The sequence below is a fragment of the Typopeltis vanoorti genome, chromosome 23 (genome assembly GCF_054136105.1).
Source record: "Typopeltis vanoorti isolate ZY-2024b chromosome 23, IOZ_Tvanoo_1.0, whole genome shotgun sequence".
In the NCBI taxonomy this organism is placed as follows: domain Eukaryota; kingdom Metazoa; phylum Arthropoda; class Arachnida; order Uropygi; family Thelyphonidae; genus Typopeltis; species Typopeltis vanoorti.
In genome coordinates, this window is record NC_143571.1 from 81,410,448 (window position 1) to 81,461,506 (window position 51,059).

At 36.6% G+C, this 51,059-nt stretch overlaps 1 protein-coding gene across 1 annotated transcript; it reads left to right on the forward strand.

The window, feature by feature from the left end:
* Positions 1 to 275: 275 nt before the first annotated feature.
* On the forward strand, positions 276 to 50,437 carry Pcd (pterin-4a-carbinolamine dehydratase). The gene is made up of 4 exons (XM_090412585.1): positions 276 to 655; positions 879 to 989; positions 24,531 to 24,662; positions 50,155 to 50,437. The coding sequence occupies exons 2-4, from the start codon at positions 903 to 905 to the stop codon at positions 50,335 to 50,337; spliced, it is 402 nt and encodes a 133-aa protein (XP_090268711.1). The 5' UTR covers positions 276 to 655; positions 879 to 902; the 3' UTR covers positions 50,338 to 50,437.
* The last annotated feature ends 622 nt before the right edge of the window (positions 50,438 to 51,059 follow it).

A 51,059-nucleotide genomic window follows, 5' to 3' on the forward strand; every position in this document is an offset into this window, starting at 1 on the left:
ATCAGATAACAATACTACCTCGATCATTCTATGCACCACACAAACTCGAAAAAAAAAAAAAAAAACCTGAAATAGACGAATACTGATCAAATTCACCCACAATTCATAATCGTCGCAATTCACCACTCAAATTCGCCATCTTTTCTAACCACTACAACGAGCTGCAACTACATCAATTATTAATTGTGCTTGTTTCTATCAGATGACACGTGACAGAACACATCGCAAAAAATTAAACAGGCCAGCTGCACTTAACTCAGTTCAGAGTTAGGTGCGTTGTACTGTATCACTTACTATACTATGTGCTTCGGTGTTGTAATTTCTTATTATTATACAAACGCCTCCTAGAGGTGTTTGTATAATATCTGTTTAATTGCGACTTAAATATATGTTATATTAAATTACTTATGTTTTCGCTATGAAACTGACTCATGTAACTTTACCTTTTAAAACATTTACGATAGTTTTAATACTTAGGTTATTGGAATAATTTTATATTAAAATCACCAAAAATGTCTTGAAATATTACTAACACTTTCCGTTATTCGAATTAATGTGTTGTTTCCTGAGGTCAAAATATGTACCGGGTTTGCTTTCTGGGAAACCGAGAACTCTAGCTGGCAAGAAAATGTTTCGCTTTAATTCATGTTTGAAGGTAATTTTCGTTTATGAAGACTCGAGCTCAAACATAACTTTCACTTAAAAAAAGAAGTTTGCAATGAAATAAATTTAGTTCACGTTAACTGTTTTCACTTTACTTTTCAAAACGAGTGTTTCAGTTGCCTGAGAAAAGAGCTAGATATTTAGTTACGAAAGTTAAGTAGATTAAGTATTTTAGATTTAGGTAAACCAACGTTTATCGAGTTCTTTCATCATAGGGATTGAGGTGAAGGTCAGTGGCAATGTATATAAGATTGAAGGTCGTTGTTGCAGATTGCGTCTTGCTGTCTCGTCAAGTGACACTGTTCAGAAAATCGGTTGTTAGAATGGTGAGTTCCATTTTTTTTTTTTTTTAATTAAATCTGTTTCAGTGTATATATTTAAATGTGTATATGACAGTTTTAATTTTTAAAAAAATTAATTTTTTAGTCTCCTTTATTCATCGAGTAGCTATATAAAATGCATTCTGTGTGACGTTTTTCATATCAACAGGTGAACTATTTTTGTATTGGATCAACATGGAATATTGAGACCCGCGATTGGCTGACATATGTTCTACCATTATGGACTGGACCTGTATTTTTTTCTCCCATTGTCGGATCTGTAAAAGATGTAAAACGCAGATGCGCGTTTTTCATCTTTTACAGTTGATGTAATGATTTATGCTAATCATATTTCAGTTGTGTTGTATTTGGAAACCACTTTTACCTATCCTTAAGTGAAAGTCATTTAGGATTTTATTATTATTCAGCACCTACATGGAGTCCCAAGACTTATTGTGGGGCTCGTCTTAGACAACACAAAATCTATCATACCACTCCTTAAACTCATTCAACATTTGTGCTCTCGCCACCCAATCAGGCAATGCATTTCATGATTCAGTCACCCTCCATGCAAGGAAATCACTCCTCACTCTTTTGCTCATGACTTCCTTTCACAACTTCTAGGGACAGTCCCCTTATTCTACTGTACAGAACTTCCAGTATCAACTTTGTAGCTACCTCTCACCAGTTTATATGTCTGCTATATCCAATCTTGTATTTACCAAACCTTGTAGTCCATGTTCCCTCAGTCTGTCCTTATAACTGATATTGTACTGTTCTGATATTATTTTTATCTGTCTTTGCATTCTTACCAAGGTTAATTTATACACTTCAAATCTGAGTGACCAAATCAGAACAGAATAGTCTGGGTGGTCTGATTAGGACTTTATACAATGGATTAGAATTCTATCTCTCCTGGTCAGCATCCTTCTCACTACTGCAGCAATCCTCTGGGTTATTTTCATCACATTTGTAATGTGTTCCCCTAACATCAAGTTTCTATCAGTAATCACTCTAGGGCGCTTTGTCTCTTTCACTTTCTCTAGTACAGTTTCTCCAAAAGAGTATGCAGCCTCCTGTCAATGTATTCCAAACTTTGACTCTACATATATCATTGTTGAATTAAACTGAAACCCCATTAATTTGCCTATCTCTTCACCTTATTCAAATACTCCTGAAATGCTACCACATCTGCACTGTTACTAAAGACTCTTTCCAACTTCAACCATCTACAATCAGCTGAATTATCCCATGCCATCCATTGATATAAAGATTAAACATTACATGTCCCACTTATAACCTTCTGCTTCCTTGATATTGCTCCCTCATACACAACTATGTTACAGCCAATCCCCAAATCCAATTCACAGACCTGACATCTAAGCTCACGTGCTGTCATTTAAATATTGCTATCAGCCTGTCAAATGCCTTCTGTGTGAGAGAGAGAGAAAAAAAAAAGAAAAAGTGTATGCCTTTTCCTCATCAACTGCTCTTATTACTGTTCCTTAACAAATCCATGCTGACTCTTACAGATAATGTTATCCTCATCTGCCCAATGCTGTATATGATTTCTTACTAATTTTTCCAAAATCCTAACTGCTGAAAGAATACAAGCTAGCATTTGTATTCCTTCAGCAGTTCACATTCCCTCAAAATTCCCACGGTGAAATCCCATTCAATCCTCTTGTGATTCTTTACTTTGAACCCTCCCCATCACTCTAGTATTAAAACCTACTTCTCCAGGATGAAGTACTCCAATAAATGTATACGGCAGAATGATATGCAGACTTTAGGGAGACAGTTGAGTGTATGAATGTGTATAATATGCCCGGGGAAAGTACGAAGGACAACAAATCAGAATGGGATAGTTAGTATAAGGCATCAAAATATGGGTGGGACTAACGGGCCTCTGCATTTCATGTATACTAATGCCAGGAGTATTAGGAACAAGAAGGAAGAATTTTTGGCTCTTCCAAGCCACAGGTTATTGGCATTAGTGAAACATGGCTGACAGAAGATGATATAGCTAGTGGGATTGAATGTGAGCGGTATAGTGTGTTCAGGACAGACAGGGAGAATAAAATGGGGGGAGGAGTGTTATTGATGATAGCTGATGAACTGCAGCCAAGGAGAATAGAAGTTGAACTGCAGGATAAAGAAAAGAGCACATTTGAGGCTATTTGGTGTGAGATTGAGGCTAGCAGAACAAAATATACAATTGGGTGCTGGCTATAGACCAGGTGATGGAATACATGGTGGAGATAGTATGCATAAGCAAATAGAAGCAATGAGTGGAAGGAGGGTAATTATTATGGGGGATTTCAACTATGGTTACATTGATTGGAAGGAGGAGAGGACACATGGGAGGAAGGAATTGGATTTTATGCAGTTATTAAGCGATAACTATATGCGACAGCATGTAATGGAAAATACTAGGGGTCAGAGAGTGCTTGACCTAGTAATTGCATCTGAGAATTTGGCTATAACGAATATGACCACGTTGCCACCAATTGGTGAGAGTGAGCATAGGGTCTTGACTTGGGAGGTGGCTAAATGTGTGGAATTTTCAATTAGGACAGGGTGCATGTGGAATTACTGGGCTAGTAAGTATGACAAGCTTAGGAGTTTGCTTGGTTCAGTTCCATGGCATGTAAAACTGCAAGGGCTGGATGTTGATAGTGCATTGGAGGTGGTTAAGGAGTGTTTGCAGGAGGCAATGGCTGACTGTATACCTAAAGTTCGAATAGTTAATCAAGTAGGGGTTAAATGGATGAATAACACCATTAAGCTTGAGCTGCCAAAAAAAAGAAACAACCGTGGAATGAATTTAAGGAGAACGGTGACCTGCAGGCACATGAACGGTATAAAGTGCAGGCCAGAAGGGTAACGAGTGTACTAAGTAAAGCAAAAGCGGATTATGAAAGAAAATTAGACTAAAGAGAATCCCAAACAGTTTTTTCGATATGTTGCAAGTATAAGAAAAAATGTATACGACAGAATGATTTTAAATAATGCCGATGGTTGAGAGGTAACCGAATCAGTTGATATAGTGGAATTACTGAGCGAGTACTTTGCAAGAGTATATTATCCAGGTGGTGACATTGCAGAAATGAAGGAACCAACAGCATATATGGGAATGGTTGTGAATGAAGTGGAGGTGAATAGTCTATTACAAAACCTCAATGTCAATACATCTGTGGGATTGGATGGTATACCAGCTCATGTCGTACGTGAAGTGGCTAAAGAATTGTCAGTGCCCTTGACCATTTTGTTTAATTTGAGTCTCGGGTCTCTGTTAGTCCCGAGGGGGTGGAAAGAGGGGAAAATAGTTCCACTGCATAAAGGAGGTTCCAATACTGCTGTTATATATTACCGACTGATCAGCATATCAGGAATTGTTGTCAAGATCTTGGAGAAAATACTCGAGGAGAATACAGGATTGGATAGATGAAAATGGGATACTGTATGGGGGTCAGCATGGTTTTGTGAAGGGTAGATCATGCCTTAGTAACTTGCTCAAGTTTTATAACACAGTGACGACCGAACTGGATAAGTGTAATGGGTTTACAGTGATCCTACTGGACCTTACTAAGGCCTTTGACAGGATACCACATGGAATTCTAATCAGTAAACTGCAGCATATGGGGATGGATATAGGGTTGGTGAGATGGATAGGAGGGTGGTTTATTCAGGAGTAGAGTCCAAAAGATGGCTTGTGCTAGTCATGTGCCGCAAAGTTCTGTTCATGGACCACTACTGTTTAATTTTTTCATTAACAATATAGGAAAGGATCTGAGAGGAACTGTTCATTTGTTTGCTGATGATGCAAACTTGAGTATTGCAATAGTGAATGAACAGGATCTCAAAATTTTGCAGGATGATTTGGATAGTTTGGAGGGCTGGGCTAAGGAGAATGGATGTCAATTTAATGTGGCAAAATGTAAGGTTATGCATTTTGGAGTGAAAAGATTAGCAGCAGTATGCCACATTGGTTGAACTGTACTCCAGGAGATTGACGAGGCCAGGAATTTGGGAGTGTTGGTGGATAGGGAGTTGGAGTTTAGGGGGCACATCGCAAAAGTGGCTAAATTACCTCATCAAATCACTTGGTTGCTGAAAAATACTTTGATGAGTAGAGACAAACAGGTTATTGTTCCTCTGTATCTAGCCTTGTTAAGACCCCACCTAGACTACCGTGCCCAAATTTGGGCACCAGGGTTTCTTCTTGATGGGGAAGAGGTGGAGAGGATCCAGAGACGAGTGACCAAGATGATAGTCTATGGAATGAACCTTATGAGTAACTGGTTGAAGATTTGTGGGTTATGGAAACTTATTGATAGGTGGAAAAGGGGTGATATGATTGAGAAATTCAAATTATTGAGCGGTTTTTACAAAATTAATTCAGAGGAAATTTTTCAGAACTGGTGTGGTGGTGGTGGAAGAACTAGGGGCCATCCATGGAAGCTGGGCAAGAGTGTAGTTAGCAAGGGTGTTAGAGCTAGGTTTTTATTTGGAAAGTGGTGAATGAGTGGAATAAGCTGCCAGAGTCTGTTGTGGATACCATGACTGTGAATGAGTTCAAGGCGAGGTATGATAGATACCGTGTGAATGTTGAATAGTTGTTCTTGACATAATCTTAGGGCCTCCCTTGATGAGTCTAAGGACTCCTTGGAGTTGCCCGTACTACTACTAATAATAAAGTGATCATTAAAGAGCTCTGTTTAATGTCCTCTACATTTCCTGATAATTCAAAAGAGAAAGAAAAATTAATACCCAGCCATTAAAGTCATTAACTTTTTTTAATGGCTGGGTATTAATTTTTGAAAGCAAGCATATTAACAGTGCTGATTGTCTAATAAGTATAACAGAGTATTGTTGATGGTGCTTTAATATTGTAACCTAATTTACATGCATTACATTCTTTTATTATTATTATCCTAAGACCACCATATATTATTCTGTTTGTAGTATGATTAGGTTATTAATCATACTACAAACAGGATACTACACCTTAAAGGAAGACAGATGGTGTGAAGAATATCTAGATCTTATAAGAATATCTGTAGGGACAAAAAATATGTGTTGACAATGTTGTTTTAATTATGAAAACAACTAAGAGAATAACAAACACTCATCTAGGAGGTTCCTTTGTCATACACACACAGCTCATCATATCTTGCCTTTAAACATATTCAAATTCTCTGAAGACACAACACTCTCAAGCAAGACATTCCAATCATTCACAAATCTGTATGTAAAAAATCTGCTTTTCGCTCCGTTGTTCATACCCTCCTCATACAGCTTCCTGGGATGACCTCTTGTTCTCTCTTGATCTCCTACCATTTTATGAAAAACCTCTTCAACATTGATCTTATAACAATCCCTTATGAACTTGTATGTCTCTAACATATCACCCCCTCCTATCCACTAGATTTTGTAAATTGCACCTTCTTAACCATTCCTCATGTTCATAATGTTCCAGAGATCAGAAACTACCTTAGTCAGTTGCAGCTGAACCCTTTTCAACATATCCTTGTCCTTTTGAAAGCCAGGTGACCAAATCAGTACACAGTAGTCCATATGTGGCCTAATCAAGGCCTTATACAATGATGTTTTTTTTTTTTTTTTCTGTCTATCTATTGAAAGAATTCCCTAGAATTCTTTTTGGCTTCATTAGCTAACTGCTGCTGCTCACACTTCACTTTTGCTATCCTTACCAATCACCCTCCTTGCCTGTTTTTGTGATCAGGAATACATTTAGACATTGCTTCTACTAGATAGTTCTTAAATATCACCCAAGCAGCATTGATATCCTTTACAGCTAACTCCTCATTCCATGCTACACCTGCAAGCTTCTCACAATCACCTTGTAGTTCAATATATACCCTTTCCTCACATTGCTGGCAACCATAATCACTTCATCATCACTCTTAGCAACTGGAAGGTGATTTGGCTTCATTTATAATAAATATAATTTATAATTTGCTGGCCTAGTTGGCCGGGTGGTTAGCGTATCCGTGCTCCAGCCAAAAGGTTTCAGATTTGAATCCCGACGTGGGTATGGATGTTTGTGATAATCTGTGAAAATACTAGTTCGGCAACTGGTGTCGTTGTAGATGATGATGGCGTTGGTAGTTGCGATTTGTCGTAGTTGTAGAGTAGGTGCCCTCCCTCGATGAGTCTTTGGACTCCCTGGAGGGGTCACGTAATATTAACATCCTCTGATGAGATGATCAAATCCAAGACCCTCAATCCTCATGTGTCCTCTGTTACATACTGCCTGAGGTAGTTGTCCCTCAAAAACTCAACTCATTTTCTTTACTTCCAGTTGTTATCTCATCATCTCAGTCTGTATTGCCATAATTAAAATTGCCCATAATGATCACCCTTTTCTTGTTTACTTGGCTAATTTATATATTTCATGGTCACTCATCCTACCATGTCTTTCCATCAACTTTGTTCTTGTGCCTCCCTTGCACATTCCTCATATGTCAGATGTATCCAGTTTTTAAGGTTGCTGCTCCAAGTAATTCTCTGCATTCCTCTTTTCCTCTACCATTCCTTTCTTCCAGAACTGCTTTCTCTAGACTGTCATGTCTTAGTAAATGTCTGAAATATTTGGACTTTCTTCTTTTGATAGTTGTAAGACCTTTTTTTTCTTCTCTTGTCATTTGTAGAAATTCTGCATTCATTTTCTTCTGAGTGTCCATGATACCTTCATAATTCTTCTTAAAATCCACATATCAAAATCTTTAATTTTATTTTCTGATTCCTTTTAATATTGTTCATATCTCAGCTCCATACAATGGTATTGACCATATATATAGCATTTTGCCAACCTTATCTTCATTTTTATGCTCAGATCTCTAGATGTCAGGACATTTTTCATTGTGTTGAATTCCTTTCTAGCTATTTCAATTCTTCTTTTCTTTCTCTTGTCCTTCTTCCATCGTCTATTATTAAGGTGTTGAGATATGTAAATTTGTCTACTTGCTGAATAGGTATACCATCTATTTTTATATTATTTTAGGTGTTGTCTTTTTCCTGGTTGTTGCCATTGTCTTGGTTTTCTTGGGATTAAAAAGCAAACCATATTCCTCACTCATAATTCTTGTTGATTAGATTTTCTAGATATTTATTTTCTGCCAACAAAACTGTATCATCAGCATATCTTAGATTGTTTATGTTCCTTCCTCCTATTGTGACACTCCTTTTATGTTTTCAGCTCTCTTGTATATTTCTTCAGTGTATAAATTAGAATATTGTGGATAGTATATATCCTTGTCATACACCTCTTTCACCTCTTTTGATAAGGATGTATACTATCCACAATATTCTAATTTATACACTGAAAGAAATATACAAGAGAGTTGAAAACATAAAAGGAGTGTCACAATAGGAGGAAAGAACATAAACAATCTAAGCTATCTAGTCCAAAGAATTGTAAATTCTTTAGACTTCTCATTGTCAACTCTTATTGCTGCTGTTTGCTCCCATTCTGATTTTATTGTGGCACCTGATCAGTTTCAAATGGTTGATTGAATCAAAAGCTTTGGTGTAATCTACAAAGCATATACACTATCGGATCAAAAGTATCCAGACACCTATTCAAAACTGTTATCAGACTTTCCCTGCGACACACTTTCCAGTAGTGGACATTAATATGGGGTAGGTCCACCCTTTGCTTTTATGACAGCTCTAACTCTGCCAGGGAGACTTTCTACCAGGTGTTGGAATGTCTCTGGAGGAATGACAGCCCATTCTTCCTGAAGAGCTGTAGCCAGAGCAGTTTGTGATGTGGGTCGTTGGGGTCTGGAGCAAAGTCGGCATTCTAATTCATCCCAAAGGTGTTCTATGGGATTCAGGTCAGGGCTCTGGGCCGGCCAGTCCACTTCTGGAAAGTTATTGTCCACAAACCATTCCCTCACAGACTTTGCTTTATGGCAGGTAGCATTGTCATGCTGACACAGACAATAGTCATCAACCAAATTGATCTTTTACCATAGACAGTACATGATGGGTCAAAATGTCCTTGTATCCTTTCGCTTTAGATTTCCGTGTAGTGTTATAAGAGGGCCAAGTCCTTTCCATGAACACCCCCCCCACACACACATACACTGTAACACTACCTCCTCCAAATTTCACTGTTGGCACTACATGCGTTTGCAGGAATTGTTCTCCAGGCACTTGCCAGACCTTCCCATCGGGCTGCCACATGGTAAAGCGTGATTCATCACTCCAAATCATACGTTTCCAGTTGTCCACTGTTCAGTGGCATTGCTCTTTACACCACTGCAGGTGGTGCTTATCGTTCACAGGAGAAATGTTGGGTTATGGGCAGCTTCTTGACCATGGAACCCCATTCCTCTTAACTCTTGACACACACAGTCATGGTGCTGGCTGGACAGTTAGTAGCATTGTGGAACTCCCAGGTGATTGTTTCGCTCGATACCTGGCAATTTCCATGAACCACCTGCAACGCTCAACAGTCCCTGTCATTAAATGTGGCCTACTGGACTGTGGTTTTGCCTTCAAGTTTCCATTTCACAATTACATCATTAACTATTGACATGGCCAACTTGAGGAGAGTTGAAATGTCTCTGACAGATTTCTTACTGATGTGGCAACCAATAACTAGTCCACGTTCGAAGTCACTGAGCTCCCTTGACCTACCCATTCTGCTTGTACTTCTTTTCACTGAACAACACACAGCTCTGTGCTTCCTTTTATACCGCCTTTTAAATGAGGTCATAGTGACATCTAGATGTCAGTTTACGAGTTACAGAGGGATGTCTAGATACTTTTGATCAGGTAGTGTGTAAATGTCTCTATCTTTTGTAGATATCTTTTTATTATTGTTTTTAAAGTGAAAATACTATCTCTTGTTCCATTTTTTTTTCCCTTTGAATCCAAATCGATTTTCACCTATTTCCCAGTTGAATTTTCTTTTTTGTTTCTTTTCAGAATAATTTTTATCAGTATTTAAGCAACATGACTCATGATGCTAAGTGTTCTACACTCTGGGCATTTTGTAGCATTGTGCATTTTTGGAATGGGTATGAAGATAGTGTTTCAGATCTTTTGGGAGATAACCTGTGTTGTAAATTTTGTTTGCATGCCATTGTCAAAACATTTATGCCTATATCATTAAGAGCTTTTAGCATTTCCATTGTGATTTCATCGTTTCCTGCTGTTTTCTTATCCTTTAATCCCTGTATTGCATTATATACTTCACTAACAAGAATATCAGGACCATCTTAAGTTGTTTGTATTAGGTTTTTATTCTCTATATGCAATAATTTGCACTGTGATTATAATGAATAGTTGTAATGAACTTCAGGCAACACCTGAATATCACTTGGCAATGCTGTTTGAGCCTAAAATTAGGCTTAATTTAGCTGAAGTGGATATCCTGTACCTATCTACAGCAGAGATAAATGTAATTGATATTTGTTTTGGAAAAAGTATGAACTTTTTATATTTATTGGCAATAAATATTAATTATACTGACATTTTGATTTCATAATAAAACTATTTAATAGATTTATATTAACTTCTTTTAAACAAGAAAATTGTTGGTCTGAAAATTTCATTATTGCAGAGTTTGTTATGGAATTTCACCTCCATACATGTTAAAAATTATAATTATTCATTTGCTGGTAGTCACTTATGAGCAAGCCTCTTCCAAATAGGTATTAATAAGTTTGTAGAACAGCTGATTAGGTCTTAGTGTAATCCACATAACTGTCCATTTATGGTGATATTTTCAGGAGGCACTGATGGTTGAGGAGTATTTTCTCACATGATCTGATGCTCGTTTTTTGTATTCTTCTCTTCATCTCTATGGTCAACCATATAATTCAAAATAATGAGATCTCTCAAATACTCTCTTTATCCATTTTAACTGATGTGGAGGCAGAGCATCCCATTTGTTTGTCATTAATACGTTTCTTCATATTTTGTTTTTTAGAAGGAAGTTGGATCTAGAAAGTAAAAAAATAATAATAAGTAATAAATATGATAGTTTAATTAATCACTTCTCAGAATTCTGATATAGGTGTACAATCATAATGATTTAAATTAGAATGGGGAAATGATACTTCACTATAATCTCTGAAGACTCAAATATGAATTATGTTTAGTTCTGGCGAACTGTCTAGTGCTGATGACATGGAATGCAAGATCTGGTTTATAACATTCTAAACTTGATGTGCAGTCTTTGTAGTCCTTATTTCTGACTTCAACTCTGACTTTGAGCATCTAGCTAAAAGATGGTTGTTATAAGCAAGGAAAAACACAAGGAAAGAAAAAGGGGTAATTTAGCTTTATAGTTGTATACACAGAATGAATTTGTGAAAAATATAGAAATCTCATCACTGGGAGCTAGACCTAGGAATATTGTGGAGGAATGAGTGAATGCACAAGAAAGGGCTGAGATGGCCAGTTATGTTGGGAGAAGGTTTATGTCCAAGGAGGGGTATGTTTCCTCTATACCCCAAGAAGTGAGGTCAGTAAGTTTGCTGCAGAACCAGAAATGAACTAATATGAATGTATGTTTACAAATGCCAGAGATACTTGAAACAAGGGAAGACATTTTAGTATTGCTCGAGTTCATTCACCCACTATACGTGTGATGTATACCCCCAGGGATATGTGCTGGATGTTCAGGAGTACGTGAAAAATAATCAGTAATGGTGGAAAACAATCATTTCCAGTATTTTACATTAAGATAGGCACTGAATGAAAGTGTCAGTATTTAAAAACAGCTATTTTAAAAACAAGGTGTACAATTTATAGAAAAGGGTTTAAAAGAGTTACGCAAGTGGAAAAAGGTTGGGTACCACTGATCTAGCGTGTGGAAAGGCTTATGTGATCTTCTCACATGTCGATTGGATTTAAATGGTATAGATGTGAACACAGATTGATAAGAAAATAACTATTTATTAACTTAAATGCTAATATTTCACCGGTATTATATCCAGCATCTTCAGAGCACACAAACAAAGTTTGTTACAGTTGTTAGACAACTGCAATCCGGTGTCACAGTGGGACTAGTATGAGTAATTGTAGCATGCACCACAAAGACTGAAGTCCTAATTAGGCACCATCTAAGTTAAAAAAAAAAAAAAAAAAAAAAAAATATATATATATATATATATATTTTTTTTTTTTTTAAAAATAGAGATTTAATGACTTTAAACCAAGATAAAATATTAAGTTTTAATGAGAACGATACAACTAGTTTCAGCTTTTTACAGCCTTCATGAGGTATCCACTAAAGGTAGAAAATAATAATAAAAATTGAAGTTTCTAAAAAAACTGAGAATCACAGTTAAAAAAGCAATACATAATTGACATATAAAAAATGTATTTTTTAAGTGGTTCTATCCAACGTGGCATTGTTTATTGCGTGCGTGCTTATAGGTTCTCGTGAACGCCAGTATTGAACAACTGCAGTATGGCTATCAGGGATGTTGTAACTCAAATTGTTGTTTAAATGTTCAGGATTAAGGAGGATTTCTCTGGATTCCACAATTTTCCTTTCAAACTCATCACTGCAGCAAAAAATGTTTTCGGATCTATCCCAGCAAACTGAGTGACTTTGGAGATCATCATGAGGATTATTTGAGAAAAGAACATGACTGGATAATGCAGTTGCATGTGATCTTTTAAAGGAGATGTCTTTCTTATGTTCCTCTATACATAGTTCAATAGATTTATTAGTCTGTCCAAAATAAGGAATATTACAATCGCACCATAATTTATATACACCTGGATATTTTAGGTTGTGATGAATAGGCTTCGAATCACTTATAAGAGAACAGATTTTCTCTTATAAGCGATCCGAAGCCTATTCATCACAACCTAAAATATCCAGTTGTATATAAATTATGGAAGAGTAGTGAAAAACGTCCTGATGTTGTATTTTTTAAGGACTTTAGCCAATTTATTGGAGCCTGAACTAATGTATGGGATGGAGATGCTACCTTTAAAAATAGTAGTTTCTGTAGTGCACTGCCTAGGAGGATCCAGAAGAAATTTCTTAATAGTTTTTTCAGAATATTCATTTTGTTTAAAAATAAGAGAAAGGTGATTAATTTCTTTTTGGAGTTCATCTGTTTCATTTAAAACATAGCGTGCTTTGTGTCCTAAGGTAGAAATAGTTTCGAGCTTTTGTGGTGGAACATAATGAGATTGACAGTGCAGATATCTATTAGTATGAGTGGGTTTTCTGTATATAGATATTTTAAATCTATCAGGGCATCGTGTAAGAATTACATCCAGGAATGGAAGGCAGTTATTTCGTTCTAGTTCGGCAGTGAATTTTATATTGGGATGTTGGTTGTTAAGATGATGAAGAAAATCCATGAGAGATGTGTGCCCGTGACTCCATATGATAAAAATGTCATCAACATAACCACAGTTTTGGTTTAAATGAGAAGGATGATATGGCTTTCGTTTCAAAATCTTTTAGGAAAATGTTTGCTAGAACCAGGGATAAAGGTTGGTTGCCCATTGCTAGGCCTTGGTTCTGTTTGTAAAATTCACTGCCCAACTAGAATGAAATAACTGCCTTCCGTTCCTGGATGTAATTCTTACACGATGTCTGATAGATTTAAAATCTCTATATACAGAAAACTCACTCATACCAATAGATATCTCATCATTTTCGACCACAAAAGCTCGGAACTATTTCTACCTTAGGACACAGAGCACGCTCTCTTTTAAACGAAACATATGAACTCCAAAAAGAAATTAATCACCTTTCTCTTATTTTTAAACAAAATGAATATTCTGAAAAAACGATTAAGAAATTTCTTCTGGATCCTCCTAGGCAGTGCACTATAGAAACTACTATTTTTAAAGGTAGCATCTCCATCCCATACATTAGTTCAGTCTCCAATAAATTGGCTAAAGTCCTTAAAAAATACAACATCAGGACGTTTTTCACTACTCTTCCATAATTTATATACACCTGGATATTTTAGGTTGTGATGAATAGGCTTCAGATCGCTTATAAGAGAAAATCTGTTCTCTTATAAGTGATCCGAAGCCTATTCATCACAACCTAAAATATCCAGGTGTATATAAATTATGGTGCGATTGTAATATTCCTTATTTTGGACAGACTAATAAATCTATTGAACTACATATTGAGGAACATAAGAAAGACATCTCCTATAAAAGATCACATGCAACTGCGTTATCCAGTCATGTTCTTTTCTCAAACAATCCTCATGATGATCTCCAAAGTCACTCAGTTTGCTGGGATAGATCCGAAAACGTTTTTTGCTGCAGTGATGAGTTTGAAAGGAAAATTAATTGTGGAATCCAGAGAAATCCTCCTTAATCCTGAACATTTAAACAATAATTTGAGTTACAACATCCCTGATAGACATACTGCAGTTGTTCAATACTGGCGTTCACGAGAACCTACAAGCACGCACGCAATAAACAATGGCACATTGGATAGAACAACTTAAAAAATACATTTTTTATATGTCAATTATGTATTGCTTTTTTACCTGTGATTCTCAGTATTTTTAAAAACTTTTTTTAAAATTTTTATTATTATTTTCTACCTTTTAGTGGATACCTCATGAAGGCTGTAAAAAGCTGAAACTAGTTGTATCATTCTCATTAAAAACTTAATATTTTATCTCGGTTTAAAGTCATTAAATCTCTATTTTTAAAATGTATCATAACAACCGAGTTGAAGCTCATAATTATATATATATATATATATATATATATATATATATATATATATATATATAATATCAGCGAAATATTAGCATTTAAGTTAATAAATAGTTATTTTCTTGTCAATCTGTGTTTGCATCTATACCGTTAAAATCCAATCAACAACTGATCTAGAGTATTATTGTATAATAATAAAGCGATGCATCTTTTTGCTACTTGTATATTGGAAATATGACTTGTCATATTATTTCAGCTTTGGTATCTCTTCTAGGTGTTGCTCTCAGTGATGAGATCTCAGTAATGGTCGAAACCAGTCTAGGTAGTGGCCCTTTTCATGCACGTCTGAAAGAATGTGTTTTGCATCATTGGATACTTTGGCAATGTGAAGCCTCTATATGCAAGTAGCCTAGTCGTGAAGGTACCTCACATGCAAATTTTGTTTTCTTACACTTGGATAAAGGATTAAACAAAAATATAATTTCTTGGCAAGTTTAATTTATAATAAAATGCTGTATCATCATATTAAAACAATGGATCAGAGATGGTTATAGAAAGTTTTTTGCTTGGTTGCAAAGTGAATTCTAATAGACAAGAAATTATATTTTTTAATCCCTTACTGAAGCATAAGTAAACAAAGTTTAATAATGAAACAACTGAAAAAATTAAAACCAATAGAGGACTCATTCAAGGAAGTGGATTATTACCAATACTCTTCAATATGTACAGTCATCCCTCGACTTACGCCAGTTCGAGAGTTACGTCCTCTCGAAGATACGTCCGTGATCCCATAAGGGAATAAATTACATTTTCGTCTATACTTTCGAACAAGATGCAAGTGAGCGTAAGATAAAGCATGCACGGTGGCAACGGAGCTTTTAGCGGCAACCTCCCTCGGCAGCTGGCACGTGTCTTCAGCAGTTCCTCTGTTGGTTTTGTGTTTGAGAAATGGGTTATTTGTGTATTTATTGTTAAATATTTTGCGATGTTTTGTGCTGAATGGCCCCTACACGCACAATCAAAAAGCTTAGTGAAGAATCACAGAAAAAGAGGTGAGCAATTGATCTTGAGACGAAGTTGCAAGTTATAAAGCTTGTAAGTCTGTCAATGTGATTGCACATGACTTCGGATGGTCTCATTCTACAGTAACGACCCTTTTGAAAAATAAGGATAAAAAAGTAGAGGCTGTGAAAGGATCTGCTTCCATTAAATCGATGATATTGACGAAGCAACGACTAGGTCATATCAGTAATATGGAAAAGCTACTTACATCATGGATAGAAGACCTGGACCAAAAGCGTATACCCCTTAACACTAGTACCATAACTGCTAAGGCACTATGTCTCTTCAACATGTTGAGGTAGAAAACAGGACCCGATTATGAATTCAACGCTTCTTCCAGTTGGTTCATGAGATTCAAGCAGTGTTTTACACTGCATAATGTGAAAATGTATGGGAATCTGCAAGTGCTGAGAAAGCTACCAAGGAGTTTGTGGAAAAATTGGATAAAATTATTTGTCACAGTAAATATTTAATATGGATGAGACGTCCTTGTTTTGGAAAAAAATGCTCAAGCGGACATTCATCCACAAAAAGCTAAAATCTATGCCTGGTTTCAAAGCTCTTAAAGACCGTGTTACGATTCTGTTAGAGGGGGGGCAGTGTGACTGGATATAAACTGAAACTATTTGTGATATGGCACAGTGAGAATCCACGAGCCTTCAAAAACATTAGGAAACATACTCTTCCAGTTCATCAGGGGAGATATAAGAAGTTGCGGATGACCAAAATTGTTTGCTGATGCCTTAAACAACTGTTATGTGAGTGAAATGGAAAGCTATTGTGTGAAAGAAAATGTATAATTTAAAATTTTTATTAATTCTAGATAATGCTCCAGGTCATCCGTCTTATAGCAGTGATCTTCACCAAGTTCAAGGTCATGTTTCTCTCTCCAAACACTACTTCATTGATCCAACCGATGGATCAGGGAATTCTTGCAGTGTTTAAGGCTTATTATATACAGAGAACTTTTTCACAAGCCATTTCTACTACTGAAGGAAATGACCAGACTCTCATGCAATTCTGGAAAACATTCAATATTTTTCATGCTATTAAAAATATTGCTGTAGTTTGGAACGAAGTGATCTCTCAATGTGTGAGTGGCATATGGAAAAAGCCATTAAAAATGTTTGTGCATGATTTTGGAAGTTTGTAATAGTGGGCCTAACAAACAATCTGAATCTCAAAGTGAATGATGATGACATAATTCAACTCATAGAAAGTTCCCCTGAAGAGATGACCAACCAAGAATTGGTCGAACTGGAGGAACAACTGTTGCAGAAGACGAAAAACGAGAAAAGGAAGAAGGAAAAGAGAAACAGGAAGAGGTCCTTCACAATTCACAGTGAAGGATCTTGCAAGAATGTTCTTTGCAGTTAGCGATGTTCTCAAAATGGCTGAAGACATGGACTCCAATGTTGAATGCTACTTATTAGGAGAAAGGAAAGTACATGCTGTGTTCGCTTGCTATAAACAAATTTATGATGAAAAGAAGAAGAGGAATAAGCAAAGCACATCAGACATTTTCATCAAAAAATACAAAGGTTACACCAGAAGAGCCGCAGCAATCTGGTCCTTCGCATGGGGAAAGTAATGAAGATGTGATTGTAGAGGAAGATTTGGGATTATTCTCCTGTTTTATTGTGGCAGTAACGCACAGTACAGTTTTATAATAAAGTTTAAAACTTAAAATGACAGTATACTTATTACGGTTAAGTCCGTAATCCCTATAACTCTGTTGATTTAATGTGTCGACTTGCGTCTGATTCAACTTATGTCCTGCCAGATGGAACAGAACCTGGACGTAAGTCGAGGGGTGACTGTATATATATATATATATATATATATATATTGAAGAGCATATATCAATATATATTGCCAGCCTGGTTGGCTGAGTGGTCAGCCTATCCCCTCTCCAGCCAAAAGACTCCAGGTTCAAATCCCGCCATGGGCCTGGATGTTTGTGATTGTCTGTGATAATACGAGTGGTGATGATAGGCGGTAGATGGCGTTGGTGTGGATGATGATGGTAGTTGCAGTTCGTTGTGGTTGGTGGATTTGAGTGGTGGAGACAGAGTTGTAGAATAGGTGCCCTCCCTCGATGAGTCTTTGGACTCCCTGGAGCTGTTACGTAATAATAATAATACGGAAAACATTTCAAGAGAGTAGAGGAAAAACAAAATTATAGGAATTAAAATAGGAAATAAAGAATTAACCAGCTTTTTGTATGCTGACGATCAAGTTATTTTTGCTGAAAATGAAGACCAATTACAGAAAAATCTACATTAAATAAAACAAAATCAATAGCATTTCAAGGTAAAGAAATTAAAAGATGCAGACTAGTAATCCACAACAAAGTAATAGAACAAGTGAACAAATTTAAATATCTAGGAAGTTACATAAGTCCCAATGGAGAAATTGACATTGCAAATAAAAAGCAAAAATTCCTAACAGTCATTGGAACTTTGAACAGACACTTCAGAAACAGATGTCTAGAACAACCCAAATAAACTATATAAAACAATAGCCAATCCAATTCAGAAATATGGCAGTGAAACATGGACTTGGGGAGAACGAGATAAAAGATAAGTGGAAGCTGCAGAAATGAAGCACTTGTTAAGACTGCTCACAAGCTATAAAAGAATAGGCAAGATAAGAAATGAAGAAATACAACAATTATCCATAATTAACATAACAGATGACATCACAAACTATAGAAAGAACTGGAAAAAACCATGTAGAAAGAATGAATGAAGACAGATGGCCAAATATTGCCTGAAAATATAAACCAAAGGGACACCAATCAAGAGGAAGACCCGGGAGGAGATGGGCAGAAGACTTTTTAAATCTTGAAAATGTTACAGGCAAACAATTGCCTAATACAGGAATCCAAGAAGTTTTTTTTTGGAATAGCCTCCCCCTCACTCTGCTTTCCCCAAAGACTACAATCATTATCTGTTCAAGCAGCACATTAACAGATGCCTACTTTGCTGTCTTGCCCTCATAGCACTAATGTGCTATAAATTTTGCAGGTTTCATGTGTGTGTGTGTGTGTTTTATATGTCTTGCGATCATTATGGGAACTTCAACTATAGTGATATAAACTGGGCAGAGGAGACAGCATACAGCGATAAGGGAACTGAATTTTTGTATTTCTTGAGGGAGAACATGGGGATTGGGAATTCTGGATTTGGTCATAGCATCAGAGGATCTGATTGTGGCTGAGATGGCATACTTGTCCCGTTGGTGTGAGAGTGACCATGTAGTTCTGCTTGGAGGATGAATAGGCATGGGGAGGTATCAAAACAGAAGGAAGATATGTGGAATTATAAGGCAGGTGACTATAAAGCATGGTTTAAGACAGAAGTGTCCAACTATAGGCCAGTCTGTATAACTGCAGTAGTGGTCAAGGTGTTGGAGAGAGTAAGGAATAGAATACAGGATTAGGTTAATGGAGATAGCATTCTTTATGATGGTCAGAATGGATTTGTAAAGGGTAGGTCCTGTTTTAGTAATTTACTTGCATTTTATGATAAGATGATAAGTGTGTTAGATGAGAGAGAATCATATACAGTGATATTCTTAGACTTTGCAAAAGTGTTTGATAGATTACCACATGATAAGTTGATATACAAGCTGCAGAGGATGGGAATAGATAGTATATTAGTTAGATGGATCAGAGATTGGCTCTCTGAATGATACCAGCAAGTTGTGTATGATGGAGCAGTGTCTCAAAAAAGGAGGGTAACCAGTGGCATCCTCAGGTGTCTGTTTTTGGGCACTGGTGTTTAACTTGTTTGTAAATGATGTATCATGTGGAGTGACTGGGGATCTTCAGTTATTTGCTGATGATGCAAAGTTAGGAAGAATTATAAGTAGCACTGCTGATGTTAATTCCCCTTTAGGAAGATTTGAATATAGACTTTTTACTTGGACGAAAGAGTGAGGTTGTAGTTCTAATATCAATAAGTGCAAGGTGTTGCATTTTGGAGTGCAGAAATATAAGGCTGTGTACTATATCGATAGTGGCGTACTACAAGAAGTGGATAAGATTAGAGATTTGGGAGTGACAGTAGACTGAAATTCAGAGGTCATATTGCTAGTGTTGCAACGGCTGCACATCGTAATGCTGCTATGATAAGAAGTGCTCTAACATGGAAGAATAAGGAAGTGGTTGCGCCACTGTATAAGGCACTGGTCAGACCAGACTTGGACTCTTGTGCTCAAATCTGGTCACTTGGTTTTCAGTGTGGTGACATTGATCTAGAGATAAGTGACTAAGACAATATCAGGACTTTCGAATTCAGGCTATGGAGAGAGGTTGAAGAAATGTGGATTGCAGAGTTTGGTGGATAGGAGGAAGAGAGGTGATGTGATGGAGACATTTAAGTTAGTGAAAGGATTTTATCAGATTAATCCAGAAGGGATTATAAAATGAGTAGATTGTGAGAGGGAAGAACCAGAGGTCATTCCTTGAAGTTGTGTAGAGGTGTGAGGAGCAGATTTTTTACATGGAGAATTGTCAATGAATGGAATGCATTACCAGAATGTGTTGTTAATTCAAGGAGTGTTAAGGATTTTAAAATTCTATATGATAAATGTTGTCAGTTAAATGAACCTCCCACGATGAGTCTGCCGACTCCATGGAGTAATAATAGACTTAGAAACCAGCTTGCAGCAATAAAGTGGAGGAAAGAATTTAAAGGAAGAAGGGTTGTTAGTGCATGAGAGATACTTAAGAAAAAAATGTTGACAGTAATGACAGATTGTATACCTTGAGTGAAGAAGATAAAGCAATTTGGAACAGTTGCATGAGGAATATAAGGCTCAGGTCATGACTAGTATTATGAAGAGAGAAAAATTGGAGTATGAGAGGTAACTGGCATAGCAATCCAAGGAGTTTTTTTCACTGTGTGGCAAGTAGGAGGGAAAATGATAGTGGACAGATTACCTTCCTGGGTGGAGATAGGAATCGGGTAACCAAAGCAGATGACATAGTTCAGCTATTTAATGATCACTTTATTAGTGTGTTCCAAGCTGGTACTACAAGCTTTATTCCTAGGATAATGAGTGGTGAAGTGAATGTATTCTGAATACTGAGTATGCTAAATGTTAATAAGGCAGGTGGATTAGATGGAATTTCACCATGACTCTGCCATTAACTTGGCTGTTTAATCAAATGCTTACAATGGGGCAGGGGTTCCGGGAGAGTGTTTTGTATTTCTTCTGTAGTTAAGATTTTAGAGAAATTGGTAAGAACTCGTATACAGAATTTGGCAGATTAAGGTAATACTATTCATGCAGGCTATCATGGATTTGTTAAATGGTGCTTTTGTTTTAGTAATCTTGTTACCTCTTGCAGTAGAGTAACAAGAGCAGTGGATAAAGATAAGGCATAGACTATCATTTTGGATTTTTCTGAGGTATTTGACAGGGTTCCACATGATAAGCTTATGTTTTAAGTTGCATCATATGGGTTGGATATCAGGTTATTGGATTGTATTGGTGATTGGCTCTCTGATAGATATCAGAGTTGTATATGGGGGGGAGGGAGTAGGAAGGTTACAAGTAGAGTTCCACAAGGTTCAGTCCTGGGAGCATTGTTGTTCATTCTTTATGTCAATCATATTGTCACAGGACTACAGGGAGATGTTCACTTGTTTGCAGATGATGATGCGAAGCTTGGGAGGGTTATTAGTAATAGTGCTGATGTTTTGGCTCTTCAAGAGGATTTGAATAAGCTGAAAGGGTGGGAAAAGGCATGGGGATGTCAGTTTAGCTCAACTAAATGTAAGGTTTTAAAATTTGGGATCTACAGATGGGATACTTTATACTGACTGGGTGTAGTTATACTGGAAGAAGTGGAGGCAGCAAGGGATCTTGGAGTGATTGTGGATATAGATTTAAAGTTCTGAGGGATTGCAAAGGTTGTGAAGACCTCAGAGAATTGCAGCAATATTGAGAACATTATTATTATTCTTTTTTTATTATTTATTAAAAAATTTCAAAAAAATTAAAAAATATAAACATAAATGAATGGAACATGTTCAAAGAATGAAAACAGAAAGATTACCAAAACAAGCCTTAAAGTACAAGCCATTAGGAAAAAGAAAACCAGGACGTCCTCTTGAACGATTCAACGATAACTTCTAAGGCCGGAACAGGCCATGCTAGGCCTAAATCCTTGATACACATGAGGATGATGATTTAGGCCTCCAAGGAGTCAAAAGACTCATCGCAGGAGATCCTTCCTAGGAAACACAAGTCTATCAAGACTCATCGTGGGAGGTCCCTCCTAGGAAACACAGTCTATCATACCACTCCTTAAAATCATTGACCATTCTCGCTCTCACCACTCTATCAGGAAATGCATTCCACGGTTCAACCACCCTCCATGCAAAAAAACACTCCTCACCCTCATGCTCACAGTTTCCTTTCGTAACTTCCAGGGATGGCCCCTTGTCATCACTCCTTCCCGCTGTTCGACCACGCGAAAGAACTTCCCAGTGTCAACCCTGTAGCCACCTCTCAACAGTTTAAAAGTCTCAATCATATCACCTCTCCTTCTATCTACCAAACTCTGCAGTCCACATTCCCTCAGTCGATCCTCATAACTAACATTGTACAGTCCTGAAACTGTCTTTGTTATCCGCCTTAGTACCCTTTCCCACAGTTAATTTATCCCTTTCAAATCCCAGGGACCAAATCTGAGAGTGGTCTGATCAGGGTCTGATGCAAAGGAATGATAACTCTTTTATCTCTGCAGGTCAGCATCCTTATGATTATTGCAGTAATCCTCCGTGTTACTGCAATATGTTCACCTTTGCAATATGTCCCTTGAATTTCAGGTTTCTGTCAATCATCAACCCCAGATCTCTTGTCTCCCCTACTTCCTCCAGTACAGGTATCCCTTGATTATTGCAGTTAATTAATCCCTCAATGTTACTGCGTATATCAAAATCACGTTAATCAAATCCAATAATCAATGGTAAAAATTGCAATTCGTCCATGATCGATTACTGTATTAATAATTCATTTTATGTGGTACTCTTTTAGGAAAGATAAAAAATGAATGCAAAGTAAATGTTTAATAAATGCTTGTAGCTACATTATTTACTGCAATTTTTTTATCAAAAGAAGTTAACAAGAGTCGTTTCAGCAGTTTTAGTTTTTTTTCGTATTGGCATAAATTTTATGATAACAAGCAAAATGACTATCCATGCTTCGGCAAACAAGCAATAAAACATAAAGAAAAAAACACTGCAAATATAATACATGATGGTACAAATTAAGTGGATATTGAATCCAACATTATTTCAAAGCTGAATAGAGAAACTACTAGAATTTCATGCCGAATATATAGAAACTAAAAGTTTCGGTGGATGCAAGCATAAATAACCTTATGGGAAACTCGTAGTAAGCTCCAGATCACCTTCCTTAGTATTTTCCATAAATGTCAAGCACATCTCCTAGAGAACATGTATGATAAATAAGTCTTTGGCTCTCTATTGTAATACATGATGGTTTATTTATTTTCAGTTACAATCTAAAAATTATTGAACAAATAATAATAATAAAAAAAAAATAAAACTAAACCATACTATACTGACATCAGAGGTCACAGTATCTCTCAGATAAAGTTTACTGTCAAATATCACATAACTTTACATAACATGTGTTAAACCAAACTGACAGCAAAAAACAGTGCGGAATATCACTTGTAACATGTGAATGCACAGCTACTCATGGTCTCCAAGCTGCACAATGAATTGTGTAAGAATATTTATATTAAACATTTTACTTGTATCTGTCAGATCAGCTGCGAGCTCCTCAGGGTTAAAGGCACAAATCAAAACTTTTGCCGTGTATATCAAGGGATTGCCGCAATTAATTTCGCCGCAATAATCAAATCTGCGTTAAGCAAAACCACGCTAAGCATATATATATGCTTAGCGTGGTTTTGCTTGTATAGCTCCTTTTAGCTTGTATATTGACCTGTATAGCTCCTCCAATAGAGTATGCAGTCCTATCAATATGTCCCAAACCTCAAGACCTACATTTTGCTGCATTAAACCGACCACCCCATTCATTTCATTTGCCCATCTGTCTAGCTTATTCAAATCCTCTTGCAGGACTACCACATCTGCATTATTACTAATAATCCTTCCCAGCTTCACATCATCTGCAAACAACTGAATATCCCCCTGCAATCCACTGACAATGTCATTGATATAAACGTTAAACAATATAGGTCCCAGTACTGAGCCCTGTGGGACCCCACTTTTAACCCTCTGCCTCCTTGAAACTACCCCACCATACACAACTCTCTGATGCCTATGAGACAGCCAATCCTGTATCCCATTGACCAGCCCGACATCCAAACCCATGTTCTGCAACTTAAATATCAGCTTATCATGTGGCACCCTGTCAAATGCCTTTGCTAAATCCAAGAAAATGGCACTGTAACCATGAAAGATAACAGCCCATGAATGCATAATGGAAATGATTAAAAATGTTATTTATGCTTGTCACTTTTCTCCTTCTTACAAAGACAGAAAAAAAAAAAAAAATACTACAGCACATCATGCAGCAACCACAGTGGCGAATTTTGAAATTTTTTTTCACCTCTGACATGATGCACAATGTATTCCTGCAAAGTTTTTCCATATTTGGGTCACTGGGTGGTGCTCTACAAGGCCTTACACAGGGATACTATTTAATCAGCCTGTATATAAAAGAGAGAAGGACAGAGGGAATCATTTTGTTTAATTTGTTTTGTTTTTCTAGGCAAGTCAAAAAACAAAGTTAAATGATGATGATAGAAAAATGAAGCTAGAACCTCTCTTAGAAAGAGGTTGGACAATGGTTCAAGGAAGAGATGCCATCTATAAAGAGTTTTTATTCAAGAATTTTAATCAGGTAATTTTACTTTTTAAAGTATAGGTAAATAGAAATATGAATTTCAGCAATTAATGTAGCTGTGAATTATAGCATGTTGGTATCTTGGATATAATAACATTTAGATAATCTGCAGTCTCTGTTCTAGAAATCAAACCAGATATTTTCTCAAGCTACTCCAAGTCTCTATTAAGCAGAATAATAGTTCATTTTCATCACTTTGTTATATTCTTTCGTCTGTGCCATTGTTATATTGTGTTCTCCTTCTATCGATTATCTTCTTCACAGTTAAATCTATCCACACAATTTGGCCGATTCTTAGAATGAAGGATTGACTTCTGAATAGAGTCCTATCCTCAGCAATAATGGTCTGAAGTTGCTTCCTATTCAGGTTCTGGCAATATTTATTTGATCAAGCTGTGCCAGCCAGCTCCCTAGGTTAGAAATTCCTTTTCACCAAGAAGTAACCCTCAGAAAACATACTAAGTAAATCAATCTATTAGTTACTCCTCATATCAATTTTTTTTTCATCCCTCTTAAAACACTTTTAGATTGTAGTCGTGGTCTCTGTCATATAATTCACTCCTGCTCAGATTCAAATATTAGCAAGCAGTGCATTGGATTCAATTCAAGGCACAAAACAGGTTAAGATAATCAAGATACATTGATTAGATTCAAAAGATTACACATTTACAATAAAAATTACTCAATTGGAATAGAGTTATCCCAAGTTATAAGGTTAGACATATCAACTGTAATTTACATATCACATCTAAAAATAGACTCATTTCACTCACAAAATTCTAGCTAGCATCCCTTAAATATCTTTACTATCTTACACATATTCTTAAATCACATTGATAATTCTATTGATCATTACTTATAGCAAATTAACTACTACTCATTCACACAAATACTAAGGAAACAGCCATTAGATTCTAAACACTGGTATCTAAAATCTCACTATAGTCCTTCATACAAGTTTAGAGTTATATAACCTAACATCTCGTTTCTTCCATAACACATTATTCCGTTCTTTTGTTAACAAAGGAATTATAAAGGGTTTTACATTACCACATTCCTGTAACTTATTCCATCTATCCTTTCTTTATAATTTCCCTCCGAATGTTCGATCTTGTCCTTGGTGATTATAACTCACGGCTAGGTTTAGCCTTTTTCTGTCCTTTCATCCCATTCTCGACTGGAAACAGCATGGATTGAATTGATCCACGTGGACGTATGTGGCGGCCAGTTTCTTCAGGCTTACTCGGAAAGGTACCTAACATTTCTTCGTCTGTTCCTTCCGCCCGACAGCAGAGAATAACTGCCCGCTATCGACTAGATCTCGAACTGGAACTCCTCCTGACTCCACCAAAAATTCTCCAGCAACTCCCGATGAAAAACCTAAAAAGCCCTGAACAGAGGGGACAAACCCGTTTTATACCTCGTATCTCTAGTTCCCTATTTCACCCAAAACTTTCTTTTTTTTTTTTTTTCGCCCGGCTCCTACTTCATTCCTATCTTCCTGGAATACTCCATACGATTGCCGCGTCTTCCCGAAAAAGCACTGTGCGTGTGCTGTTCGCACATAATCTAATTTCCTTCGGCTACACAATTTATCCGAAGTTGTCGTTAATGGACTTTGATCCTTCGTTATTATGCTCTAACATATATCTTATAGAGAAACTGCTTACATTATAATCTTTTCACGAAAAAATGACATCTTTCACCTTTACTTAATATTACAAAGTTTGTATTATTACAATTCTTTAAACAAAATTGGTATTTTCACTTATTTACAAGCATTTCCCCTTTTAGTTTTTTTTTTTTCCTTATTAAATTCTGAATGAGATATTTCTTAGTAAAAATATTTTCATTCAAAATTCAACAGCTTGATGAGATCAGTTGATAATGAAAATCATCTCTTACCTAAAAGTTATTCAAAACACCTGGACCACAGGATTTGAACTCAATCTGTAGTTTGGAGCATAGAGATGCTATTAACCATGGCGATTATTGTAAACTAAGCAAAAAAAGCAAATTTTAGGTAACATTAAAAAGTAATACTGAAGAAGAAAAAAATTAAATTTACAGAGAAATTTAAAAGTATATGAAAACTACAGTGCAGGTAATTCTAAGGAATAAATTTAAAAATTCTTTTGAATTAAAAACTTGCTATAAATTAAAGATACCAAGAAATTATATACAGGTATCCCTTGATTAACGCGGTTAATTAATCCCTCGATGTTACTGCGCATATCAAAATCGCGTTAATCAAATCTAATGATCAATGGTAAAAATTACAGTTCGTCCATGATCGATTACTGTATTAATAATTCGTTTTATATGGTACTCTTTTAGGAAAAATAAAAAAAAAATTAATGTTTACTAAATGCTTGTACCTACATTAGTTACTGCATTTTTTTATCAAAAGAAGATATCAAGAGTAGTTTGAACAGTTTTAGTTTTTTTCTTATCAGCATAAATTCTATGATAACAAGCAAAATGACTCTCCAGACCTTGGCAAACAAGCAATAAAACATAAAGAAAAAACATGATGGCCCAAATTAAGTGGATGTTGAATCCAACGTTTCGTGCTGAATATATAGAAACTAAACGTTTCGGCAGATGCAAGCATAAGCAACCTTATGGGCAACTCTTAGTAAAGGTGGAGTAAGCTCCAGATCACTTTCCTTAGTACAGTATTTTCCATAATGTAAAGCACATCTCCTAGAGGACATGTATGATAAATAAGCCTTTGGCTCTCTATTTCAGTAATACACGATGGTTTATTTATTTTCAGTTACAATATAGAAATTATTGAACAAAGAATAAAAAAAAAAAAAAAAAACTAAACATACTATACTGACATTGGAGGTCACGGTATCTCTCAGATACAATTTACTGTCAAATATCGCAAACCTTTACATAACGTGTTAAACCAAACTGGCAGCAAAAAACAGTTTGAAATATCACTCGTTACATATGAATGCACAGCTACTCATGACCTCCAAGCTATGCACTGATTTGTGTAAGAATATTTATATTAAACATTTTGCATGTATGTCAGATTAGCTGTGAGCTCTGCAGGGTTAAAGGCGCGTTAATCAAAATACTTGCTGCATATATAGTTCGCCCACCGATTTGAGGTCCCTCGACACTTCTGCGCATGTCAGAAAAAGGAGAATCCATTCCGATAATAGGGTAATCAGCGTGTCTTCTGGGATGTAATAATAAACTGACTTAGTTTGTTTATTATTACAGGTCGGAAAATTTAGCTTTTCTTTTATGAACATTGCTGTTTTTAAAGTGTAACTATTTTGCTTGTATAACAGTTGGAAAAATGTACGTAGAGTGTTAATATGTGCAAATACTGCGTTCTACGTAAAACAATGTCACTTCGCTCCATGATAAGTTTCCTTTTATTCTGGGACTTTTTAAAACAAAATCCGATTTCATGAAGTATTTTCCTTAAAGTTTCTCTTTTCCAAGGAAAATTAATTTTTTCTTTAAGCACAGGAATCCATTTCAGAACAGTTGGCACTCTTTTCTCGACCACGTAAAATTCGTGAATAGCTCTTCTTATAAGTCTACATCAAAATCATTCAAAGATACGGTTTCGATGGTTTTCTTTCTCTGGCGCTTTTTTTTAGGAGATTTAAATTTTGGCTTACCTTCACCTTTTGATTCCCTACGAATTCTTTTAACAGTCGACCCCGATACGCCCGCAATTGCACTTGCACGTTTTATGACTTGAGAAAGGGGAACAAGAAGACAGTCTTCTGATGATTCTTTTTCGCAGAATGTCAGCACATTATTCAATATTCTTTTGCAAGAGCTACTGAAACGTGTAACAATAGAACTTGTTGACTGTACTGGATCCATCATACAAATTAATAATAAAAAAATAATGCAAAAGGAGAACAACAAAAATCAAGCTAGTACTAGCACAGTGACAGACAAGAAAGCATGTGATTTCGCATTTTGGCGACCAATTCGTACATCCTTCATTTCTTTCTCCCCTTCAGCATGAATTGACTATTCTTGGCACCAAGCCAAGAAGGGATCTAGAAATGGTGGGCGAACTATATCAAGGGTTTGCTGTAATTAATTTCACCACGTTAAGCAAGGGATACCTGTACTTGGTTTAATCCTTTATCCAAGTATAAGCAAACAAGTTTGCACCTGAACTATTTTCAGGACTGGGGCAATTCATATATAGAAGCTTATGACTTCACATTGTTTGCCTTAGTATCCCATAATGCAAAGCACATAACCTTATGGGTATGTATAATGCTATGCATTATGGGAACAGTCACTACCCAGACTGGTTTCAACCTTTATCGAGGTTTCGTCAGTGGGAGTCAGATCCAGAGGTGATACCAAGGTTGAGGTAATGCATTGGTCTTATTTTCATATATGAGTTGCCAAAAGGTATCACACCTTATTATTAGAATAATCTGGATTAGAGATAGTTGTTGGAAGTTTTTCCACTTGGTTGTATTATAAATTAAAGATACCAAGAAATTATATACTTGGTTTAATCCTTTATTCCAAATGTAAGCAAACCTGAAAATAGTTCAGGAGCAAACAAGTTTGTGCTTGAACTATTTTTAGGACTGGAGCATTATACAATTTTATCCCATATTGCATTATGGGATACTAAAGCAAGTGATGTGAGTTCATAAGCTTCTATATATGAGTTGCCCCAGTCCTGAAAATAGTTCACTCGTATATGAAAATATGACCTGTGTATTACTTCAACCTTGGTATCACCTCTGGGTCTGGCTTCCACTGACGAGACCTCAATAAAGGTCGAAACCGGTCTGGTTAGTGAACCCCCTTCCCATAATACATAGCATTATACATACCCGTAAGGACATTTGCATTATGGGATACTAAGGCAAGTGATGTGAAGTCATGAGCTTCTTTATACGAGTTGTCCTGAAAATAGTTCAGGCACAAACTTGTTTGCTTACAGTTGGATAAAGGATTAATATATATATATATATACCAAGTATGTAATTTCTTGGTATCTTTAATTTATAGTATAACGAAGTGGAAAAACTTCGTTATACTATAAATATATATATGTATACTAAATATAAATAAATTATATTTAGAATATAAATGAATAAATATATATATAAATAAGATTTAACAAGAATATTAAATAAATAAAGTTATAAATAAATATATATATATACTATAAAAAAACTTCGTTATTTTTTTTAATATTCTTTTTTGTTTATTGAATTCCTGATATGTATATCGAAAAGATGTACAGGGTATTATGATTACTGAGTACTACATGACTAAGTTTACATTATATCTAGCTTCCTGTCAACAGTTTTTCATCATTTCAACTAGTATTACTCCGTTTCTGGACAAAGGTCTCTCTCCTAATTTTTTTTCCACTACATTAGTTTTTTGACTTTTCCCATCCATTGCATTTTGGCAATCCTAACAATTTTATCCTCCCATGTCTTCCTTGGAATTCTGTTAATTTAGGCCATCCATTTTTAATGTGTGATATATTTGATGTACACCTTTTCTTGACTATTAAAATGGAAGCCTATCTTATCTCTAAGTGTCACACCAAGCATATTCATCTTACATTCTTATCTGGGTAACTTTCAGTTTGTGTGTGTGTGTGGGGGGGTTAAATTTTCATGTTTCACTGCCATATGTACTTACAGAGTAGGATGCATTGGTTGAAAGCTTCTGTTTTTCTTCACACTAACTGGAATGTAACCCTTGAAAATTGTTACTATACATTAGCTCCATGGAGTCTGGAGACTCATCATAAGTATACCCAAACTAACTATTTTGCACACAAAACCTATCATGCCTCTCCTTAAACTCATTCACTGTTAGAGAACTCACAACTAATTTTGGCAATCCATTCCACTCATTTACCACTATCTGTGCAAAAAATCTCATCCACAACTCCTGCTAGCCACACTCTTACACAACTTCTGTGGATGGCCTCTAGTTCTGACTATTTGTCATATATTGAAAAATTTCTTTTACATCAATTTTATAATCCCCCTTTAATATCTTAAAAGTTTCATCATGTCCCCTCTTTTTTGATTTCAACTAAACATTGTAACCCACAAACCTTCAATCTATCTTCATAGGGAGCATTTCACAAAGCTGTCACTCTTCTCTGAATCTTCTCTTCTGCCACATAGTCCCAAGAAACCTAAGTGACCAAATTTTTGCACAGTAGTCAAGATATAAAGAGGGATAATAATTTCTCAGTCTTTACTTGTTAACATGTTTTTCAACAAACAACTAATCTTTTGAGCCATTTTACCAACTTTTGCCATATGCCTTCTGAACTTCAATTCTCTGTCCACCATTATCCCCAAGTACCTAGCTTCATCAATTTCCTGCAATCTAGTACAATTAATATGCAACCTTTTCAGCCCGAAGTGCCTAACTTAACATTTTGCAACATTAAATTGACAATAATTATCTTTTGCCTACAATTCCAGTTTATCTCCATCTTTTGCATTATCCCCTCTTAAATCATTCCCTCCTTAATGGTATCTTCACCTTGACATACTAAGGTGGCTTGCACACTCCAATGACCTCAAGAGCTAACTACTGGTAGGGCCTACCTAGCTGGAGAGGTAGGAGGGGAGACTAAGACAGATGAGATACCCTGGTCTTCCAGGTTGGGTGTTTTGCATAAGGCTGGTTACCTTACCAAGTAAAAAATTTCTATAACTCATCATCATGAAATTCCTGACATGTACAGGATATGATAGCACTACACGAAAAACTTACATCATTACTAACTTCTTATCTAAATTTTCCTCCAAATCAAACTGTTACCTGTCAAGACTCCAACATTATCAAATCTTATATTTCTATCTTCTAAGGCACTTTTTACTGTACAATCCACCTATATCTTGGTCTTCTCTTGATATTTTTCCTGCCAACCTGACAGAGAACACTTGTTTTGCTAATCTTTCCTCTCCCAATCTGTTTAAGCAACCATACCACCTGGTATTAGCTTTGCTAACTCATTCCTGGATTCTAACAATGTTTAGTTCTTTCCTAATATCCCTGTTTTTAATATGATATTCCATTGATGCCATCTGTTCATGCCCCTAATCTTTCAAGTGTTTTACTTCTGACCCAGCTCTCAGATTCATAAGTTAAAATTGTTTGAACACTGTCTTGTATACAGCTAATTTAATGTTTTGATTAATTTCTCTCTTATTCCATATAAATTTATTCAGTTGATTTATTACCATACTGGCTTTGTTGATTCTATTGTCTATTTCCATATTTAATTTATTAGTATCTCGAAAGAGAAAGCACCAGTGGTCAGTTTTGGGGCCATTGTTGTTCATTTGTATGTTAATGATATTGGGTTGGGTTTAACTAGTGATATCCAGCTTTTGCAGATGATGCAAAACTGGAGAGCAATGCACAGTCAGGCTGATATTAATGCCTTGACAAGAGGACTTGAATATTGGGATGCCAAGTATACACTTGGTGCAGAAACTTTAACAGAAGTAGAGGAGATGAGAGATCTAGGAGTGATAGTGGACAAGGACCTGAAATTTAGGGGCCACATTGCACAAGTTGTGAAGACATTACATCGAATAATGGCAATGATGTGGAGAACCCCGACATGCAGAAATAGAGAGGTTATAATTCCATTGTATAGGGCCTTGATCAGGCCTCATATGGATTATTGTGAACAGATTTGGTCACTGGGTTTCATGGTGATGAGGATATGTTGGAAAGGGTACAGAGAAGATTCACAAAGGTAGTCAGTGGTCTTTGGAATGTGGAGTACGAGGACAGATTGAGGGAATGTACTGTAAGTTGCAGAGCCTTGTGAATAGGAGGAAGGGGGGGGGTATGATTGAGACATATAAACTGGTAAGGGGTTGTTATCAGGTAGACATGGAAGAGATTTTTCATAGAATTTGAGAGAGAAGTAGAACAAAAGGCCATTGCTGGAAACTGTATAAGGAGGGTGTGAGCAAAGGATTGAGAAGCAGGTTCTTTGCATGGAGGGTGGTTGGTGAGTGGAATGCATTGCCTGAGTGTGTTGTGGATGTGGACACATTGAATCAGTTTAAGACATGGCTGGATGAGCATTGTATGCAATAGTGAATACCTCCCACGATGAGTCTCTGACTCCATGGAGATCGGGTGTTGATAATAATAATAATTTTCATTAAAAATCGTGCCTAAGTAACAGAAATGTTTTACTTGTTCTATAGGTTCTCCATTCACAATGCAGTTGATATTTTCAATGCTTCTGCCTATTTTCATTGTCTTTGTCTGACCTTCATAGTAAATCTATTACAACAGTTATTCGATTTTGTCAGGGAATCTTGCAGATTTGTACCAGATTTATTTAGATGTATAACATCATCTGCATAAAATAAAGAACTGAGATTAACATTTCTAATTTTGATATCAGGTTTAATACCACTTTCCTTCATAATGTGATCCATATAGATAATGAATAACAGAAGGGATTATGTACATTCTTGTCTGACACCAGATTTAACATTATACCATCTTCCTATACTTCCTTCAATTCTAACTGCTGACTTACATCTCAAAGACTAAGTATTGCGTGATATAATGCTCCACTGTCACCATACAACTGTAGCATTTTGAATAGCTTCTCCCTTGTCATATGCCTTTTCCAGATCTACAAAACTTAAATACAGATGTTTGTTATATTCCCATGATTTCTCAACTATCTGTTGTAAAGTGAAAATCTAATCTTCTATTTGGCCTGAATCCAGCTTGTTTCCTCACCAAGCTTCCTTTCCACAATCCTTCTCAACTGTTTCTCAAGTATTCTTGCATAAATCTTACCAGGAGCATTCAGTACAGAAATATCTCTAATAATTTTCATATTCAGTTTTATTTCCCTTTTTTATATATGGGTACTATTGTAAAATTCGATGTGGTGAAATTTTATTAAAATTTCCTACATCGATTTTACAGAAGTCACAAATCATGTGAAAGGAACAAAATTGTACATTACTGTATATTAACAGTGAAATACTGATTGTGAACTTGTAAAGGTAACTGACTAAAGAATGAAATAGAATTGTTCATAAATTATACAATATTGTAAAGGTTAGAATTATAAATTAAGTTGAATTAATATTAAGTTCTGATATGAAGTTGTTGTTTAACAAATTGTAAAAGTATTTCTGCCCCAAGTTAAAAGGGATTAAACAAGATTATGTTGCCGACTTCATAGTGAACAAAGGTGTTTAATAAATTTAGTTTAATCCTTTATCCAAGTGTGAGCAAACAAAGTTTGCGCCTGAAAGTATCTTCAGGACTGGGGTAAGGTGGTACAACACCAGGGCACTCCTTGCAAAGGTGGAGCAAGCTACCAACAATCCTATCTCAGTATCTCCCATAATGCAAAACACATCTCCTTGTGGATATGTCTAATGTTATGCATTAAGGGGAGGGCCACAACCCTGACTAGTTTCGACCTTTATTGAGGTCTCTTCAGTGGGAGCCAGGCAAGTGGAGATACCAGGCAGAAGCATTAGCAGGTCATCTCTACCTATAGGAGTTGCCAAATGGTGTGCCACCCTTTTTTAATAAATTACTCTGGATTTAGAGAAAGATGTTGGAAGTTTATTTTTCACTTGGTTAGAGTATAATAAATTTAGTTTAATCCTTTATCCAAGTGTGAGCAAACAAAGTTTGCGCCTGAAAGTATCTTCAGGACTGGGGTAAGGTGGTACAATAGGTAAGAGATGACCTGCTAATGCTTCTGCCTGGTATCTCCACTTGGGCCTGGCTCCCACTGAAGAGACCTCAATAAAGGTCAAAACTAGTCTGGGTTGTGGCCCTTCCCTTAATGCATAACATTAGACATATCCGCAAGGAGATGTGTTTTGCATTATGGGAGATACTGAGATAGGATTGTTGGTAGCTTGCTCCACCTTTGCAAGGAGTGCCCTGGTGTTGTACCACCTTACCCCAGTCCTGAAGATACTTTCAGGTGCAAACTTTGTTTGCTCACACTTGGATAAAGGATTAAACTAAATTTATTATACTCTAACCAAGTGAAAAATAAACTTCCAAGAACAAAGGTGTTGAAGGTCATTCAGATGTGGAGAATTTTGCCTCCACAACTGACGGTCAAGACAGCAGTGACGTCAGTTATTTTCAGAAGATTCTGAATTTCAGAAGTTCCTTGTTTTAAGGTCGGAGACAAGGAACTTTGGAATCATATAAAGAGATCTTGAGAACCTCTAGGAGCTCTGGAGAGTTTCGTCTTGCTGCTGTTCATTGGCCTGCTAAGACTTCTGTATTTCATTGGATCGTGACCCCTAAGCATGGGGAAAACCAGGAGAGGCAGATTATTTTACAGATATGTATTTTCTGTAATGGAATGTGCCACGTCCGACCAGATACATGGTGCCTGCAGTAGAACCAGAACCGACGGTGAGCAATGCCACAATTCCCAGAAGAGGACTACACCGGATGACTGGAATAAAGCTATTCAGTGAAGGATAGTATATAGGACAGCAGTCAACAGGACCGCCACAAATCTTCAAAGCTGATAGGACTGTACATGTTTTTACAAATTTGCGAGTAGATTCTATTGTATTAATGCTGAGATGGTGATTAAGAATTGTATGTCCACTGAATGTAGCTTTGTTAAAATAGTTGTATAAGTCGCTGTAAAAAATGATTGAGGCTGAGAATTAGCTTGTGTGTGTGTGTGTGTGTGTATTGAGAAGAATGTATATGTATACTAGCTAATGAGAATTAGCTAGTATATATATTGAGAAGAAGAACAAAACCTAGATTTTGTAGATCAAGTTAAGTATTGTGAATAGCTGGTCTAAATTGTAAGGTTACGAATTGAGTTTAAAATTGGCATTAGAGAGAAATTGTTTAATTGTGTATCATATTGTAAAGTTGCCTGAGGTAAAATAAACATGTTTTGTTTGCTTAAAATTAATACCTGATCTTTGACTAGTGTACTGTCTCATAAAAACAATCGAACCTGTGTGCTAAAATTCAAGAAATGCCATGACTGACTATTTAAGTAATTATTTTAGAAGGTGATCTATAAGTGTTAAAACAAATCTTCTCATGCTATAAAATTGATTCAGGGTGACTCAGTTGAAAAATAAATTTCCCTGAATTACATAGTATGGGAGATAGTTAACTATAACCATGAATTGCCTATTTTTCTTCTCATGCTATAAAATTGATTCAGGGTGGCTCAGTCGAAAAATAATATAAATTTCCCTGAATTACATAGTATGGGAGATAGTTAACTATAACCATGAATTGCCTATTTTCTCCAGTTTTCATGTCACCTTTATCATCTCTAATTCCTTTTACCGCACTCTTTCCTCCATTTCTGAGCTTTTTCAACAGCCTCCAGAATATTTTGCTGCCTTCCTCGTATTTATTTTCTGTGTTCTTGTCAAAGTCTTTCCATTACTTTTGTTTAGCTAGTTTTACACACTGTCTTTCATTTTTCTCTGTGTTCTCTAAGAGCAGAAGCACACTTATTTGCCAGGAATTTTGATATGCTTTCTTCTTTGCCTTCACTGCCTCTTTAACTTCCTCTGTCCATCATGGAGTTCTGATTTTTCTATCCTTGCAGACAACCTCACCACATGCCTCTCTGGCTGAATCGATCAATGTTTTCTTCAGGATTTGCCACTGAATCTCCAAGGTTTGGTTAATGTTCTCAAACTCTTTCATTTTTTCTTGAATAACGTTTGTGTATTTTAGTCTACAGTTCACATCTGAGAGCTGCTGAACTTTTATTCGCTTTAAAACTTTCTTACATGTTATTCTTTTCAATATGAAATTCAATTTTTTCCTGCCCATGACTAAATGGTGATCACTTCCAATTTCAAATCCTCTGTATACTCTAGTGTCCTGCACCATGGAGAAAACATCACTATCGATAATAATAATCAATGAGACTTTTCTTATTCCTTGCCACTTCTCTCCGTGTGAATTTGTGCACTTTTTTATATTGGAACATTGTATTAGTAATAACCAATTAAGTCCAAAGTCCATGTCATGACAGTTTCTGACAATCATTTCCTACTCTGCTATTTAGATCTCCAACAAGGATCAATTTTTCCTTTTTCATTGTGTCAGTTGCTTTCTCTAAAGCCTCAAAAAATTCCTCCACTTTTACCTTAGAAATTTCTGTGGGAACATTGGCACAAATAAATCTCATTGTCCAGTTCCCCATTCTGATATTTGGCCACATCACTCTGCTTGAGACTGCCTGCCATTCAAGAAGATTAACCTCCTATTTAGTGTTGGCTACTCCTTCTTTTCCTTGATTGCGATTGCCTGAATATAACATTTTGCATTATTGCTCAGAAAGATCTCGCCGGTTTTTGTCTTTTTTGTTTCAGTCATCCCTATTATGTTGATCTGGTACTTATTCAGTTCCTCAGTTAGCTCCATTTCTTTGCCATTCAGGCTTCTTATGTTGATAGTACTGAACTTGAACTCTGGTGATGTTGAGTTGGGATATATTTCAGGATTTGTTCCAGTAGCTGACTTTTTGTTGTTTGCCCTGATTTCCTGGTGAAAACAAATGGGAGCCTTGTTTAACCAGGCGATGCCTCAGCCCACATGAAATTCTATCATGTTGTACCATCATTTGAAATTGTGGTTCATGCTAATGAGAATACAATGTGGTCCTCTAAATCCCAGATTTCCAGCCCATCCTCATTCGTTCAGTATCCAGGTAGATACCTGACATGGTGCATCACGAGAAGGTGAGGATTGGAAATTATGTCAGAAGCCCTGGTTCTCTGCATTCCTTTTAAAGGCTATGTGGAGGTCTCTTCTCAATTATACAGCTTTGACCCTTAAGTCTCCCCTTTTTTCTGTAATCCAGATGCTTGAAATCTCTCCCTATATCTGATATACAAATTATCGAGTAGTGGCCTCTAAGGTACTTCGCTAGTCACCATTATTCTTCTAGATTCCACTTTATCATATACTACTCTTTGGTGCCTGTCTGTTAGCCACCCCCTATCTGTGCTACTAGCTTCGTGTCCATTCCCATCTGCTTCAACTTTTGTAATAGTTTTCCATGTGGTATTCTGTCAAATGCCTTTGCAAAGTTAAGCAATATTATGGTGTAGCTATTTCCTTTATTTAATTTTGCTGTCACTTTATTATAAAATGATGTGAATAAGTTACTAAGACAGGATCTACCCTTCATAAAGTCATGCTGCCACTATAGAGTATCACATCCCTATCCATCCAATGTTGGATTTTACCTTTAACCAACTTTTCCAATACATTAACAACCACTCCTGATAGTTGGTCTATAGTTTGCCTGTGTCTTGGAGCCACCTTTATTATCTTACCCTCTTTCTGCTCCTTTGGAACCATGCTGGAGATGAGACTTAGATTGAACAACTTTGTCAGAGGCAAAGCCAGTTCTCCTGCACTCAATGCTAATATGCATCTCTGTTACATCAGCAACTGTAAAATCATCACCTGGATGATACACCTTTGCAAAATGATCACGTAGTTAGTCTCCCATAATAATTGTATGACCGACACTCGTTGTGTTGACCATTATGTACCGATAATAAATGATGCAGTGAAACTACACTGTGACTTTTGGTAACTCAACTATTTTTTTTTTTGGTTCAGTCACCTTCCTACTGTGAGCATTATTTAAATTCATTTTACTATAGTCATTTTTCCTCTTGCTTGCTACATAACAAAAAAAAATGTTTACTTTGGCCTTCCATACCATACTAGTCACTCCAAGATAATTTTTTCCTTTGTTTCTTCCACAATGATTTCTTTTTTCTTTTTCAGTTCTTGCTTTATATCCCTACTCATCCACTTAATTCCAACTTGATTTATCCTCCTGACCTTGGGTATGCAGTCTGATACTGCCACCCTCAAGCAATCTCTGACTACTTGCCATGCACTACTGACATTCTTTCTTTTAGCTTCTCAATCTTAACTGTTTGAAGATGACTTAAGAGTCTCTTATAATCATCAGCCTTATAATTGCACATAAATCCCTTCTTGACATAGAACTCCACGTGTTGGACATCTTCCCAGAACAAGACCGCATTGTCACTTCCCCCAATTGGAGGGAGAATTACCTTGGTTATGGATACATCTTCTGATGCTGTTATCAGATTCAACACCCTCAAACCTCTTGTCCCCTGTATAACATGTTGTTTCATGTAATTATCTCTTAGCCACTATATAAATCCCACTTCCATCTTTCCTTCCTCCAGTCGATGACCCCATAGTTAGTTTCCCATAATAATTGTTCGACCGACACTCATTGTGTTGACCATTGTGTACCGATAATAAATGATGCAGTGAAACCACACTGTGACTTTTGGTAAGTGTAAAGGGTCCAATGGAACACATGAGGGTTATTCACAGTCCAAATGTAACAATTGTGCGAGTTACTACTATTCAGATAAAAATGTGCTTGTCATTCCATAAGATCTTCTACAGCCATGCATTATCCCCCTTCATTCGAGCTAAGAACATCAGGGCAAACTACAGTCAAGTTTCCACATCAAAATGAAGCTAGTTTGAGTATGGGAGTTCTTGGATGGGAAAACCTCAGCATTTGACGCAGGATTTTTGACACAGTTGACTATGACACAGTTGCCTTGATATTGCCTGAGCATTGCTGGATCGTTGTGTGTTATTCATTCCATGTTCCAACTTTAGGGATAGTAAGAACGTCATTACGGTTTAAATGGGGTCTGTGACATAGGACTTCAGCACTTTCTTTGTATAAACACTCATGTTTATACTTAGGACGAAATATTTATTTATTAAATAATTTAAGTACTATGGTCACGTGTATATGTTTAAGCTATGAATACTCCACAGGTTTCACTATATAATAAAGCTCGACTAGAAATACACCTTCTGGTAAGGTTAAATCCATAGCACTTGAGTCTTATCAGAATGATGCAAATCCATTTTGGTCTTCTTCATATCCACCAACTGGTCAGTAGAAACAGTGAAATTATGCAAATATCATGAGATTCTAGTGCCAATTGTCCACTGGTGGCAGAATTTTGTACTGTTTTTTTCTGTAAATTAAAACCCCATGTTCCAGAACGTACTGACACCAAGTTTAGTTGAACTTCATCCATTTCATTTTTCACTGTAGGGCTCTGAACACCTCTTTAATTATGGCCAACCTGTATAAGGAAACATGTTAGAGATTTGAAGAAATTCAAAGACACAAAGGTGCAGGCCATTATCATGTTTTTCATGCTGCAAGAAAAATCTGCAACTGAGATTCACCAAACTTTGTGTGAGACTTTAAGGGACGGTGCCCCAGCATATCCAACGGTTTCCAGATGGGCGGCCAAGTTTAAAACTGGACATCTTGAGACAATAGATCCCCCATGTAGAAGACCTTCCTCAGCGATCACACCTAAAAACATCGATGCAGTGCATGTCATGATCCTTAATGATAGATGAATACCAGCCAAAAATATTGTAAAGACTGGTGATATCCAGGAAACGAGCTGGGTCATTATCCACCAACATCAGAACATACATAAGCTCTCAGTGAAGTGGGTCTCCCAAATGTTTGAATGCCAGCCAAACGAGAGAACGTGTGGTTTGCTGTCATCTCAAGGGATTTTAGGTCATTTTGAGAAATCAAGTGCAGATTTTTTGGCTTGTATTGTGACTGTTGATGAATCGTGGCTTCGTCACTATGACCCAGAGACCAAACAACAGTGAATGGAATGGGCACACAAAGTTTCTCCATGGCCAAAGAAGTTCTGAACCCAAAAGTCAGCAGGAAAGGTTGTTGTCATTGTCTTTTGGGATATGGGTGGTGTAATCTTTACCAAGTACCTCAAAAAAAAAAAAAGAAAAAAAAAAGTGAAACTGTTACGGTAGCAGTTTGTTCAATAGCTCTGAAGGAATTGAAGGAGATACTCTTCAGGAAAAACTCCACAGGAAATTGAGTAGAGGTGTGTTGCTTTTGCAGGACAATGCACCTGCTCATGAAACCCAACACACAATACCCAAATCTTAAGAAACACTTGAAATGAAGACATATTTGCAGCTGAGGACTGGTTTGTGCAACAGTGGAAAGATTTTTTTTGTCAGAAGATTGCAAATGATGCAGCAACTTTGTAAGAAGTATAGAACAATTGGTGGCGAACATGTAGCATAATGTGTAAGTTACATGGTTCTACCTCAGTTCATTCATGCTGATTATCACAACTTTTCAGCACACCCTTGTACATTACTGACATTGAACCAACATCCATTTTCACATATCCACAGTTCCAGCTTATTTTCTCTTTATTCACTTCGACCTCTATCTCATAGATTCATTATTTTAGCATTGTGGCTATTCTGCAGATATTTTAGTGGTCACCACTCCAGTTAGTCGGTAACCATCATTCCCACTTTTCACCTGTTAATACAAGAGCACCAGCTACCCAGTATCCCTTTACTGTACAACACAAAACTCGATTCTCCTATTTTATTCCATCCACCTCTGTTTTCTGGAACAGTGTTCCTCATAAAGTATTCTCAAACAACTAAAACCTGCAGCTCTTCAAAAAAAAAAAAAATCATTTTTCAAGGACTTCATGCCAGTTGCATTCCTGGTTACCCTGCCTATCTTTGCATTATCAGCAAATAGCTGTGTATGTCAGCTGTCAAATCCTGCCGAATGTCATTAATGTACCAATGAACCAAGCAACCAAGGACTGATCTCTGAGGTATGTCACTGGTCATCTTAAATCTTGCAGGCTCACATCTCCAATATACCAATAGTCAGCCATTCTCTTATCCATGCTAATACTTCATAATCCAATCCCATATTCATTAGTTTATGCAACAGTCCTCCATGCTGTATCCTGTCAAAAGCCTCAGCAAAGTCCAAAAGTGTTACATTGTATCCATTCCCTTTTGTCTAACATAAACCATAAAATCATTATTACATGTCATCAAGGTTCCCAAACATGACCTTCACTTAGTATACTTGCTGTTCATTGCAAAGTATAGATTCTCTGCTCACCCATTTCTATATGCAAGCTCTTACCAACTTTTCCAAAATCTTCATCACTACACTAGGTACTGTGATAACTCGACGAGCACATCCATCTTTGCACTACCCTTGTGCAATGGATTACCATACATTCTTTTCAACTCCCATGAAATCTTCCCTGTTTTGAAATGTTAATTATATAGCTTGGTCAAAGGATCAGCCAGTTTAGCTGAACACTGTTTTAGCATCCATTCTAATATCTTATCAGCCCATATTTTGCTGAATTTTTAGCTTATACAACAGCTCTCATACTTCCTCCACATATACTTAAGTCTTTATTCAGTAAAAATGAGCTCAATGTTGAATACACCAAGTTGATAGCTTTTAGCAAAATGGGCACTAATTAAACACTTTTGCATCAGTCACCCCATACCATCTACATTTAGCAGCAGAGTTATTCTTTCACGTTCATTCATTCTTTTTTTTTTTTGGCATAATCTAATAATTTTTTTGGTTGTCATTGGCTTATAGAGCCAGTTTATTTTCATACTCAGACTTAGTTTTCTTTACAATAGTTATAATTTTTCTGGCCTGCTGCTTATAATTTTCACGAGTGTCATCATCCTTCTGCACATCGTATTCCTTCTATACCATCTTTTTCTTAAGAATGTCATTATGATTGCTCATCTATTTCTCTTCTACTCTGTTTGTTCTTTGAACTCCAGGAAAACATTCTTAAATTGCACCATTTAATTTACTTTTTAAATGCTTCCCATGTACTGCCAGCATGCTTTTCTTCTGTAACTAATGCCATGGGACAGAACCTTGCATACTCCTCAGCTAGTATATTTGTCTCTGACAGCCAGGTCATACTGATTCCCACAATCTGAGGCTCCAACATATTCATGAAGAGCAACAAACTCTGTTTGTGCATAAATGCCAGGAGTATCAGAAACAGTGTACACAATTGTGTGACCAAGTTGGACAACTTGGAGATCTCTTAGTGGATGCTGATTTGAATCTGAAATATATCAACAACTTAATAAATACATTTTTGTTCTTGTTTTGTGCAGTAAGTTATTGTTAAAAAGTTACAATAAGTATATATTGCCAGTCTGGTTGACAGTTTTTTTAGCATATTCACTCTTCAACAGGCTGTGCATTTGATTCCTGCCTTAATCATGGGCATTTTTAATAATTTTTATGTGTGATATGAATTTCTCACCTGGTGAGATCCCATCCCATTTATTGGCAGTCTGAAATAGCTTGAAAAAGTTTTACGTTTAATCCTAGAGAAGTTTGAATTAAGGAAAAAACCACAAAAAAACAGATTTTAATATACTATCAGTTCACATCCTTTTGTGGTAAGAATTACATAAAAAAATTTAAAAGATATAAAGTGTAATGGTATATATGTTGCCTATTATTAATAGCCGACACTTGATCCTTGCTACCTGAATGATCTGATTTGTTATTATTATTTGACAACTCATGAGGAGTCCAAGGACTCATTATAGGAGGGCATGCCACACAGCCCACTCTCTATATTTCTTAATCGTGTACTAGGGATAACCTGCCAATTGTTGCATGTTAATAAATGTACTACATAATGCTGGAAATGAAGCAGTATATGTGAATTTGAGAAGTCTATCTCTATCAAATCTATCTATCCGCTAGGTGGCCAAGGTGTTGCATGTACATTCATACTGCTCCTACCTTCTTCCACCTTTTATACGTTTATCCACAAGGAAGGACTTAGCTTTTTATATAGATATATTCTTCAATCTGAGAGCTATCCACTCATACTAGTTGTGTATGCGTAAGTGTAGTGATAAGTGATTTATGACAGTTTTCTTCTCCTGGTGTATGAGTTCCTATATATCTTCAATTTCGACACCATAATTCCTTCTTCACCACTTGCACTCCTCACCTGTGGCTATTGCTGGCGAAGGATTACCTGCCATGGCAACCATAAATTCCTGTACTACCACTGACTCAGCAAAGCAAAGATTCCTATGACTTTGGATCTGGAAGGAAGAGCAAAGTCCACGGGAGCTATGGGCACGGAAAACAGGTCAGTAAATTTCAAATCTTATGCTAATGTCGTATCAAATGTAAATATCCTATCATCTCCCAAAACACTGATCTCACACACACGAATGCCACATCAGCCAGCAGTAAACCGATTAATGCAAAAATAACTACCACTGTTACCAATGCCATTTCCTGAGAAAATGGAATTGTTATTTTTGCCACCAAAGAAAACATCCCATTAGAAGAGTATCTGACACTGATCGCCAAAATTGTACCTGCAAAAATTATTACTGATGCTTCCCGCATAGCTGGTATTATGCAGATGTATTTCAGCCACATCTCATGGGCACAAACACTACCACAGAAAGGCATCGATATCAGTGATTATCACTTCAAAGCAGCCCCAATAGCACTGGCCCTGACAAAAGTAATGGTATCAAACGTTTCCCCTGAAATTCCTCATCAGCTCATTTGATCCATGTTATCAAGATACAGTTCTGTCACAGGAAAAATATGCACATTGTCAGAAACTACGAAGAAGCCTGAATTTGTCCATGTCAAAAGCATCCAAAGACAGGCATTAATGCACTTTCCAAACAGCTATGCACTACATAACCTGCCAAAATTAATCAACACAGACATAAATGGAATCACCTACACTTCCTACTTATCTTTCTCATCACAGTGCTTCTTCTGTCATGATGAGGGTCACATTAGGAAACAACGTCCCTATATTACCAACAATTCATCACCAAACATCCCAGCCCAGAATAGCAAACCGGTTGAACAGAACATCATACATGAAGAAAATCAAAGCATTAGAAAAAGTAAACCAAAAATTCTCTCTCCATCACGAATTTCAGAGCCAAGAAAATCCCGAACTGGAAAAGACAAGGTTCACGTTGCTCTTGAACACCTGCCGAGTAATGAGATCCAAGGCTCTGATAACGAAGTCTCACAGCACAAAAACATGGATCCTCCCAACAGAGATGACCATGACGAACTAATTAAAAGCAATCCCCGGACACAACAACCTGAATCACCAACCCAGCCTCCCACTAATTCAAAACCTCATCCGAATAGAAGGAACTACTCAAAATGGCCTTTCATCACCTGCAGCCAGCCAAGGAGAAACAGAGTTCCCAGACGATGAGGAAGCTGTACTTCCACTTGACGACTTAGAAAAGGAAGAAGCTGAGATGGAACTTCTGCACACTGAGGGTCCCCTAACCATGAAACAGCTGTCATCCTTTATACAAAAAGTGTGAGGCTCTCCTCACAAATTAACTATAGCCCTTAAATACACCACAAGAATCCTGGAACTAATATCTCAACTTCAGGACCTATACTCGAAATTGAAATGTAAAAAGAGCAGAGCAGAGCTTAACAGGAGTAAGTGAAGCTACTACGTAATTAATGGGCTACAAACACAATACCAGGACCAATATTAGATTAAACTCGCAATCAAACTTTCATAAACATAATGTCGTTGAGCCTTTTTTCTCTCAAATGCAAGAGGATGTGCCTCTGCTTTACGTAACAGAATAGTCCTTGACCAGATACAAAAATATCATATAGACCTAATACTTCTGCAAGAAACAAACATCAACTCCTCATCCAATTTATCCAGAAGATCGGCAGAGTGGCCTTATGATCTACAGCACTCTGCAAACCAACAACATCATGGAGCAGGACTTAGCTTAGGTGTACATCATCAATCTCCCTACAAACTGAAAGTGATTGCTGATATACCAGCCTTGTATGCTCACATAAAAGCACCCAACCATAATACCTTGCATGTGTTCAACATGTACATACCACAGCAGGATGCTCTGGCATTACAAATTTGGATTTCATTCAAAACCATCTTTCTAGTATTGACCAAGAACATATCATAATAGCTGGAGACTTTAGTTGCACTCTTGACCAAAAAAAAGACAAACTTCAATATGCTGAACATCGTAGCCAATTAATAAACATACTTCAAATACTGGTAAATGATAATGAGCTCATCGACATCTTTCAGCATCAACATCCAGATAAGAAGTCCTACACACAGAGGTCAACAATCACAGTGACTAATAGGCCACTGTACCAAGCATGACTGGACAGATACTACATTTCTAAACACACCTTTTCCTCTAGTTAGAAACATCTCACACATTCCTTCCTACATCTCAGATCATTGCTTTGTCAAGTTGCAACTTTCATTATCTTTAGAAGCATCCAAATCAGGAAGTGCCTATTGAATCTTCAACGATGCCTCCTGAAAGATCCAGATTATATAATAAACACTTGGGCTTTAATAACCAACCTCACTCACTTGAAAGGTGATACAGAACCAATGAAAACATGGTGGCCCCACCTAAAATCACAAATAAAATCCTTTATGCAGGTCTACAGTCACCAGAAAAATCAACAGAGGAACATTAGAATCCGACAAGTATCTCCCAGAAGAAAGCCCTGAATATCATTCAGCCCTTCAAGCCATACAAAGATACTCAGAATTATCTGCAAAAGGTGCCCTATTTAGATTGCAGCACACACAAATAAATCTTTCAGATGCCACCACAAAATATTTTTTCTTTTTGGAAAAAAAATGCCAGGCAGTCAATTCCATCTCTGCTATCAGACTTCAAGATTGCAGCATCACAGAAGATCCAAGTAAAATCACTTCTGAAATCCTACAATACTACAAGAATGCCTACAGCTACATCCCATCATACCATTCACAAAATACTGAAAGAAACAAAAAAAAAAAAATCTCTGCAACAGATCGGAACCACTTAGAAAACAAAATCACACTAGATGAACTGAAAACTGCATGCACATCCTTGCCAAAGAACAAATCTCCCAGCCTTGGTGGTCTGACGTCAGAGTTTTTCCAAGTCTTCGGGAATCAACTCGGACCACTTCTCCTCAAAACACTGCAAGAAGCCTACCTCAATGGGCTCCCACAATCCGTCATGACCTCAGTAGCATGATTGATACCAAAGAAGGGAGACCATATGGATATCCGAAACTGGCATTGAATCTTCCTAATTAATACCGATTGCAAAATCATTTCCAAAGTTATAGCAAACCAAATAAAGCCAACACTACCTGAAGTTATTGGCCAACATCAAACATACTCTTTCCCAGGAAGATCAATACATGATAACTTCCATTTAATAAGAGATTTCATCCACATCGCAAACAGCCAACATGAAAACCTAGCACTTGTCAGCCTTGATCAGGAGATGGCTTTTGACAGGGTAGAGCACAAGTACCTCTATGAAGTCCTAAAGGCATTTGGCTATGGTCCTCTTATTATTGAAACAATGTAATTGTTATACAGAGATGCACTCTTTTGTTTAAAAATCAACAAGAGGTTCATTCGCACTTTGTCATACTCTCGAGGGATCAAGCAAGGATGTCCTCTCTCTGGACAATTATACGCACTGGCCATTGAACCCTTCTTAAAAAGAGTACCACACGACATCATTGCCTCCAAACGAACCAGCATAATAGAGCCACATCAAAAAATAACCCTATCAGCATATCCTGATGTGCTGTAATAGTCCAAAATGAAGAAGAAATGACAGTAACCGAGGAAACATACAGACTATATCTGCAAGCCTCAGGGGCTAAATTAAATTCTGAAAACACCACTGGCTTGTGGTCAGGCAGATGGAAGGCTAGAAATGATTCTCCAATCAAATGTAGCTGGTCAGGTGAAGGACAAACATACTTAGGTGTGCACCTTGGTAACACCAAAATATATAACACACTGAATTGGACACAGCTGCACAAATTTAAACAGGTGCTAGGTAAATGGAACAGCATTCGTTCCATGTCTTCACTTAGAGGAAGAGTACTAATAGTTAACCAGATGGCTGCAAGTGTGCTATGGCATACACTCAAAGTACTCACATCCCCTGAAGAATTTCTCCACCACATTCAAAAGGCAATCAAATGTTTCCTCTGGAACAATGCTAACTGGACAACATACCCTGAACTCTGCAAGCCACTCAGTAAGGGAGGTAAAAACAAGATTAGATCCTTCAGGATAATCTTCCTTCTAAAGACACTTCAGTGCAATCATACTTATGTAACCACCTTTGATTACATCATGAAATCATCCACCAGAGGACTTACACTTTCCACAATCCTCCGAATGGCCAGTTCTGCACCATCTCCTCCTAAGCCACCTCATTTTTACAGAGATGCTCTACAGCGGTGGAAAAACACAGAACTTCATCTCACTGTACTTACAGAACCACTATTTTCGGAAAAACATAACAAGTCTCACAACTGGCCAGTCCTTTCTTTTCCCTACATGGAACTGGGCAGGAATAAGACCCAGACCATATAGTGGAAAACATTCACAATCCTACCAATGAAGAACCCAAAAACTGAAAAGCAATATCAACAGAAGAAACTGCTCGGAGCCGATATTTCATCTTGTATCACCTGAAGCCTCGCTTCCAATTCTTCACTCCAACTACAAGAAAATATACCACTTCTTCATGTCAGTACCTCCAACTTCGTATATTCATCCTTAATCCTCTCATCTACAAGGCTGCACGTGCCACTCAGTTTTCAGTAGGATCTTCCATATAAATCAAAGTATGCCAAACCAGATTCCAACATACAGTGGAGACTATGGCATAACATCTTGCCACCTCTCCTAAGCTCTACAAATTTCAGCTCGGAGAAACAGATCTGTGTCTATTATGCGAAGTTTCAGGTACCTTGGAACACACACATCTAACCTGTCCCGTAAATAAAGCAGTGATCACCTATGTCCTGAATACTGTCTTTAGCACCTGTAACTACGCACACAGTCAAGAAGACTACTGGAATTTAGTCCATACGGAAGAGAACAGACACAAAATATGCAATTCCTTCTTCATCTACACTAAGGCCATCATCTACAGCTTCTACCTAAACACACAAGAAATAATCAGCATCCATCCATCACCGAATTGGCACAAACCCTTATGAATAGCCTATGTTGGAAACTACAAAGCAGACTTTCACTGGAACTTCATAGAGGAGTGGAATTGCCGACAAAATTCATAGAGGAGTGGAATCCAACTGGTACCTGTTTTGGATTATTGACAACAATACACTTCATCTGAAATATAACTAAGAGTGAAACTGAACTGTAATGTTGATTCATTTATTGCATTTTCTATTGTACATCTGAAAGGAAAATCTTCCTTTCTTTGTAATATATATATATACTTATATATGTAAATAGTCTTTTTGTTATCCATCTTCTAATGTATATTTTATCAAGTTAAATAAAAAAAAAAGAAATCTATCTATCTAGAACAGACACAGAATGTGCAATTTCCTCTTCATCTGTGCCAAGACCATCATTTACAGTTTCTACCTTAAGCACACAAGAAATTACCAGCATCCATCCATCACTGAATCGAAACAAACTCATGTGTAGCCTGTGTCGGAAACTACAAAGCAGACTTTCAAAGAAATAAGAATTCTCGCAAAATTCACAGAGAAGTGTAATCCAACTGGTACCCTGTTCTGGATTGCCGACAACGAAACACTTCATCTGAAAAATAACTAAAAGTGATATTGAACTGTAATGTAATATTGACTGTTACTAAAAAAGACAAATCCTGTCTACCACTGATGTATCTTTTGCCTTCTTTCACTTGTATATCTAAAAAGAAAATCCTTTTTTTTTTCTGTAATATATATTCTTATAATATGTAAATAATCCTTTTTGTTGCCTATCTTCCTATGTATATTTTATCAAGTTGAATAATAAAAAATCAAAAAAAATCTATCAAATCTAGTCTTATCTTCTGCCAAAAAAATTCAAGGTAGTGACATGAGCAAAAAGGATCATGGCAATATATGCAAAAGAGTGGTGATTTTTATATTTTATATTTTTTTTAATGATCTTAATGCTTCCTATTGAATTTCTTAACTGAAATGAGAATGATGAGCTCTGCTGTTCTATATTTGATCGGTTCTGATTATTTACCAGTGTTGTAATGTTACAACTTGTAACATGGAGGTTCTAGACCCTCTCCTCTTTTTCTCCTCTCTGCGCCACTGAAGGAATGCCCCTGGTTAGCAGTCAGTATGTAACCTGAAGTCATTTCTCCACTAAAGATACTTGACATCAGTTTGTTTTCCAGCTACAATTGCTGCCTTGTTACTATGGTGCAAATGCATCTTTGGCAATTATGCGAGCCAAATCTTAATTCAAAGAGCAAAAATTCAATTTTTGCTCTTTGAATTAAGATTTGGCTCACATAATTGCCAAAGATGCATTTGCACCATAGTAACAAGGCAGCAATATATGCAAAAGAGTGGTGATATTTATATTTTATATTTTTTAATTATATTTTTATTATTTAATTTAATTTTATTAATTTTATATTTTTCTTTGAAGATTAATATTATATTTTATTTATTTTTGAGGCTTTTGGATTCATGACACGTATTGCTATGCAAGCAGAGAAAATGGACCATCATCCTGAATGGTTTAATGTTTACAACAAAGTCAATATTACCCTTAGTTCTCATGATGTCAGTGGTCTTTCTGATAGAGATGTTCGTCTTGCAAATTTTATTGAGAAGGCTTCAAGCTTAGGACAGTCATAGTAATCTGCTGACGCATTTGCCTGATATAAGATTGTTGTGCTGCTTTTTAGCTTGTTCATATTGATTTTTGTATATGAATTAAATAATTATTGAAGTTTGATATGTTTTCTTTTTAAGGCTTATTTTACTGTAGTCTTTTTATGTTTTTTTTATATAAATGTCTGGCTCAAAAAGTAATACATCATACATCTTTTTGTGCAAATAAAAAAAGTTGCTCTTTTTTTTTTTTTTTGGTCGGTTAGATTTAACCAGCATTCATATTTAATGTGGGATTCAAACGTACAGCTCTTGCAGTAAACAGGCATCATTGTCTTTTACCAGCCGAGCTGGTAATACAAAAAGTAATACATCATACATCTTTTTGTGCAAATAAAAAAAGTTGCATGGAACTTTTTTTATTTGAAACTAAAACAGGCTTTGTCCTGAAATCCTGTGCCGTATGCTATGACATTTGGCAGTCTAGATAACTTCATTTGTCCAGAGAACATTCACTATGCTATAAGGTTATAGGTCAGTACTTGCAGAGAAGAATGAGTAGTGACTGTGCATTGCTCAAGGTGAGGCCTTACCCCCTCCCATTGCAAACAGCACAGAACCATATTGGTTCCATGCATCATTACTGAGTTGTGTAACAAACTTTGAAACAAATTCTTTTATTTTTTTTTAAATATATTAACTGCTAATAATCATCATCTTTTAGGTAGCATATTTCACACACTTGA

Excerpts from the sequence above, each read along its gene's own strand:
- Pcd (XM_090412585.1), top strand. The coding sequence starts at position 903 with ATGTATATAAGATTGAAGGTCGTTGTTGCAGATTGCGTCTTGCTGTCT. Across the intron at positions 990-24,530 it reads GAAAATCGGTTGTTAGAATG|GCAAGTCAAAAAACAAAGTT; the intron begins GTGAGTTCCATT and ends TTGTTTTTCTAG. Across the intron at positions 24,663-50,154 it reads TATTCAAGAATTTTAATCAG|GCTTTTGGATTCATGACACG; the intron begins GTAATTTTACTT and ends TTTATTTTTGAG.